Genomic DNA, 72,089 nt, shown 5'->3' with positions numbered 1-72,089 from the left:
GTTTTTGAAAATGACAAATTGTGACGATTTGTGATGATTATCTCTTTAACGGAAAACCTCAGAGGAGGCAATGAAGACCTCAAAGAGGGGAAAAAGAAAGCCTCAGATAGGAGGCAATAAAAGACCCCATAAAATGTGTCAAAGAAAACTCCAGAAGGAGGACAATGAGAAACCCCAGAAGGAGAACAATAAAAAATCCCTGCATGAGGACTCTGGAAGACCCCACAAGGGCATTGGAAGATGCCAGAAGAGCAAGGAAAGATCCCAGGAGACAGGCAATGAAAGACCCCATAAGGAAGGCAATGAGAGTTTTGCAGAATGCAAACAAATAAACACTTGTCAGAGACAAACCTGACCAACAGTGAAGCCAAAAGGGTTTGGCTGAAGTTAAGACAAGTAGAGATGAAGACTTCAAAAGAAGTAAGAAACTCTAAAGAGGAATCAGCAAAAATAATTTAAGCTGCAGAAAAGACATTAAATCAAAAAGATGAAATGACTGACAGCAAACTTTTTTTTAAAAACGGCAAAAATTTACAAAATGAAGTTTAGAAGAGGAATTTACTGAAACAATGTGGGATAAGCTAAACTCCATGAAAAAGCAACTGGAAAATAACAACAAGTCCAGTGAAGAATTGAATCAGGAGAATAAGAGCTTGAAGAAGGGAAGCATGGCAATGAGAAATTAACTGAAGAGGTAAAAAAACATTGAAATTGACAGCAGAATCAGCAATTCGGAGAGAGAACGAAACTGAGATTATGTGCTAGAACAAGGGGCGGAATTCTCCGACCCCCCGCAGGGTCCGAGAATCGCCGGGGGCTGGCGTAAATCCCGCCCCCACCGTGGGCCGGAATTCTCCGCCACCCGGGAATCGGCGGGAGCGGGAATCACGCCGTGCCGATCGGCGTGGTCCCGCCGCTGACAGGCCTCTCCCGCCGACGTGGTTTCAACCACCTCTGGTGGTGGCGGGATTGGCGGCACGAGCGGGCCACCGAGGTCCTGGGGGGGGGGGGGGGGGGCACGGGGCGATCAGACCCCAGGGGGTGCCCCACGGTGGCCTGGCCCGCGATCGGGGCCCACCGATCGGCGGGCAGGTCAGTGCCGTGGGGGCACTCTTTTTCTTCCGCCGACGCCACGGCCTCCACCATGGCGGAGGCGGAAGAGGACCCCCCCTACCGCGCATGCGCCGGTGGTGATGTCAGCGGCTGCTGACGCACCGGCGCATGCGCGAACCGCCGAAGGCCTTTCGGGTGGCCGGCTGGCGTCAAAGGCCGTTGGCGCCAGTCGGCATGGCTCCATCCACTCCGCCGCAGTCCTAGCCCCTAAAGGTGCGGAGAATTCCGCACCTTTGGGGAGGCCCGGCGCCGGAGTGGTTAGCGCCACTCCGCTACGCCGGGTCGGGGAGAATCCCAACCAAGATTACTGAAATGGTCACACGAATAGAAAAGCACAAGAACCAATATGATAAAATAGTCAATGAAAAAAAGATGCTGAATTAAAATGCTGGGAAAAGAAGAAACTTTATCACACGATCTAAGTATCAGAAATAGAGTACCATGACCGTTCCTTCACAGACCAAGATTGTGAAAAAACAGTCAAGACATAAGGCTTTGTTGCAGTTTGAAGATATGTGCCTGAAAGTATTACACATAACCCATGTTAAGTGCGTAGGGTGCAAGCCAATGGCCATGCTGTACCTGAAAAGCAGCTTGCCGCGCGCAGCCAATAAAACTCGGAAGACTCTGCTCCCGGGATCTACCCGGCTCACGACGGCTCGCTAGATCCAACGCGATCTTGTGAGATGTTGCAATATAAATCTCTCCCATTGTGGGCAGGATCACCTTTTGGCAAATTTGCATATTAAAGCGAGACAACTAGGGCGGGATTCTCCGCGAACCATCCGCACCTTCAGGGGCTAGGCCGGCGCAGGAGTGTTTGGCGCCGCGCCAGCCGGTGCGGAAGGGCTTGGTGCCACGCCAACCAGCGCCGAAGGGCCTCCACCGGCCGGCAGGAGTTGGCGCATGTGTGGGAGCGCCAGCGGCGTCATCCCAGCGCATGCGCAAGGGGGTCCTTCTCCGCACCGGCCATGGCGGAGGTTGACAGTGGCCGGTGTGGAGGGAAAGAGTGCCCCCATGGCACAGGCCCGCCCGTGGACCGGTGGGCCCCGATCGCAGGCCAGGCCACCGTGGGGTCACCCCCCGGGGCCAGATCCCCCCTCCCCGAGGACTCTGCAGGCCGTTCGTGGAGCCAGGTCCCGCCGGTAAGGACTTGTTGCGATTTACGCTGGCGGGACCCGCCGAAAACTGGCAGCCACTCGGCCCATTGCGGGCCGGAGAATCGCTGGGGGGCCCGCTGCCAGCGACCGCCGACCAGCGCGATTCCTGCCCCCGCCAAAACCCCGGCTTTGGAGAAATCGGCAGCCGGTGGGGGCGGGATTCACGCCGGTCCCCCGGCGATTCTCTGACCCAGCGGGGATCGGAGAATCCTGCCCCTACTCTCACTCTAATGTGCAGAGTCCCACGGTACCTGAGGCTTTGAGATTGATCCCCATCGCCTCCGAGACCTCGGGCGAACGCTGTTCAGCACTGGTCCCCAAAAACAGGAACCAGACTCAACGACACTCGTGGGGGTCTCCCAGGGGATTGGAGGCTCCCAGCTGCATGGGGAGGTGCCACCCTACAGGAAACAGAAAAAGCCCTCAAAGATCCGACTTATATTTGTTGAATGCATGTACATAGGGCAACATTTAACGGGAAATATCAGAGTCCGCTTTTGAGCCGGCACATTTAGACGGGTGTTTCTCTGTGGCAGATGCGCTGAGAATTAACCGCTGTTCACCGGCACTTTGCTGTTTTTTTGGTCTCAGCTCGCCAGTGCATGAAGAGTACTTGTGAATTGGGGCACCATTTTTAAAGGCAGCCCAGATTTTCGACCCCCTTTAGCATCCCCACCACAGCCTGTGGACCCCCCACTGCACCCAACTTACCTCTTCTGGGGTCCTTGCAGTCCCCCTCACCGCACCTCCTAAGGGCAAGGAACGCCGGGCTTGACTCCTGGCATGGGCAACCTGACACCCAGGCACCTTGGCACTGCTAGCCTAGCACCCTGGCAGTGCCTCTGCCAGCTTGGCAGTGCCAGGGTTCCCAGGTGCCAGTGGGAGTACCAGGGTACCACCCTGCCCAGAGCCCGGACATCTAGGGGTCTGGGAGACATCCAGGTGCCGTTACATTTGAGTGGACCAGTGCTAAACAGCGCTCGGTCGAGACCTTGTTAGAGTGGCCGTTAGTTCCCGGGTCCTGGGAAAATACATGCAGACAGATTTAAATATTTAAATAATGGCTGATTTAAATATGCTGATCTGGATCACGTCTAGTGAGAGCTGATTCAAATCTTAATGTCTCGCAAGGTTTGGTTGAATCTCGTGAGACGTCTCAAGCGTCGCGAACCTCGCGTGAGATTCAATGGCCTCGTTGTGAGACCAAGTTGGGTGCAATGAGGCTCGTCAATCCCACCCATAATCTTTAGTTAGAATTTAAGACTGAGTAATTTCGTTCTTGAAGAATGTATAAAGGAGTTAAAGGGGACGGGTGTGGTGATTTGTGGTGATTGCGCTTTTAGGGCAACACAGCAGAGTCAGGGTCACCTGTCTTGAGGGACCAATCGGGACTGATTAGTGATTAATCACCCCACGAGATGGAGTCCCCTCTTAGGCAAGAGATTTGTAGGGAGCTAGCAGCTGCCATGTGGCTGCTAGCTGCTGTATAATTCTTCTTATTAGTAAATCCGTTTGTATTTCTAATGAAGTGTGTGAAAGTGCATCATTACACGAATAGAGACTAAAATTTGGCAATAATCTCTTCATTGTGAATGAAAAGAATTGCAATGGCAATGTTTATTGTAACACTGAATAATGAAAGATGGCCAAAATACAGAGGCGTGGAGAAATTCCTAAACTTACCTGGAGAAACCAAATATTATGCTAGTCTTGTCGGGACCCTACTTCAACTATTTATGCAGTTTTATCTGTTCTTCTCCCAACCTGAGTGAAGAAACAATACATCTTCAATTAGACATGTATTCCACTGCACTTTGATTCACTTTACTTCCTTTCACTTCAAGTTGGGTTATATTCAAATCTATTTGTCAATTATCAGGTTTGTTTTGTGGAGTGGGAGTTTGAACAGCTTTATTGAAATTCTAGGCCAGCTTTTGTTAATTTTCCCAAATCCCACGTCTAACCAACAACACAATGAAGCTTTGAGAATATTTTTATGAATCAGTCTTTATTTAATTTCTGCTTGGATAGTTGCATTTGTAAAAAGTTCCCTTTACGTTTTAGTTGGAGTAATTCATTCCCTTCCATCTCCCTGTTAAGAGGAATGGAAGGAATGGAATGTCCCTCAGGCTGACTGTAATCTATGTGCGGGTAAGCAATGAACCCTTATCTCAAAAGCTGGGTCCTGAATCCTGATGTTAGAAAAGCACACATTTCTCTCTGCCTCAAGCTTTGTATTCTAACATGACCAGTGCCTGTTGCTGCTTGGGAGTGCCTTCAAAGTATATTTTATTTTCACTACCCACCACAGGCTTTTTGTATCTATTTTTAAAAACATTCAGCGGGAATTTTCTGGCTGTGGGTTTCCCAGCGACGAGTATGGATTCAATGGGATATCCCATTAACAGCGCCGGAACCAGAAGATCCCGCCACCGGCCAATGGCAGGCCGTCTCCTGGCGCCAAGAAACACACCGCGGTGGAGCGTGGGAAATTCCCCTCCACACAATGAGTCTTCAATCGATTTTCCTTGATGGTTAAGAGAGGATGGGTCGGGGAAACAGTGCAAATCTCTGGTGAAGATCAATTTACTGTTTGCTCCTTTGTCACACTGTGGTTCTTGCAAAGCAAAGCTACTTCTTTTCCACTCTCACCAAGAGCTGCCAATCACATCATAAGGAATTCAACATTTAACCCGTTCCTTTGTTATCCTGATCAAAATGTTATTTGTCGGGTAGGGGAGAATCCCGCCCCAGGTATGTGTTTGATTGACACTTAATAATAATTATAATATAATAATCTTTATTAGTGTCACAAGGAGGCTTATATTGGCGACTAGGAGCTTTTCACAGTAACATCATTGAAGTCTACTTGTGACAATAAGCGATTATTATTATTATTATTAACACTGTAATTAAGTTACTGTGAAAATGCCCCAGTCACCTCACTACGGCGCCTGTTCGGGTACTGTGAGGAAGAATTTACAATATCAATTCACCTAACAACCACGTCTTTCAGGACTTGTGGAAGGAAACCGGAGCACCTGGAGGAAACCCACACAGACACGGGGAGAACGTGCAGGCTCTGCACAGACAGTGACCCAAGCCGAGAATCGAACCCGGGTCCCTGGAGCTGCAAAGCAACAGTGCTACCCACTGTGCTACCGTACTGCCCCTCTGGTAGCCCTTTGTTAATGGAGCAATGCAGCACTCCCATGGTACTTCAGCCAGCAGGCAAGATGCCTGTTGCCAACATTAAATTCCACCCACAGAATAATAGAACAGTTACAGCACAGAAGTGAGGCCATTTGGTCCTACAGGTCCATGGGCGGGATTCTCCGACCCCCGCCGGGTCGGAAAATCGCCGGGGGCCGGCGTCAATCCTGCCCCCGCCGTCTCCCGAATTCTCCGCCATTTGGCATGGGCGGGATTCGCGCCGCGCCAGTCGGCGCCCCCCCCCCCCCCCCCCCCCCGCCGAATCTCCGGCCCGTGATGGCCCGAAGTCCCACCGCTGTCAAACCTCTCCCGGGGCGATTTGGCCCCGGGGGTGCCCCCACGGTGGCCTGGCCCACGATCAGGGCCCACCGATCGGCGGGTGGGCCTGTGCCGTGGGGGCACTCTTTTCCTTCCACCTTCGCCATGGTCTTCACCATGCCGGACGCGAAAGTGACCCCCTCCCCTGCGCATACGCGGGGATGATGTCAGCAGGCACTGACGCTCCAGCGCATGCGTGGACTTACGCTGGCCGGCGAAGTCCTTTCGGCCCCCGCTGGCATCGCGCCAAAGGCCGTCCACACCAGCCAGCGGAACGCCAACCACTTCGGCGTGGGCCTAGCCCCTCAATGTGAGGGCTTGGCCCCTAGAGGTGCGGGGACATCCGCACCTTTGGGGCAGCAGGGTAGCACGGTGGTTAGCATAAATGCTTCACAGCTCCAGGGTCCCAGGTTCGGTTCCCGGCTGGGTCACTGTCTGTGCGGAGTCTGCACGTCCTCCCCGTGTGTGCGTGGGTTTCCTCCGGCTGCTCCGGTTTCCTCCCACAGTCCAAAGATGTGCAGGTTAGGTGGATTGGCCATGCTAAATTGTGCCTCAAAACCAATTTCTCAACCAGCCGTATCTCTTCAATGACTTGTGCACATATACTGCTAATTCGCTCTGTTCTTGCATTCCCTTTAAAATTGTACTCTTTCATTGAAACTGCCTCTTCCTATTCTTGTATCACGTCAGATTACTCTGCATTAAATTTCATAGGCTCATTCCACCAACCTATCCATATATTCTTGAAGTCTATCAGTATCCTTGTGGCATTTGCCAATATTGGCGTTGTGCCCCAGCCTAAGTCATTAATAAATATGAAGAAAAGCAGTGGTCCGCGTATTGGCTTCCTGAAGAATTTAACTTTAAACCTTCCTTCATCTCAAGAAACAACTCTTTACCACCACTCTGTTTCCTGTCATTCAGCCAGCGTCAAATTCATGACACCACAGTACCATTCAAACCATGAGCCTTAACTTTATCAAGTGCTTTTTACAAGTCCAGGTACAGCACATCAACCACATTATCCTCATCAAAACTCTGTTACCTCATCAGAAAGCTCAGTCAAGTTAGCTAAGCACAATTTTGCTTTAATAAATCCCGAATGGCTTTCCTTAATTTATTTGCACTGCACAATAAATTGTAATTTTTGTCCTGGATCATTATTTCCAAAGGGTTTCCCACCACCAAGTTTAAATGTTAATAGCTGCTAGCTTACCCGGAGATCCTTTTTTGAATATAGCTGTGTAAGGACTCTTCCTGTTGATGCCCTTATTTCCCATTTCTTTTATTTTTCCATTATCTTTTTTGATCATGGATGTTTAATAGACGTATACCTTCCTTTTTCCAAGGAATAGATACAATAATTTTGGCATCTGTATGCGTGTGCGTGGGCGGGGGGAAGAACCCAAGAGTCCCCAAAATTACACTGCAGAGGAGAAGAAACATGGCCAGCCTGACCCTTCCGAACCTGCAATACTACCACTGGGCAGCCACAACCGAGAGAGTGAGGGGATGGGTAAGGGAGCCGAACAAGGAATTGGTGAAAATAGAGGAGTCTCCTATACAGGAATGAGCCCCCCTCCCCCCCCCCCCCCCCCCCCCAGAGCCCATGACAGCGCTTCCATCCCCCTCCCAGCAAAGTACATGTCCAGCCCAGTGGCGGTGGCTTGGAACCACATGAGACAGCACTTCGGCTTAACCATGGAGTCCACCATGGCACCCATCTGCGGTAACTGCAAATTAGAACCAGCCATGCTAGATGCCACTTTTAAGAAGTGGAGGCAGAATGGGCGGGGATGCTAGCGATTAGGGACTTCAACATGGGGGACAGACCTGTAACCCTGGCCGAGCTGACAGAGAGACTGGAGCATCCGAACGGACAGGGGCGCCAACATTTACAAATCAAAAACTTTCTCCGCAAGGCGACAACAAAGTACCTTCGGACCCCGAGAGACACAATGCCGGAGGAACTGCTGGAGGTGGAGGGTATGGAGAAGGGGAACTGTGGGAACATTTGCACACAACTGTTAGAAAAGGCGAGGACACCACTAGACGGAGCAAGACAGAAATAGGAAGATGAACTAGGGACGGAAGTGGGGTGGGGACACTGGAGTGAAGCACTGAGCAAGGCCAATTCCACCTTCTCCTGTGCAAGGCTAAGCCTCATGCAGTTCAGAGCTCACCTAACCAGAACATGAATGAACAGGTGCTTCCCGGAAGCGGAGGGAAAGTGTGAACGGTGCCATGGAGGCCCGGCCAAACATGCCCACATGTTCTGGGCCTGCCCCTTGTCGGCTTCTGGACAGCCTTCTGCGAGGCAATGTCCAAGGTTGTTGGGGTAAGAGTGGAGCCGTGCCTGATAGTGACAGTTTTCGGGGTTTTGGACCAGCCAGAGCTACATGTGGGGGAGAGGGCCGATGCCCTTGCTTTTGCTTCCTTAATCACACGTCAGAGATTTCTGCTCGGCTGGCGATCAGCTGCGGACTGGCTGGCAGATCTGTTGGAATTTCTCCATCTGGAGAAGATCAAATATACCATCTGAGGGCCAGGCGAGGGCTTCCAAAAAGCATGGGGGCTATTCATCAGTCTGTTACAAGACCTGTTCGCGGCCAATGGCGGATAGGAAGTAAGGGGGGGCAGGAGGGGGGGCAATGAAGGCAGACAGGACTACACAGAGCAGATAGAAACAAAGGCGGGGGGGGGGGGGCGCAGCAAGGAAGGAACCCAGGGAAACATCAGGAGGGGACACGAGGAAAAGGCTGAGGAGGCCAGAGCCCCCCCCCCTCCCCAACAAAGACATAGGTGCAATAGTAACAAATACAAAACTAAAACGAGAAGACAACATCTACGATGGAAGAAAGGACCAAGATGGAGCCCGAACAACAAAAGGGCGGGTGGTGGGGGGGAGGGGGGGGGGGTAGAGGGAGGGGCAAGGGGGGGGGGAGGCCGATGAAAGGGGAACATGTAAAATGTACATATGAACTGTCTTGCCCATTTATTGTATAGTGTACAGGTGTAAAGATTCAATTAAAATATTTTAACATAAAATAAAAAAAGGAAAGGGAGGTCAGATGGCGAGGGTCTTGGGGGTTATTTCCAATGATTGGATTTTGTAAATTGTATCTGGTCTCCACAGACGTGATTATTTTGTATTGTGTAAAATTAAAACTTGAATAAAAACATTTTCAAAAAATAAATAAATAAAACAGAGGCAGTGAGGAACTCAGACTTTTTGACATAGATAGAATCATAGAATTTTACACTGCAGAAGGAGGCCATTCAGCCCATCGGGTCTGCACCGGCCCTTGGAAAGAGCACCCTACTTAAACCCAGACCTCCACTCTATCCCCTTAACCCCACCTAACCTTTCTTTGGGGGCAATATAAGGGCAATTTAGCAAGGTCAATCCAACCAAACTGCACATCTTTAGACTGTGGGAGGAAACCGAAGCACCTGGAGGAAACTCACGCAGACACAGGGAGGACATGCAAACTTCGCACAGACAGTGACCCAAGCCGGGAATCGAACCTGGGACCCTGGAGCTGTGAAGCAACACTTCTAACCATTGTGATCGGAGACACTCGGTTCATTGGTTTGCCAATGAATTGATTAAAAGACCGTATTCTGCCTGGTAACAGGTGGTGATCGGGTCCTACCCAAGTGAAATGGTTTTTAGACAACCAAGGAAAGGACTGTTGGATCCTGGACACTCAAAAAAGAAGCTGTGAGTCTCTTTCTCCAGAAAAGCTGCAGAGCTGCTGTATTTCTGAACCTACAGAGAACCTGGATGAATCTACAGCAAAAACCATTACACTGAAAGCAGAAACCTCAAACTGAAAGCACGGACAGAAGGAAGGTGTTCGGGAAGACAACCATCTGAAACAAAGACTCTTATCCTTTTACTATCATTGTTGTTTTTACACCCCTCTTTTCCTCTCCGTGTTTGTTTATCTGTCTTGTGTGTGTGTGTGTAGAGAATGGGCGGAAAGTTAGAGGGGGGTTAGAAATTAAATTAGAACATGGTTAACCAGTTGTATTCGCTGCATATTTAACTATAGTTATTGTTATTAATAAAAAATAATTGTGTTTACATTTACAAACCTGGTAACTGTAGTTATTGGGCAGCCAAGGGCCAAAGGCTTTGGGTGTTTTTTCAAAGAGTTATTTGTTAATTTCAATTGTGTTGCGATTCCGGGAGGTCAGGTGAGACTGGAATTGACTGCTCACTAGCCCAGTGGGTCATAACAGCTGTAACATTTAGAAATTTCCCCATCTCTGCCACCACCCCTGTATCTAAGGAAGTTACATCCTTCAACATTCTCAGACGCATCCCATCTAGTCCTGGTGACTGATCAACTTGAAGTATTGTACAGTCAGCCTTTCTAGTACCTCCTCATCTCAATTACCTCCTCTTTCATTATGACTTGGGCAAATATTCTTCCTTGGTAAAGGCAGATGCAAATTACCCTCAGCAATGTCCTCTGCCTCCATGCATAGATCCCCTTTTATGGATCCTAATTGACCCCTCCCCACCCCATTTTGTTATTTATATGCCTGGAGAAGATTTTTGAATTCCCTTTTTCATTAGTTTCCAATCTATTCTCATGCATTCCTATTTGTCTCTCTTATTTCACACAGAATCACAGAAGATTCAGTGCAGAAGAAGCCCATCGGCCTATTGAGTCGGTGTTGACACTTGAAAAATACGTCATCTACCTACTTAATCCCATTTGCCAGCATTTGGCCCATAGCCTTGAATGTTCCATTTTTTAATTTCAGGATATAGATCGGTTGGAGACTTAGACGGAGTGATGGCAGATGGAGTTTAATTCGGACAAATGTGAGGTAATATATTTTGGAAGGTGTAATACAGATGGGAAATATACAGTAAATGGCAGAACCCTTCAGAGTATTGATACGCAGAGGGATCTGGGTGTACAGGTCCACAGGTCACTGAAAGTGGCAAGGCAGGTGGAGAAGGTAGTCAAGAAGGCATATGGCATGCTTGCCTTCATCGTCCGGGGCATTGAGTTTAAAAATTGGCAAATCATGTTGCAGCTTTATGGAACCTTAATTAGATCGTACTTGGAATATAGTGTTCTGATGCATGATCAATAACTCTCGAAGCGAGATTGGAGTACAATTGAAGGTTTTATTGGACTAGTTGTTTCCCCCCAGCAGCACAGGTACAGAATGCAGTAGCTAGGAGACACAGACTCTTATACTTCGCCTTACTGGGTGGAACCAGCAGGCAGGCTTCACCAATGATCTTACTGTCTCAGGTACCTCCCACACCAATGATCTTACAGCATCAACCTAGGTACAGTAATACTTCGAATACCGACTACCCCACATGTTCAGTTCTGGTCACCACACTATCAAAAGTATGTGGAGGCTTTTGAGAGGATACAGAAAAGATTTACCAGGATGTTGCCTGATATGGAGGGCATTAGCTATGAGGAGAGGTTGGGGAAACTTGGGGCTGGATTCTCCGCAGTCCCGCCACAAAATCGCATTTGGCACAGGGGCGGAGTACCCGATTTCATGCCGAAATCGGGCCTGGAGCCCGTCCGGTGATTCTCCGGGCCATTGCCATTGCCAGCATCCTGCTCAGCGATCCTCCGCTCCCGACCAGCAGAGTTCCCGACGGCGTGGAACTAACCTGCTATGGACGGTCGGGATGCTTGCTTGGCGGCTGCGGCCTGAGTCCGCGGCGGCCCTGGTGGGGTTGGGGAGATCGGGGGACAGATCAGGCCGGTCGGATCTTCATGTACATCCAGTTACTTTTTAAAGGATGTAAGGCAACCCCCCTCTACCACCCTCCCAGGCAGTGTATTCCAGACCGTCACCACTCTCTGGGTAAAAAAGCTTTTCCTCACATCCCCCCTAAACCTCCTACCCCTGACAAAGAACAAAGAAAATTACAGCACAGGAACAGGCCCTTCAGCCTTCCAAGCCTGCACCAACCATGCTGCCTGTCTGAACTAAAACCCCCTACGCTTTCGCTGACCATAGCCCTCTATTCCCATCCTATTCATGTATTTGTCAAGATGCCCCTTAAAGGACACTATTGTATCTGCTTCCACCACCTCCCCCGGCAGCAAGTTCCAGGCTCCCACCACCCTCTGTACTTGCCTCGTACATCTCCTTTAAATGTTGCCCCTCGCACCTTAAACCTATGCCCCCAAGTAATTAGGTTTAACACAGTGGACTAAAAAGCTGGCTTGTAATACAGAACAATGCCAGCAGCACGGGTTCAATTCCCGTACCAGCCTCCCCGAACAGGTGCTGGAATGTGGCGACTAGGGATGTTTCACAGTAACTTCATTGAAGCCTACTTGTCACAATCAGTGATTATTATTATTAATTAACTCTTCAAACCCTGGGAAAACGCTTCTGACTATCCACTCCGCCCATGCCCCTCATAATCTTGTAGACTTCTATCAGATCACCCCTCAAACTCTGTCGTTCCACTGAGAACAAACCAAGGGCTGGATTCCCACAGAATGTGACTATGTCCCCACGCCAGTGTAAAAACGCTGGTGTTTCACTCCAGAGTTTCCTAAAAAAAAGATAAGCCAATTCACTCACTTGCAGGGGACTAGCAGGGACCCAGAGTGATTCACGCAGCTTTAGCTGCGGATATGGCCGTGCAGCCTTCTCTCATAAGAGCACACGCCCATTCCAGGTATTAGTCGAGTAAAGCTTCTCAGAACTGCTTTAAATGAATTTACATCCCTCCTTACATAAGGAAAGCAACACAGTACCCAGATGTAGTCTCAACAATGCCCTCTGTATCTGAAACATAATGGGCTGGATTCTCCATCCCGAGACGCCTGGAATGCATTCCCTGATGGGATGGAGAATCGGACATCAGGGAAAAATCTGGATCAACGGGTTGGATTTGCTGTTTTTGGGACTTTGTACCCACGCTTTTGTAAAAACTGTGGACTTTCATGCCAGAAAAACTGGTGTGAAAGGGCCACATATTCGTTGCCCTGCAGGGGGCTAGAAGTGAACGATCGTAAAACTAGCAGCTTTGGCTGCAGATACAGGCCTCCGCACTTCTGGGTCAGATGATGCACGTGCGCACGGCGGCAGCCTCCAGCGGCCGTGCCATGCTCCATGGTGGACTCAGACCACGGAGCTGGATCTTAAACATCGTGCCCCCGAATGGCCGCGCCCCGACCCTGACCCGTCGCCCAAAAATTGCTCGATCCCGTAAAGGGCACCTTTGCCCTCCGATCAACCCCCCCCCCCCCCCCCCCCCCCCCCCCCCCCCCCCCGGGCCAGGGAGGCCGCGGACTGAGTTTGCAGCCACCATGCTAGCATCCCGACTGGCAGGACCATGTTAGATCCATGCCATCGGGACTTCGGCCGGTCGGGGGCAGAGAATGGCGGGGAGGACCTCCGGCAATGGCCACAGGTAGAGGATATGCCGCGCGGCGTAATCTCTGAGTGCACGTTTTTCGGGGCCCAGAGAATCGGGGACCGTCGTCAGTCCCGATTCCATGCGGGGAAAGGGATTCTCCGCCCTGGCCGTAATTTCGCCGTCGAATGAGTTCCACGCTGCACAACAGCAGGAGCATGTAAATAAATGCAAATAGGTCGTAATGACTCACTTTCATCTATTTAGCGGGCCTGGCACCCTATGCTCCACCCTCCCATGTTTCCCCAATCCCTGCAGCCAGGAATCACGTGAGCGCAGTTCACTAATGGAATGGTTGCTACAATCGTGACCCTGGTGTGGTGGGCCATGGGGCAACAGTTGCCCTCTGCTCCCAACCGACCTATCAGCTGTATGGGCATGCTCCAGCACAACTAGTGCCATCTTTTTGGCTGGGATAAGTGTGTGTAGGGAGTGTAATGTGTATGTACGCCTGCAGCTTGTCAGCTTCCCGAGTATCGATCATACGCACCATTTTTCAATGGCATCGATTGTGTTCCACGCGGCACCGTTGCTAGTCCCTCAATGGTACCGGATTCGGTCCAGCTGTGGCGCCAGTTTTTCTGTTGTAAAAGTCCATGAATTCTCCGTTGGCATCAACACTTAGGGTGGGTTTCTCCATTGCCTGACGCCAATATCCTAATCGGCGATTGGGCGGAGAATCCCTGTTTATGACCGAATCGGGTGCGGCACCAGTTTTTGGAAGCTCCGAAACGGCATCATCGAGGAGTACACCGCACGCCATTGGGACCGCTTCAGGACATCACCTGAAGTCCCTCCCCCAATGCTCATCTCCCGATGGGCCGAATTCCCGACGGTGTGGGACACGTGTGATCTCAGTTTTCGTGAACCCGGCGTGGCGGCTGTGGACTGCGCCACAGTTGGGGGGCAGCTGTGCGGCTGGCGAGGGGGGGGGGGCTTCAGCAAGGGCTGGGGGGACTGGTGGGGTTGGCCCCGGGTGGCGAGGGGGCATCCAGGGGATCACTATCTGGCAGGTCAGGTCCACGCGCAGCCGTGCAACATTGTACGCCGCGACCGCTGCAGGGTGTCACAATGCGCATGCGCATGCATGGACCCGGCAATTCTCCAGGTGTTTATATCGGGAAGGCCGTGCGTTTTACGTGGCATGGCTGCTAGCCCCTCACCGGTGGATTGGTATGGGGGCCTCGCCGATTTTTTTGTCGTAAAACTAGACACTTTCTCCGGACATAGCCTCAGAATCGGAGAATCCAGCCCTATATTTATTTCTTGAAATCATGGGCTGGATTCTCCAATCGCCGACGCCGAAAACGCGTCCGGCGATCGTCCGCCGAATCCACGTCTATGCCGGAATTGGGGGGGCGGCGCCGCTTTTGCAATGGTCCGCCCTGTCAAAAACGGCGTACTGCATGCCGTCGGAACAGCCTCAGGACGTCACCTGAGGCCCTCCCACGATGCTCCGCCCCTGATGCGCCGAGCCCCGACGGCGTCGCTCGCGTGTGCTCACACCGTTTGGGGACCTCACGTGGCAGCTGCAGATTTTGTCCAGCGCCGCCACAATCAGGGGTGGCGGGGGGAGCTGTTCCACTGGCACGGGGGCTTCGGCGGGGACTGGGAGGACTGGTGGGGGGTGGTCTGGGGGTGGTGAGACTTGATACAAGGGGGCAGGTTTTGGCAGGCCGGGTCCACGTACAGCCGCCGTGCACATGCGGGGTCACGGACCCGGCCATTCTGCAGCATATCCGCAGAGAAAGTTACGCTGCGCAGCTGGCAGCCCCCCCCCCCCCCTTCCCCCCCCCCCCCCCCCCCACCGCGCGGAGATTCGGTGCAGGGGCAGCGCCAACGTTCTGGTCATAAGACCAGATGGATCCTGCGAACATAGCCGCAGGATCGGAGAATCCAAGCTGTATTTAAGTGAGAGTCAGGAAAACGGAACTGAAAAAACATTACAATGTTAAGCAAGTTTACGAGGCAAATTTATTGGCAATTCTCTGTGCCAATATACTCAATATCACATGGAAAATTCCAGCGATTCATCATCACTCCCTCACAGATTAACTACAAGTGAACTCAACAAAAGTGCACAGATGATTACACAGCAGTTTTGATTTCTTCCACAGTTTCCTTAATCTTCCAATGCGCAACGTCGTACCATCTGGAACACAAAATAGACTAGTAGATCAAAGTTGAACATGGGGATGAATTTTCAACAATAAATTTGCAAGGTTGAAAATATTTTTCTGAATGCGCGATAAAAATTAAAATGTCAGTGAACGCAGACCATCTTAAAAATGATTAATAGCCTACAGAGGAATGTTTTAACACACTGACTTCATGATGGTGGGAAATTAGTAGCTGTTCTGGTGAGTTAAATAGCAGCGCCTCAGAGATAGTTGGAATGGCATGAAGAAGGCTTCTGGGTGAGTGTGGTGATGTCTTCGGGAGGGTAATGAAGGTAGATTGCTAAAAGTAAAGTAGGCTGAATGGGGAACCTGCCTCCCCGGGGAAAACAGCAAAGACGTTCGTGAAAGAAACAGCCACAGTCTCACAAAGGTTTGTGACGATGTGCTTACTCTGGAAATTCCTGTAAGATGATACACCATGGAAATGGTGATAAGACTTCCAATCCTATTTTGCAGGGGGAATTTTCCAGTTAGGAGACTAAATGCGGTGGCAGGTGGTTTCGGCTGCTCCCAACCTGCTGGCCAGAATGGCCAGAACTCGCACCCAATTCCGCACTTACAAGCTCATTATTTATGCACAGGCCAGTAATGGGCTGAGCCACCTGGCAGGTCGGGAATTGAGTTGTCTGCCCGCCATCAGACGGTGGGGTCGGAGGCTGGGGCACCATATTTGAATGCCAGACCAGCACATACATTTCACTCTCTCTAGCCCACCTGTCTACAGGAGACTGTCACCCTGCTTCACCCACCAGGGCCTTGAGGGCCTTGATCAAAGGAGTGCAGGTGCACAGACATGTCCTGTATCCCTCAGATGGCTCCAGAACGTTAACTAAGCTCGGTGAAGCAGGGTGCTGCCTTCTTCTTAAGGCAGTAAACCTTGTTCTTCTGGTTGCCAGATATCTGTGACAGTCTGTGAATGATCTCATCCGCTCTGCCAGGGTAAGTCATCCATCAACTCCCTCCAATATCAAACTCTCATCATGGCATTGTGCACTTCAGTAGCTACTCTCTTCAGGCATCTCATACATCCATTAGCGGGGGACACATGTCAACAATCATTCTCTCACAGAAGGGTTCACATCACCACTATCCCATCTGTCATGCATGTTGCTCACACTCTATCCTTTGGCCCTTCTGACCAGAGACATTCATCTCACCCCACCTCTGCTTTGATCACATGTCTTTCTTACATCTTCATACAGGGCAAGCAGGCGCACAGCAGGTACAGAATGTTGCAGATCAGGGAAGAGACGGCCACCGCCATTGCCCGCACTGAGTTTGAAGAGGCTGCAGTTGAGCTGGCTGGGGAGGACAGGGACTGCTTCTGTGGGGAAGGGGGAATCGGTCGTTCCCAGCAACCTCCATCGCTATAGCTCATGCTCATCAGCAGAAACTCTATTCTCGATTTTCTAGGCATCAGCAGGTCGAAGCCCACAAGGCAGCTGGGCATCAGTTTGAGCTGCCAGACCACATCCAAAGACAAATCTCTGAAAGAAAAGTCATTGTACTCACACACCTTCCACCAGTTACAGAAACAAACATCTCATTGGGGTACAGCTCAAGATTAGGCCTGGGGTCACATTCTGGAGAACACCTCACCCACAGCAGTCGAAGGCAATGCAGCTCAGGTCTCCAGCACTCGGAGGGCTGCTGGAGATCAGCCAGCCTCTCAGTTAGAGTCAGATGATGAGCCTCTGCAGGCAGCTGCCAACTCAATGCTGGAGATGCAACACCAGGTGTTGGAACATCAGGCAGAGATTTGGCTGACTAGAGCAATGCTGGAGGAGTCCCGCCACATTTTATCTGATGTCATGGCTGCAACATGCAAGTGCTACAAAGTCACCTTGGGAAGGTTGGGAACCCCATGGAGACCTTGGTCCAGCGGGCCTTGCTGGATTTGTGCTCAGTCCTGCGCCCCATGGCCACAAACCATGGTGTGCACCATCAGGACGTAGGCAACATGGGGATGAGGCACCTTGACCTCCCTCCAAGTGCACCATCTCCTATAGGAGTCAAGTCGGGGTCTTCAGGTGCCCACAGGGAGGATGAGTGTCAACCAGAGGCCTGCTTTAAGAGCATTCAAAGAGTGTGCACAATCCTCTCTGCCTGTCCCAAAATCCATTCCAGCTGCTCATGCTGCTGAGGGGCTTCTGTCCCTAAGCAGGAGACCCTTATCAGGTCGACACCACGTCTACCAAGACCATCACTGACATCAGGGTCTAACAGTCAGCAGGCTGCCTCCACTTGTGCTATTGGAGCTAAGAAAATATAGAAGCATTGATGTCACTTGTGGATAATATGGGTGTGCTATCACTTTGTTGATTTTTGTAAAAACCCAATTGGTTCACTAATGTCCTTTAGGAAGGAAATCTGCCATCCTTACCTGGTCTGGCCTACATGTGACTCCAGATCCAGAACAATGTGGTTGACTCTTAAATGCCCTCAGGGATGGGCAATAAATGCAGGTCCAGCCAACACGCCCACATCTCATGGACAAATAAAAACATTTTTGCTGGTTTTGTGACTGAACTGAAGGCATTGTGAATACACGCATTGGAATCCTCTTATGTCAACGTTTAATCAACTTCCCACTCAGTGATAGCCTCCCTCTGTGAGATTAACATTCATGTGATATCAGCTTCAGTTGAACTAGTCTTCATACCTTAATGTAATGTCAGGAAGATGTGCTTCAATATTTATCTGAAATGTGTGACATAAGAACATAAGAACATAAGCATTTGTAATCTCTCAAGGAACACCATTGAGTGAGTGCAGTTCATCAGCAGTGACATTCTTGCGGCATTTGTGTCTGCTCAGTGGTAGTAGCAGAAGCCAAGACATGCACAGGAGGAGATCCCTACGTATCTCAGTCACAGCAGTTTTTACATCATTAGTTGGTGGTGAAAGGTACAAGTCTTCGCTTGCATCACTCTTGTTCCTCAGTGGACTCTCAGTTTCTAGAGTGAGCTCATTTACAGGGCACTGTGGACCAAAGCAGAGATCGTGGCCTGGCGATTCATGAGGCCAGAATGGGCAGGTGTGGATGTAGTGCTCATTCTCGTTGTGAGTGCCTGGACATCACCTGAGATGAAAGGAAATGGCATTGAGGGTTAAGGGGAGGAGTGGCTATACACCCTCACTTAACTTTACTCTTCCTGGAACCCTTCAGCAATTGAAATATCACGGGCGCTCCCCAACCCCATCCATTGTACAGGTCAATGTCTGAAAGTGGGGGCCTGCATGAATATCACAGCACAATGATGTCCAATAATGGAAAAGAGCGGGAAGAAAGCAAACCTACTGCTCAGGCAGTGTAATGTGCATTGCAACAGAAACAGTGCAACGCTACAGCAGGTAGGCTATGCATGATGCACTCACCTTGAAGTTCCGAATGCAATGAGGTCCGACTTGTGCATGCCACTGTTTTCTGAATGGGTTTTTCAGCTGGCATAATTTCCCACTGGCATGGAAGGTGTGAGGAGTTTCCAGCGAGTAATTGTTTCAATGAGCATTCGGGAGATGTTTGTGAATGCAAAGTCTGTTCATGTCACTAGGCAGTGGGATAACTGACTTGTCATCAGGAGAATTGGAAACTGTTTTTACGGCAGTGGGTTTACGACTTTTTGCCTGCCGTTAGATTCTCCACTCCCGGGTGGGGTGGGAAAATTCTGCTCGATGTCTTTATTAAAACTCATCTGATGCATCATCAAATAATGAGCCATAGACCATGAATTTAACACCAACCTTTTATTTACTATATAAACACTGGGACAGCTCTCCCATCAAAGAGAATCACCTTTATTAATCCACTGAAGAGAATGTAAAGGGAAGGAAAAAGCATTGTTAATATTCCACAGCTGTTCCAGTGAATGGGAGCCCAAAGCAGCAAATCTGCTGACAGTCACCGATGATAAGCAGCCTTCGGACCATGTGATGCGTACTACTCTACTACAGACTGCTTACATCAGCACCACTTGTTTTTCTAACTTAAGGCAATTTGGGGTTTTGTTTTCACAGATAAACAAAAAGGCGGAATTACTTCCAAGTTTCTTTCTTGAAGAAATAACTGGCCCATCACTGCAATGGGTCAAGGGAATTGAGCTGCACCAAGTACCAGTGTTTACTTTGAGTTTGTAGTCTGCAATCCACACCATCACTTTCAACACACCCAATTATCTATATTTGAGCTAAATACAATTTCTGAACTGTATTATGCAACTCTCCTTCTCTTGGGTTGTAATAATTATAGAAACTCAAGGTGGAATTCCCCCATCCTGGGATTAAGTCCCATGGCAGAGGTGGGAATGTGGAGTGTTTCCTGCTAAGGAGGCCGACAGAAAACCATGGCACATCTTCCGGCCCTGACCTCATCAATTATGCAACCGGGCATTAAGCATCATATTCTGTGGTGGATCAGGCCTGATGGTGCGTAGTCCGCTGTCGTATCTGGGTGCCATATTTAAAAGATGTTCAACATCACTGACCCACTAATGAAGAAAGAAGATGGACCGCCTGAGAACGAAGGTGGATCTCCAGGAGCATTCTAAGGCTGCAAGGTGGACCACCCCCCAGGATACTGAATCTGAAAGGTCCACCTGTTGATGTTCCCAGCACCCATTGCTGTGGTGTTCCAGGGTCCAGGGTTGGTTGCGGCTGCCATTCCATACTCTGGAGGCAGTCCCAGACATTGTTCAGGAGAGTCTTGTCATCTGCACGCTATGTTGCTCCTCCGTACATGTTTTGCACCAGCTTGTGTTCCCACTGGCACCATGTAGAATCGGGTGTGGGTGGACGATTCTGGTCAGGCCTTCATTCGCATCCCATTAACGGCATGCAAACCAGTTTCACACCGCCTTCCAGCGGATTGCCCATCTTTCATAGCGGGCACCAATGGAAAATACCGTGGGAAATTTAGGGCCTCCCACTAAATTCCCCTAACACATGCCCCCCTGCCCCCCCCCCCCCCCCCCCCCTCCACCACCTGACATTGAACCTGCCAGCAGGGACATGGGAGAATTCTGTCCTTGGTCTTATGTTGAGCGACAATGAATTTAAGGAACTCAATTCAAATAAATTGCAGATTACTGGAATTACATCAGGAGCATTTGGTTTTGTCCTGATCTTTAAACAATGAAAAATGTCAATTTCTAACCCTCCCAGCCTGAGGCTTCCCATGCTGACTGCAAATTGCAAACTCCGGTGAGTGTCTGATTTGTGCCTCTATCCATTGCCTTTAATGGTGATTTGACATTTAATTACCCTCAAGCCAGGAATCCAGTACAGATAACCTAGTACTTGGCTGTGTCTGAACAGATCTTGGCAATGCTTTACAGAGGTAGAAGTCACCAAGAAACACCCTTCCTCAAGCTCCTCAAACGTACCTGTGGTGTGTCCTTTAAATTCTTATGCTACTGAAACCTTTGAGACTACTACTAACAACATTTAAATCCATCAGTCTTCCATGACAGGATCATTGTTTGCATGAAAACACAGTAATCACTTTCCCTCTGAAAAGGAGGCATCAGCATCAGCTCATATAACCTGTATCAAATGGTAGGATTTCCAGTAATGCAGGGAATTGTAAATGGTTCCATCATGTTTCTTGCATCAACCCTATGATTTACATAAACCAAATAAAATTCCACTCTACTAAAATCTAGCTGGAGCCAGTATGTAAAAGCCTCATCTTACAAAAGAATGCTTAATCGCTTGGAAGCACCCAGGATACAGTTGGCATCTCTCCTGGCCCTTTGTTTCTGTCAGAATATTTATAGGGTTCTAAACCAGGTTCATTCTTGAAAAATAAATGGCCCAGCTCCTTTAAATCCAATAGCAGATATGATCCCCCTCAAAGAAATTCTCCGCAAATCTTTGATGTAAATGACAATGTGCGTGGCCATCAGGGTCACCACAGCTTCCCCTTGATATGATCATAGTTTGTTTGTCATCTCAAACTTTATGTACTGTTATTGGTATGTGTAGATCTGAGGATTGGAGGGTGGCATGTGGTGCAGTGGATAGCACTGGGACTGTGGCGCTGAGGACCCAGGTTCGAATCCCAGCCCTGGGTCACTGTCCGTGTTGAGTTTGCCCATTCTTCCCATGTCTGCCAATGTCCCACACAACCCAAAGATGTGCAGGTTAGGTGGATTGGCCACCCTAAATTGCCCCTTAATTGGGAAATAAAAAATTGGGTACTATAAATTTATTTTAAAAAAAGATATGAGGATTGGTGGTAGATTGTGGGTCTACTTAAATGTGACTTTATAAGTGATTTTGACAGGTCATCAAATGCCCTATAATATCCGGGATTCTCCGTTGTGAACCTGCCCTGCTACCACTGCATGCAAGGAAAGAGAGTTTGGAGTGTCGTTCGCTGGTGGCGGGATTCTCTACTCCCGATACTTGTCAATGGGATTACCTGTTGATGCCACCCTATGCCGCTTGGAAACCCAAGGTCGGTGGGACCAGGGAATCATGCCGCCATTGGAGAATTCCGCCCAATGTGTTGTTCTCATACTTTATTATCTGCCTGCTCCACACTCTAACGAGCACTTTGTAAGTCCTTTGAAGGATACGGCTATGGTGACCAGATGTGGTATCACCTTGAGATAAATCAGCTGCTTGATTTTAAAATTCTTACCCTTGTTTTCAAATCCATCCATCCATGCCCTCACCTCTCCCTATCTCTTCTTCCAATTCCGTAACCCTGTGATATATCTGTGTTAATTTAATTCTGACATTTTTTATTGCTCCATCATTGGTAACCTGGTAGTCTTCAGCTGCCAATTGGCCTAAGTTCGGGAATTCCTCTCTACCTCTCTTGATTCTTTAAGGTGCTCCTTAAAACCTGGACCAAACTTTGGGCCATCTGCCCTAATGTCGCTTTCTTTGGTTCTTCTAATTTTGTTTGATAACAGTCCTGTGAAGTACTTTGGGATGTCTGGTCACATTAAAAGGTGCTATGTATGTACAAGCTGCTGCTAATTGTTGGTTAGATGCAGAAGGCCACCTGCCCAGCATACCACACTGCTATCCTGAGGGGAGGATGCCCTAGCATGCCATATAGGGTAACCCATTTCACTTTCACCTTGTGCATTAACTTGTCCACTTTGTCAAAAGCAGACAATAATAATAATTATCTTTATTAGTGTCACAAACAGGCTTACGTTAAAATTGCAATGAAGTTACTGTGAAAATCCACTAGTCGCCACATTCCGGCGCCTGTTTGGGTACACTGAGGGACTATTCAGAACGTTTAATTCATCTAACAAGCACATCTTTCGGGACTTGTGGGAGGAAACTGGAGCACCTGGAGGAAATCCACGCAAACACAGGAGAACGTGCCGATTCCACACAGACAGTGACCCAGGCTGGGAATCAAATCCAGGTCCTAGCACTGTGAAACAACAGTGCTAACCACTGTGCTACCATGCCGGCCAGCCCAAAAGACCTTGTTTTGCTTCTTCATAATAGGATCCCCATCCTTTGTCTTCACCCTTCACGGTAGCATGGTGGTTAGCATAAATGCTTCACAGCTCCAGGGTCCCAGGTTCAGTTCCCGGCTGGGTCACTGTCTGTGCGGAGTCTGCACGTCCTCCCCGTGTGTGCGCGGGTTTCCTCCGGGTGCTCCGGTTTCCTCCCACGGTCCAAAGATGTGCGGGTTAGGTGGATTGGCCATGCTAAAATTGTCCTAAAAAGTAAGGTTAAGGGGGGGTTGTTGGGTTACGGGTATAGGGTGGATACGTGGGTTTGAGTAGGGTGATCATTGCTCGGCACAACATCGAGGGCCGAAGGGCCTGTTCTGTGCTGTACTGTTCTATGTACTGTTCTATGTACTGTTCTATGTTCTCCTCTCAGAAAGGCTGACAGATATTTATGATCAAATTGGAGCTTTTACAAAGATTCAAAAAGCCCCTGTCCCCATACCTGTCCTCCTGTTTTTCAGCTCTTAAAAGGCTGCATGCTAGCCAGGTTCAGCAGTTCCACAGCTTCCTGTATAAACTTCAAGTAGTGCAAAGAGCTTTTGCTGAACACATTATCCATTCAACATGGCGAATGCACAAAGCATAAGCAACGGGTCCAGTGACACTTTGCCGGGATTACTGAATCGATCTGGGATTTTTGAGAAGCCTCCCACAATAGTGCTATAAGCCCAATTGTTTTGTTGCTAATTTCCCATAGGGAAATGGAGGAATGACCCCCCCCCAAGTATGGCTTCCCTCATCCATTTGGTGTATCAATAGATTGTGGATTGACTAATCTGGTATTACCAGTTATCTTTAAAGGACCAGATCACAAAATTTCAATGGTATGATAACCTTTGTCAACAAACATACTATTTCTGCAGCTTGCCTGATAGTAGATGTTACAAATGGCCTCCATGAAGTGTAGATGATGACATGGACTGGAGGATAGATTTGGATCTAAATACTTGGTTCTTGACCACTTTGAGGTCAATGTTAGATGAGGCAAGCAGACCTGCCTTTCTTCACATTCTGCTCCAAATCTGTAACAATTGATCAGCCCAATGAGTCACTCACGATTAAGGTGGAGAACCTGGATTGATGGTATATCCTCGCTTTTACAAGGATGCTAATCCTTGATTTCTCCCATTATATCCTGAACGAAAATAAATGGGTCTGTACAGATCACAAAGAGCAGATTTTAAAATTGTATTTTCAATTTAATCTATTATGCCATTGGTACCAAATCAATAAAAACTACAATGTTGCCATATAAAGTCTCGAAAGATGTGCTGTTAGGTAATTTTGACATTCTGAATTCTCCCTCTGTGTACCCGAACAGGTGCCAGAATGTGGTGACTAGGGGCTTTTCACAGTAGCTTCATTGCAGTGTTAATGTAAGCCTACTTGTGACAATAAAGATTACTAAATTTAAAAGTGGTGAGAATGCGGAGTTCACTAACCCATGAGATTGTTGAACCAAATAGCATATTTGGGAGCGGCATAGTGGCACACCGGTTAGCACTTCTGCCTCTCAGCGCCAGGGACCAGATTCAATTCCAACTTTGGGTGACTGTCTATGTTGAGTTTACATATTTCCCTGTGTTTGCGTGGGTTTCCTCGGGTGCTGTGGTTTCCTCCCACAGTCTAAAAGATGTGCAGGTTAGGTGTATTGCCAATTCTAAATTGTTCTTTAGTGCCTAAAGGTTAGGTGGAGTTATGGGGTTACAGGGATAGGGCAGTGGAATGTGGAATAGGCGGGGTGCTTTTTCAGAGCTTTGGTGTAGACTTGATGGGCTGAATGGCCTCCTTCTGCACGGTAGGGATTCTATGATTCTATGATTTAAGGGACAACATAAGCAGATGAGATAGAAAGGAATAGAAGGATGTGAGTTGGAGTGAGATGAAGTGAGGTGGGAAGAGGCTAATGTGGAGCATAATAAACAACAAAATCGATTGGGCTAAATGGTCTGTTTCTGTGCTGTAAAATTTAATGTAATTCTGTGCAATAACCAACATAATTTTCAACCCTCCACTGAGGCTTTATTGGACCAGCAGCAAAATCTCTGCAAAAGCCCCCTGTGTCTTTGCCATAAAATATAAAATGCTTTGGGCCGACGTACCTAGCTTCAGAATGAATTCTGGTACAACTAATGAGCTAGTCCCGGTGTTAAGTGTAGTAAGATTTATCCTGCAACCCAGACTGATGCTCCAGGAGTGCTCATGGAGTACTGTATTGCTTGAGATGTATTTTATCAAATAAGACGTTAAACTGAGATCCCGACTGGCTGTTCCATTGGTTCAACTGAATGCTAATACTCCATTAACATTCCTGAAAGAGGAGGGATTTTTTTCAGCTTGATGCACCATCAATTGGACTCGAGTCGTGAAGAAGTTCCAAATAACAGGCTTTAATGAACTAGTTGTGTGCCCAGCAGTCGACTTACAGAGAACGGCCGACTGTCGGCTGCTATGGGTTCTTATACCCCGCCTCATAGGAGGGGCTACCGGCCTCTCGGCCAATCGGCGAGCAGTCACATGACGAGCCTCAGCAAATTGGCAGAGAGACACATGACCTGCCTGAGCCAATGGGCAGCGAGTCCTCTGCACCAATGGCAGCACTACTCTGAGGTACCGTAAACCTCCTAGTCATACCACCACATTCACCCCTTGTGGAGAAAGAAGCCGGGGGGGGGGGGGAGGGGAGAGAAGAAAGGAGGAAAAAACGGGGGTAGGGGGCCGTCGAGCTGGTAGTATGACAAGAGAGAACGAGGTGTACAGAGTTATCTGGTGGCTGCCCACTGGCCCGCGACGAATGTGCAAAAGAACAACAATACCGCACACAATGCACTTATGAACAACGAGGAACAAAGCAAAACCAAAAAAAAACGAAAAGGAACAAGCAACATTGTACAAGGGAACACTGAACAACACGAAAAGTCCGATAAGGTCCAGTGGAACATCAAATCCACTCGATCAGTCTGACGGGCGCCTTCGATGTCCTGCTGGACTGTCGCAGCGGTGCCGGTGACGTCGGATCGGTGGTCGTCCGTGACTCTGGGAGCGGCGGTCGTGGTCCTGTGTCCGTACCCCTGGTCGGTGCTAACAAAGCTCTGGCCGGGCGAGGGGGGTCCTGTGCGCCGGGTTGCAGGGGCGCTGGGGGCGGTTGGGACTGGAGGGGGGGTGTTGGTGCTGGGGGTTGTGGCCGCACGCTGGCAGGTGCCAGGTCCCGAAGGGAGACCGTCTCTTGTCGTCCGTCGGGATACTCCACGTAGGCGTACTGCAAGTTCGCGTGGAGTAACTGGACTCGTTCAACCAATGGGTCGGACTTGTGCACCCGCACATGCCTCCGGAGCACGATGGGCCCGGGGGTGGCCAGCCAGGTCGGGAGCGGGGATCCTGAGGATGGCTTCCTGGGGAAAACAAGAAGAGACGTTCATGGGGTGTTTGGTTCGTGGCAGTACAGAGAAGAGACCGAATCGAGTGGAGGGCATCTGGGAGAACCTCTTGCCAGTGGGAGACAGGGAGATTTCTGGACCGTAGGGCCAGTAGGACGGTCTTCCAGACCGTACCGGTCTCCCGCTCGGCCTGCCCATTACCCCGGGGGTTATAACCGGTCGTCCTGCAGAGGCGATGCCCCTGCTAAGCAGGAATTGACACAGCTCGTCACTCATGAAGGAGGACCCCCGGTCACTGTGGATGTATGCGGGGTAACCAAACAGGGAGAAAATGGAGAGGAGGGCCTTGATGGTGGTTGGCGTGGTCATGTCGGGGCAGGGGATGGCAAAAGGGAAGCGGCAGTACTCGTCAACCACATTTAGAAGGTATATGTTGCGGTTGTTTGAGGGGAGAGGACCCTTGAAGTCCATGCTGAGACGTTCAAAGCGGCGGGAAGCCTTTACCAGATGCGCTTGCTCGGGGCGGTAGAAGTGCGGCTTGCACTGCGCGCAAATGTGGCAATCCCTGGTCACGGTCCTGACCTCCTCGATGGAGTAGGGCAGGTTGTGGGTCTTAATGAAATGGTAGAAGCGGGTTACCCCTGGATGGCAGAGGTCCGCGTGGAGGGTGCGGAGGTGGTCTATCTGCGCGCTGGAGCAGGTACCGCGAGACAGGGCATCGGGAGGCTCATTGAGCTTCCCAGGACGATACAAGATATCGTAGTTGGAAGTGGACAACTCGATCCGCCACCGCAAGATCTTGTCGTTCTTGATCTTGCCCCTCTGTGCATTATCAAACATAAAGGCCACTGACCGTTGGTCTGTGAGGAGGGTGAACCTCCTGCCGGCCAGATAGTGCCTCCAGTATCGCACATAGCTTCGACTATGGCCTGGGCATCCTTTTCCACCGAGGAATGGCGGAGTTCGGAAGCGTGGGGTGTCCGGGAGAAGAAGGCCACGGGTCTGTCGCTTGGTTCAGGGTGGCCGCCAGAGCTACATCGGATGCGTCGCTCTCGACCTGGAATGGGAGGGACTCGTCGATAGCGCGCATCGTGGTCTTTGCGATATCCACTTTGATGCGGCTAAAGGCCCAGCGGGCCTCCGTCAATAGGGGGAACGTGGTGGATTGGATGAGGGGGCGGGCTTTGCCGGCGTCGTTCGGGACCCATTGGGCGTGATAAGAAAAGCTCAGACAGCGTTTGAGGGAGTTGGGGAGAGGGAGTTCCATTCCATTCCATGCGTTCGGGATCGGGGCCTAACACTCCGTTACGCACTACGTAGCCGAGGATGGCTAGACGGTCGGTGCTGAACATGCACTTATCCTTATTGTATGTGAGGTTAAGGAGTTTTGCGGTACGGAGGAATTTTTGGAGGTTGGTGTCATGGTCCTACTGGCCACAGATGGTGACATTGTCGAGAAACGGGAAGGTTGCCCGTAAACCGTATTGATCAACCATTCGGTCCATCTCCCGTTGGAGTGACACTGAATGGAACCCTTAGAAAATGGTAGAGGCGCCCATCCGCCTCGAATACAGTGTACTTTCGGTCACTCGTGCGGATGGGCAGCTGGTGATAGGCGGACTTAAGGTCCACCGTGGAGAAGACTTTGTACTTCGCGATCTTGTTAACCAGGTCGGAGTTACGGGGGAGAGGATACGCATCCAGCTGTGTAAACCTGTTGATGGTCTGACTGTAGTCAATGACCATCCGGTTTTTCTCCCCAGTCCTAACCACCAGCACTTGGGCTCGCCAGGGACTGTTGCTGGCCTCAATGACTCCTTCCTTCAGCAGCCTTTGGACCTCGGACCTGATGAAGGTCCGGTCCTGGGCACTGTATCGTCTGCTCCTAGTGGCGACGGGTTTGCAATCCGGGATGAGGTTCGTAAACAAGGAAGGGGGGTCCACTTTGAGGGACGCAAGGCTGCAGACAGTAAGGGGGGGAATAGGGCTACCGAATTTGAAGCTCTGTAGGTTGCACTGGAAGTCCAGTCCTAAAAGTGCCGGTGCGCAGAGACGGGAGAGGACGAGGAGTTTGTAATTTACAAAAACCCTCCCCTGGGCCGTGAGGTCCGCTACACAGCACCCGGTGATTTGGACGGAGTGCGAACCAGAAGCCAGAGCAGATTTGTGCTTAACCGGGTGAACAGGGAGCGCGCAGCGTCTTACCGTGTCAGGGTGGACAAAACTCTCTGTGCTCCAGGAGTCTAGTAGGCAGCTCGTCTCGTGTCCATTGAGGAGGATTTGCGTAGTTGCCGTGGAGAGCGTGCGGGGCCGCGATTGGTCCAGTGTCACTGCAGCGAGTCGTGGCAGGAGCTCCGAGTCATCTTCTCCTGTGGAGCATTCACTGGTGGGGTCCTCCGAGCCGACCCAAGATGGCGGCGCCCGTCGTCCGCACGTGGAGTCGGGGGTCCCAAAATGGCAGCGCCCGGGGCTCGTACGTGGAGTCGGGGCCCCAAAATGGTGGCGCCCGCGGGTCACTCGTGGTGGCTGGGAGCGGGGGCAGGGAGGTCAGCGGGCCGCACAGGGCCCTGGGGGAGGGATCTGCGGTCGCTGTTCGGAATAGCAGCCACCGACTTTGACTGACAGACCACGGAGTAGTGGCCCTTTTTGCCGCAGCCCTTGCAGACTGCAGAGCGGGCCGTACAGTGCGGACGGAGGTGCTTGGCCTGGCCACAGAAATAACAGCGGGGCCCCGTTGGCTTATCGGGGCGTCCCACAGCGCAGGTCTGGGGGGGTCGGAATCGGCGGGGGTGAGGAGGGTTGCGTGCCACGTTGCCCAAGGGGTCGCCGCGCGGCCAGGGGCATATGCGCGAGCGTTTCGGTCGGCAAACTCCAGGGAGGATGCGAGGGTCCGTGCCTCAGCGAGGCTCAAAGTGTTCTTTTCTAGGAGCCGCTGGCGTATCTGAGAGGATTGCATGCCCGCGACAAAGGCATCCCTGATTAGCAGTTCAGTGTGCTCCGCCACGGTAACTTGCGGGTAGGCGCAATTTCTCCCCAGGACAATGAGGGCCCGATGGAATTCGTCAAGGGACTCACCGGGGAACTGTTGCCTTGTTACCAGGAGGTGCCACGCGTAGACTTGGTTTACTGGCCTGAGAAAATGTCCTTTCAGGAGATCCATGGCTGCGTCATAGTCCTGTTCGTCCTCAATCATCGAATAAACGGCGGTGCCCACGCATGAGTGGAAGATGTAAAGTTTCTGCTCCTTTGTGGGTTGATTGTCTGTAGTGGTGAGGTAGCTGTTGAAGCACGCCAGCCAATGTTTAAAAGTTGCTGACGCGTTCGTAGCATGCGGGCTGACGCAGAAGCAGTCTGGCTTGATCCGTAGCTCCATTTCAAAATTCTAGTTCATTAAATTGATGCACCATCAATTGGACTCGAGTCGTGAAGAAGTTCCAAATAACAGGCTTTATTGAACTAGTCGTGTGCTCGGCAGTCGACCTACAGAGAAAGGCCGACTGCCGGCTGCTACGGGTTCTTATACCCCGCCTCGTAGGAGGGGCTACCGGCCAATCGGCGAGCAGTCACATGACTAGCCTCAGCCAATTGGTAGAGAGACACATGACCTGCCTGAGCCAATGGTCCTCTGCACCAATGGCAGCACTACTCTGAGGTACCGTAAACCTCCTAGTCATGCCACCACACAGCTATCCTGGCCAACATATCTCCCTCCAGAAGCACGACCAAAACTTGTTATTCATTTCATTGGTGTTCGCGAAATGGCTTTTGAGGTTCCTACAAATCAATAGTCATTGGGGCATTTTTAAAAATAAGACACAAAGATTCGAAGCATAAATTCCACAGGTTTGTAGCTAAAACAATAAATATGTGGAATAGGTAAAGTGACTCAGATCACAAATATTTCACTATACAAATGAGGACAAGACACCATGCAACATATATGTCCTATCATTTTCATCCTTGTGATTCTGAACACATGACCTCTCCATCTCCAGCATACAGCATTGGGGAGGGACTGATGTAAAGTTGAAAGAACAGGAGTGGAATTTTCCACTGCCTCTCACCGGCAGGATTTTCCAGTCCTGCTGAAGTCAGTGAAGCTTTGAACAGTTCGCCACATTTTACAGCTCCCCCCCCCCCCACCCCGCAGCGACAGGACCTCAGGTTCTCAAAGTAATCAATCGCTCAAACTCAATTCCATAATGTCCGGCTTCCAATAAATTTTCAAATGTATGAATTCAGCTCCTTCTGTGCTTGGGGCCTGCTCACACTGCAGCAAGGTGCTACAGTGAATATCCCACTCTCTTCACCTGATGTAGGCGATCATTGTCACAGATGGCATAGGTGTGTTCTAGCCGTATTCAAAACGCCTCAGGATCAGGGTTTTGCAATAGGGTAAGGTCACATCAATTGTACACTCCAAGCCAACTTCAGATCTGCACTCCTAAAACTCCCCCCTCAGAATATCTGGGCCCATTGGAGACAAATTCCTCCCAAATGCATTCGGCGGAATTCTCCCATCGGGAGACAAACGTGAACCTCGGGCGCCGGGCCTTGACGTCAAAGCGCCGCGCCAGGAATGACGTGGCCGGCGGCGCCTAAGTGATGTCAGCCGCGCACGCGCAGGTTGGCCCCCGCAAGACATGGCGGCTTGATCTTGCGGGTGGCGGAGGGAAAAGAGTGCGTCTTTTAGAGACGCCGGCCCGACGATTGGTGGGCACCAGACATCTCCTGAGCACGCCCGTGGTGCTCGATCCTCCCTCCGCCCCCCCACAGGCCCCACAAACACCGGTCGCGCGCTGTTCACACCGGCAGCGACCAGGTGTGGTTGGCGCCGGCGTGAACCGGTCGGGTTCGGCAGGCAGCTCGGCCCATCTGGGCCGGAGAATCGGCGGTCGTCGTGAGAAACGGCGAGCGGCGATTCTCCAAGCGGCCTGTCGAAAAACGCGACACGCCATTTTGGGGGGGGGGGGGGGTGGGAGAATCGCGAGGGGTACCAGGGCAGCGTGTCGTAATTCGCCCAGCCCTCCCACGATTCTCCCCCCCCCCCCCGGCGTGGGGTGCGGAGAATCGCGCCCATTGTTCTGTAACCGGTCTGCCATATTGCAAATTCCAAACTATGTACTGTCTGAACATTTTGTGATCAAAACTTTCAGAACTTTTAGTGATTCAGAATTTCACATTGACAAAATGCCTTTCAGTCGCTTTCCTGAAAAGAACCATCTGTAACACTCAATGAATAAAAGGTAAATATTACTGTAAAAAGTCCTCTCATTTCATAAAGCGGAAATCAACTCAGGTCACTATAGCATTGGTGCATTAACAGAATTCAACACACGATGTTGACTTTTTCTTTGTGATTCTGGTTGATGAGCAGCAGGAAGGAAGTACTAAAATCTAAAACCCAACCCTGTCTGCTGTGTGCAAAACGCCAAATTGGACTTTTCAGGGGATTTCCCCTCATCTGAGGCGGTCTATTCATGTTTGTATAAGATCAGAGCATGACCGGAGTCTTAAATACATTTACTGTCAATGCTGTCAGTGAGTGCTAAATTTCATCATCTTCGCCCAGGAGCTGAATAGTTTGTCAGCGAGCTGTCAAAATGAATATATTGTACAGAGTTGCCTAACACGCAAGACTTTATCATAGATATTTTCCCAACACTGTTTTCACTGTTTCAGGACAAATAGCTTGGAATTTCCTTGGAGCTGCTGTGACTGCACCACTGTAACCTGTTGAGAGCTGTATACAGAATTGCATTGGACTTTAATATCCTCTGGTAGTCCGCTGCTGAATGTGCTCATGTAAAAGCCCCCTTGTGTGCTACCACACTCATTATCACGTTTAAAAGAAATAGACAATCAGCAACAGTAGAATAACACACAAAAGGGTTTATGAAAAAACATTGGGCGCGATTCTCTGGTCGGCGCTCGGCCCATCGAGGCCGGCAAGGCTATTCAACATTAATTGGTCCACTTAATCAGGCCTCACGGGCTTCTCACCGCAAATGAAGACTTGCCAGCCAATTCCCCGCACCGCCCTTGCCAGCCTCCCGCTAACAAGGTCGAGCAGCACTTAAACAGCTCCTGCCCAGCCAGCTCGCAACAATGGAGTCCAGGAGACCAGGCGATTTGGGGATGCAGGTCTGGCCAGGCTCCTAGATGCAGGAGGATTGTCCTGTTCCCCCGAGGTTCCCGGAGGGTCAGTCACAGGGCAGCCAGTGCTGCCTGGGACAAGATGACGGAGGCTGTGAGCGCTGGGAGTGTGACCAGGAGGACTGGCCTCCAGTGCCCGAAAAAGGTCAACCATCTATACCGTGCAGCATAAGTGAGTAGATGCCAAGTCTACCACCTCTACCCCTGAGACTTCCTCCCCCCCCCACAGGAGCATCCGCCCCATGCGATCCTAACCCTCCCTCCATCCCCCTCGCCTTTCAACCCCTCCCCAACCCTTCCTTCACACTCACCCTCCCACCACTGTGAACCATGCATGTGGTTAATTATGCCCTTTCTGTGTCTCCTCAGAAAAGCCTTTCCCACAATCACCGAGAGAGGGCCCAGACTGGCGGTGGGGTGCCAGACATAAGAATCCTCACCTTCAAGAATCAGGCCCTGGAGGTGACTGGGGTGGCCAAGGACAGGGCGGTTGCCAACGCAAAGGCTGGTGAACGCCGCAGAGGTGAGGAATCGCCGGCCCCAGCCAAAGGACTTCCAAACGTGAGTTGTTATTGCCTTACTGACTGACCCGTCCCTCCCACTGACCACATGTCCATTCTCCCACACGTACTCCAGCCAATGACACAGGCCCATCCTGGGTGGCCCACTCTCCAGCCTCCCAAGAGAACACCCCAGAGGAGAGCTTCAAGGAAGACACAATCGAGGTATCACAACTGTCATCCCCACCTTCCACCAGCACAGATACACGCACCGCGGTGGGAAATATTAGTGGTCAGGCTTCTGGGGCACGAACTGGTGAGCACCACACAACTCCTGATTCACATCAGGTGGAGGCAGGAAGCCCCAGGCGAGACAGCAGCCGGAGGGTCCAAGCCTGATGCTGAGCCTGCGGAAGAGGCTTTCCGAGAGCTAATGGAGATGTTAGGGTGCAGTCAGGTCATTCAGAGGGAGATCTCAGCGTCACTCCAACAAGTCCATAGCCGATTGGAGGAGCCCCAGAGCTACGGGCACAGGAGATTGGGCCAGCAATGTGTGACACGGAAACCAACACTGCTAGGGTGGCGACTGCAGTGAGAGCCTGGTGCACAACGTTGGCACTATGAGTGAAGGTGTCTAAGGCGTTGCGCAGTAGGTGATGGCCATGGCTGAGGGTCTCAGCAGAATGTCCGACTCGCTGGGGGATGTGACCCAGTACCAAGGCTGACCTTGATGAGTTGTTGTGGGACATGTCCTGCTCTCAGATGGGAATGGCCAAGGTACTGCTGAGCTTGTCCCAGTTGCAGTGGGCGTTGCCAACGTGCTGCAGAGCATGTCCCAGCCACTGAGGAGCCTCGTCAAGAGTGTTGACACGATTGTGCAGATCATCGGGAACCACGGGGGCTGGCTAAGCCAGATGATACAGAGGTAGCCGGGACTCGAACCAGCTGCCCCTCTATTCCAAGGTGAACCCCAGGGCCCCATGTGCATCGACTGGGTGGAGGGGGCGCTGGATACCAACCTGGACCTGTCCCATGGAGTGGCGATGGTGGCCACCAGCTCCCCTCAGTTCCACCCCTCTGGTAAGGCCGTTTCTCACAGTCAGCACACAACTGTGCATGTGCCACCATCAAGTGTGCCAGAGCAGTCCGGCCCCAGAGCCCCCAGAAAATGCCCGCCAATGCCATCAAAAGCAACAGGATAGCCTCAGAAAAGCTGGCTGCTTCCACCTCAAATGTACATCCTGGGGACACACCTAGATGTAACGGTAGAGCTAGGAAGATAAAGCACATCAAGGATCATTGAGGGCACCGGGGAAGGGGGAGTGGTTGGGGGGGACAGTAAGGGGTGAGACAGGGTGGGAGAGAGGGGGCGCCACCATCAAAGAGTGATGAACTGTCACACACAATAAACACCCTTGTGTACAACCAGTATGATGCCTCTGTCACTTTCTTGTGTAATGCGGGCCGACTTCCGAACCCTTGGCCCATCTCTCAGGGTATCTCCCCTTCCCTGTGGCACCCACCCATCTTCCGATGTGGGCATTTTCCCAGGGCTGTGTCCCATCCGGGTGTTCAGATGTTGGCTGCTGCCTCTGTGGTGTTGTCTCCTGCAGTGTTCAGGCACAGTGTCCATGCATCATTGTGATTGGGATGCTAGGCAATGACTCCCACATGCTACATGGCCCATCTACCCACGGAAATCCACTTGGGTTGTGTGAAGTGCTCACTTAACCATGATAGCCGATTCTCTATTAGCAATAGCCTTCAGCCACAAGGCCAGAGGCCTCGGCAGTCGGAGGGAGTTATGGATGGTTGGTGGGGCAGACGGGCAGGGGTTGCTCCAGAATTGGTGCCTACGAAACAGGGGTCGGCATGGTGGTGCCGCATGCGGTTGCCCATCTCGAGTGCCTCCCCCCCACTTTCCCATGGCTGCCCACCACCGCAGAGAGTCCCCCCACCCTCCGCCGAGCATTAGGGTGGCAAGCCCAGCGCCTCCGGGATTTTTGCCTATGGGCAAAGATGGCTACTCATCTCCTTAGCTCCCCACAGAAGCCCTTCCGCCAGGTTCACATTTTTCAAAAGGAAGACTAATCGGCACCAGCGTGACCACGTGCTGGAGAGGCTGCTGAATAACGGGAGGCCGCTGGATATGTAGTGGCTCCGGTTAATTGTACGGAAATAGGGCTTAAGTGGTGATAATTGGTTTCTCGCCATCCTACGGTAAGATTCTGAATTCCCCTACGGGAGTGGGCTGATTGCACTGCAAAATGTTAGGCGCCAGATGCGGTTCTCGTTTTTGGCCTCTCCCGCTATTATCGGCCTTGTTTCACTCGAGCGAGAACGCAATGAAGCCGATGAATCGCACCGATTAAGTGGCAGACTCCCAGGGAAAAAAACAACCCGACATGATTTTTTACAGCAGTTTCAGTGAGGAGATTTCTACAATAGGTCTGCCAGGTTATTTTCTTACATTATTGGCAGTCTGGCCTTAAAATGAGGGCTGGCCAACACTAGTAGTATATTGTTGAGTTCAATTTCGTGCCTCCCTATGGCCTTGATTATCAAAGCACAATTACACTCCATAAGTTTAAAAATAACACAGTGAAGGAACTGATGAATAACAAGCTTCTCAGCTGATTATTCTGTGTCATTTCCACCCAAACAGAGACACACTCATGCCACTAATGAAGTGAAATTGAGTTGGAGTCTCAGAAGTAAATGAACAGATCCTTTGCCCTGTCTCCCAATGGACTTGTCAGCATCAAGCCTGTAAACCTTTGCACTTGGGATTATTCTCATATAATAGTTCCAGTCATAAACTTTGAAAACATTTTGCTTATCTTTTTGTCATTCGTTTTCTCTCTTTCCCTCCTAAATGCATTATCCCCTTACTGATATTTCTAATGCGTATCGATAGTCTATTTCATTATTGAAGGGATCGCAACAAAGTTTGTCTGAGACCAAAGTCCAATGCATGCAATCTCCAATCAGAAACCACTAAACAGAAACTTGCTGATAATTCTTTTCCTTGATGTTTAAGCCTGTGATAGCATCCTGCTATTGCCTCAGTTGAGGTTGGCTAATGATGAGCCATCAATTGCACGAGAGACGAGTTGCTGTACAAAAGTTAGGCTTTAATAAGCTAGAACTTAGCCCTGCGGTTGTCTACAATAAAATGGACGACCGCCTGGCGTTCCGACTATTTATACCTCGTTATGGAGGCGTGGTTAATTCAGCCTCTCGACCAATCGGAGAGCTGTCACATGACTGGTCTCAACCAATCGGTCGAGCGGCACATGACCGACCAGGGGCAATGGTAAGCCGGTGTTCTGCACCAATGGCAGACAGCTATGCAAATCATATCACCACAGCTAATTCAACAGAGACCGAGGGAGGGGGTAGGTTGTTCCCTTGGGGGTAGGAATCTTGAGGTGGATTCTATTCTCGGTCTCGATTCCCCTTTCGTTGCCAGTATTTTGGGAAGAGGAATTTTCCAGTGGTCGAAGCCTTAATGACCCTAGAGATGGGTCTACCACCCAATCAGTAGCCAGAGCACAGGGCGGGAATGGAGGCAGGACAACCAATGAAGCAGGCCTTGGTCTGGCGTAAATCGGCAGCCATTGCTGTGGCTGCGAAGTGCAAACAATGGTTGAGAAGAAAGGTTGCCAAATGTCAAGTGCCCTACTTTTCAGAAGGCACGGGGAGGCTTGGAACCCATGACAGGGTAGGCTGGTGTAGATTCCCTCAGCCATGCTCCCAGCCTCTTCAGTGCCACTTCAAACTGTATCGTCTCACATAAGCTTACAGCTGACCTTGTCCCTTCCTCCACTGAGCTGGTCTGATGCCCGACAACTGCTGAGCTCGTGCCCCCTTACTGGAAATTGGAAACATTACTGGGGAGAGGCTCTTGAGGAAACCACAAAAATCTAAATTGCTTTATTAATGGGCCTACTCCCTCCCTGCCCACTGGAAAATGATGAAGGGTGGAAATGGAGACAAGGTTAATGGCTGTGCCAGTGGGTGGTTATTCTGTTTGCTGTTCTGCCTCCAACCTGCCAGGGGACAGGAAAGTTCTTGCCTGAGAGTCGAACCTGGGCTGTTCCTGGTCTACATAGTTCTGTAGCATATTGAATAAAATCACTGTGTCAAATAGAATCTGTGAAGCTTTGAATAATGAGGAAAAACGTACTGATCCTTTCTTTCACCTGTTGTTATTCTTGCAGAGGCTAAGAGACAAAAGCAATATTACAAAGACAATTCCTTCCCTCCCTCACTACCCCCACATTTTGTGAGTTCCTCCACTTTTAAGCGCCACATGGAATGAACTTCAACCTATTATTTGATTAATATTGAAGATCAGTCTAACTCAATACATAAGGAAACAATTTATTGACATTCCATTCCACCTGCGGGCACCCTATCAGATTTGACAAAGATACTGGGAAATCCAAGAAGGGACATAGGACACCAACCACAGTGACATCATGAAAGCTTTCAATGTTTGAAAGTCTGAATACAGGCAGTAAATTTGTATATTGAGTGTTGATTGAGAGGGTGTTCTCTGCAGAACTCAAGATAGCCTTTAGCTGTGAATTGTTCAGGCACTTAAAGAACGGCGGCGTGGATTCCTGCAATGGGAAATCCCATTGGCCAATGCCGGGATTGGAGAATCCCACTGCCAGCGATGGTGTGCTGCTGAGAAGCACGTAGCTGGGGAGGCGGAGAATTCACCCCACTGCGGTTGCAAGAGTACGTCCCTCTGCGATTGCCTCACTTCCTGACTCCCCAATGGGCTTTTTATCATCTACAAGGCACAAATCATGAGTGTGATGGAATACTTTCCATTTGCCTGCACCAGTGCAACTTCACAACTCCTCGCGAATTTTAACACCATCCAGGAAAAGCAGTTTACTTGATTCGAACCCCAAGTCACCATTTAAAATATTCACTTCTGTCAAGGGGACTTAATAGGCAAAAGGGCGGTTTTCCCATGAAAGCCCGACTTGTCCAACTGTGAAATTGTGACTGGGTCAGGCGGGATCCTGGGGAAAATCCCGTCCATACAATTTTAATGCAGTAACCTTTGTTATGTTATTATTAAAGTTTACACTTTATGGATCAACATATCATGCATCATGGGTGGGGATTCTCCGGTTCGCCAGCTGGGTTTTCCTGCGCAGCGTGCCCCCGCCAGCAGTGGGATTCTTTGTTCCCACAGCTGGCCAATAGGTTTCCCATTGTGGCCACCCCATGCTTTCGGGAAACCCACTGGCATGGGCGTGTTGCCAGTGAACCTGAGGATCCCACACACGATGAATTCCACTGCATAAACATGAAAACCTGTATTTTTTAAAGTACTTTCAAAAAATGTATTTTATGTACTCAGTAGGATTCAGCCAAACTTGCCATATTCCACGGTGATAGAAGACTCAGTCTGTCGCTCTACCTCCGACTCTCACATGTAATCAGCTCCTCTTCTCCCCACCAAACATATCCCTTTTCTTAACCCACCTCCCCATGACCCACTCACTTATGCCCTCCCTCTCACTCAGCCCCAACTCGCCAAACCCCACTTTCTGAGGAAGTACAAGGGCAGCAAGTACATGGGAACGCCAACAGCTAGAGGAAGTCGCACATCACCCGGACTATGAATGTATCAGCACTGCTTCACTGAAACTTCATCAAAATCCTAGAACTTCCTAGCTAGCAGCACTCTGAGTGTACCTACACCACAATGGGCTCCAGCGATTTAGAAAGAAGCTCATCACCACCTTCTCAAGGGCAATTAGGACGGCAAATATATGTAGGCCTTGTCAGCAACACCCACATCCATGAATTAATAATTTTAAGAAACTATGAGCATGGGTGGGGCACATGCCAGACAGAATATTGCTCAGTAATATTATTAGTTATTAGTACAGCGGAGGGAAACCAAAGGTATTAAAATCACAAGTAATGGACTTCCGGTGAACAGCATGTAGGTGGATGGTCACATATTAGATGACTCCCTGCTCGAGGCTCTGATATTTGGACTTTAATGCCCGGTTTCCAGGATAGTTTTTGATTGAGCTGGTGCAGAAGTTATAAGGAAGGTGGGAGAGTCGAAGACCCAGAAGAAGGGCAATGGGAAGAAGGGGATGAGTGAAGTTCTGTCGTCGGGTGGATCGCTCCCCTCATAGGGCTGATTTAGCACAGGGCTAAATTGCTGGCTTTTTTAAAGCAGACCAAGGCACGCCAGCAGCACGGTACAAATCCCGTATCACGCATCCCCGGACAGGCGCCGGAATGTGGCGACTAGGGGCTTTTCACAGTAACTTAATTTGAGCTACTTGTGACACTAAGCGATTTTCATAGTTGGAAATTCTGACTGAGATGATGGCTGGAGAATTCGAGAGACCAGTTCACTAAACACTGTTGCGGAGGGAGATGATGGCTGTGATGAAGGAGTGGGCAGAGGAGGCGATTGCCATGGTGAAGGCGGCAGTGTCGAAACATCGGCCGAGGTAGGGGAGCAAGGAGAGAAAGTAGAAGGGGGGGGGGAGGAGGCTCTGTCGCACCACAGTGACCAGTTCACTTTGAGATGGTGGAGGCAGTGGAGGCGTTCATGAAGGCTGAAGGATTTGGACTCCAATGGGAGATCGGACTAGGATTGGGACTTGGACTGAGGGAGGATAGGGACTGAGCTTTGTCTTTATCTCTCGTTTTGTTGTTTCTTGTGGTGTATTTGATGGTGGAAGGTTGTGGTTTTGGGTTGGTTTGAACGAGGGAGGGTAGTTTCACCTTTGTTTATAGTTGGCTACAAGTATATTGGGCTTTGGGGTTATGGCGGTTTTCTGGTTGTGCGGGTATTGCACTGGTTTTTGGTTATTATTCTGGGACTGGGTTATGAGAAGGGGATTCGGGGGAGGGGGGGCCTGGGCAGGGGCCTCCAAACTAGCAAGCAAAGGTGGCTCGTGAACGGATGTGTGATGGGGGAGGGGCTGCGGTCATTGGAACTTGGTCGAGCAGGTTTCGATGGGCCTGGGCGGTCTGAAAGGTGGGGATGGGATCGATATTGGGAGGGATGTTTGTAAGAGGAAGTGGATGGGGGAATTCTGGGAGGGGGAGGGGTTGACCCGAATCTCGGTCTCCTGGCCAAGAGGAGGGTTATAGGTGAGGTTCGACCAATTGATCATGGGAAAGCGGTGCGTCTGTTGAGAAGGGTGATTGGAGGCCATCTACGGCTATGGGGAGGAAGCAGCGCATATGCTGGCCAGCCACTCCGGAGAGAGCCAGCGACGAGGGAGATAGTTCAGTACAGGATAGGGGAAGTTGTGGTTGCTCCGGAGCAGAATTGATAAAGTATTGAGGAATTTTACAGGGACCTGTATAGGTCTGAGCCACTAGAGGAGGAGCGGGGGATGAGGGAATTTCTCGACAGCTGGGGTATCTGAGGTCAGGAGAGGAGGATAGGGCAGGTAGGAGGAGCCGGTGGGAGAAGCAGGAGGTGAAGGAGGAGATTGGGATGGGATGCAGGCAGGGAAGGCAGCAGGGCCTGATGGGTTCCTGGTCGCATTTTATAAGAAATTTAAGGACAAGCTGGCACGATTGATGGTGGGAATGTTTGGGATACGATGGGTCGGGGTGTCTTGCCGTAAACGATGGGACAGGCGCTTCATCTGATGTCATGAAAATCGCTTATTGTCACAGTAGGCTTCAAATGAAGTCACTGTGGAAAGCCCCTAGTCGCCACATTCCGGCGCCTGTTCGGGTATTGGAATTGAACCCACGATGCTGGCCTTGTTCGGCTTTACAAGCCAGTGTTTAGCCCACTTGCTGAACCAGACCCTTCTCGTTGCAATAAAGAAGGGCAAGGACCGGTGGAGTGTAGGTTGTTTCGGCCCCATATCTCTGCTGAAGTAGATGCCAAGATATTGGCAAAGGTGTTGGCATCAAGGTTGGAAAGATGTCTCCCTAGGTTGATTGGGAGGACCGGACGGGTTTGTGAAGGGAAAGCAGTTGTTCTCGAACATGAGGAGGTTTCTGAATGTTGTCCTTTCTCCGGCGGAGGGAAGGAGACAGAAGTGGTGGTGGCATTGGATGCAAAGAAAGCATTTGATTGGGTAGGATGGGATTATTTGATGGTGGTACTAGTGCAAATTGGAATTGAGACAATATTTGTGGTGTGGGTGCAGCTGCTGTATAAGGAACCGATGCCGATTGCTCGCATTAACAGAATTTGCACTGCACTGGGGTACGAGGCAGGAGTGCCCTATGTCCCCCCTATTGTTTACATTGGCTATAGAGCCCTTAGCCATTGCAATAAGGAGTTTGGGGTTGTGGAAGGGGATAGTGAGGTGGGGTGCAGCAGAGGGTGTCCCGATACGCCGATGAACTGCTGTTGTATATTTCAGAACCGAGCATCTCAGTGGGAAGTATGATGGAGCTGCTTCAGAGATTTGGGACATTCTCGGGGTATAAATTGAATCTAGGGAAAAGCGAGGAGGATGGATGCAAGGTTTCCGTGATAGGACGAGAGGGGATTAAGGAAATTAAGGATTTGCTCCATGGGGCGGGGGGCGGAGTCACAAGGTTAGAGGAACTGGGAAGGTATGGGTTGGCTCAGGGGAAAAGGTTTAGGGACATGCAGGTGCGGGACTTTGCAAGGAAGGGCTTCCCAACCTTACCGATAGCGCCGGTGGCCTCCTCATTGCTGGAGGTGGTGCTGTCAGCGGGGGTGTTGGAGAGGGGGGGTCATTTTGCCGATCTATGGGAGGGACCTGGAGAAGGATAGGATGTCCATGAAGGGGATTAAGGCAAAGTGGGAAGAGGAGCTGTGGGGAGGGGCATTGGAAGAGGGGCTGTGGTGTGAAGTGCTGCGGAGGGTGAATGCCTCGACTTCATGTGCAAGATTGGGCCTGATACAGCTGAAGGTAGTGTATAGAGCGCTCCTCACAAAATCAAGGATGAGCCGGCTGTTCGAAGGAGTGGAGGATGTTTGTGAGCAATGTGTGAGGTGCCCGCGAATCATGTTCATATGTTTCACATATTTTGGTCCTGCCGGAAGCTGGAAATGTTTTGGAGGACCGTGTTCAGTACAATCTCAGTGGTCTTGCATGTGGATGTGGAGCCCGGTCCCCAAGAAGCCATATTCGGGGTGTTGGACCAGTCCGAGCTGCAGATGCCTTAGCCTTTGCTTCCCTCATCGCTCATAGGTGGGTCTTTTTGGGGTGGAGGTCAGCTTCTCCACCATGTGCCTCTGTGTGGCGGTGGAACCGCTGAGGTTTTTAATCCTGGAGAAAATAAAGTTCAATCTGAGAGGGGGGGGGGGGGGGGGGGGGGGGGGGGGGGGGGGGGGGGGGATTCTATAATTTTGGGGTTTGTTCATCATGCAGTCGGGATTTGGTTACCGTTGACTGTTCAGGGAGTGGGTTGGGGAGGTCCCGGTTATTCTTTTGTTTGGTTGGACGGGCTCCATCCAGACGCCGAGTGAGGACCTGTCTGGAGTCTCACAGACCTGGATACACAGGTGCCTTATATGCCCAGGCAGCTCAATACATCCAAATCAATGTGGACCGAGCACACCAGGATGCCCAGGCAGCGCGCTTCTCCGCCATTGAGAGGATACATGTCCCCCTACAAGCTCCTACTGATGACAGGTCACTCTACACAAACCGAAAGGGGTTCCACTCAATGAACGTGCAGCTGTTATGTGAACATCAGCTGCGCATCATACACAACTCTGCCCGATACCCGGGCAGTGTGCACAACACCTTCATCCTGGCACACCCGATGATTCTGACATGTTTGAGAGGCCCCGGCTGGGGGGGTTGACTCCTGGGTGACAGGGTTCACCCACTGTGGTTGTGGCTGATGCCACCTATCCGGAGGCCACAGACTGATGTGGAGTTGCTACAACAAGCCCATACAGCCCAGGAGCATGATTGAGCGGTGCTTCGGCCTCCTGAAGATGTGGTTTAGGTGCCTGGACTGCTCTGGAGGGGACCTCTAGTATGATGGTTGTCCACATCATGGTGGCCTGCTGCGTCTTCCAAACATCGCACAGCAGAGGGGCAATGTGCTGGAAGAGGATGAGGAACACCAGGCCTCATCCGCCGAGGAGGATCCGGAGGAGGATGATGGACAGGACACTGAGCCCAGGCAGACAAGGGAGGGCACACGGCGTGTGCGCCAGGACCAACGCGCACGAGGTGCTTTGATTGTCTCCAAGTTCATCAACTGGGGGGGTTAGCCAGGGGCACGGTACATCGCACCCCACCCACCTACCTCCTCCCCCTCGACCCCACCCCCATCCAACCCCTCGCCTGCAAACACCTCTGTGATACATACCTGCCACACTACAGGGTACGAGTCCTGGGTTGGCAGCAACACCACGGGTCTGGTTCACGGGATGGAGGAGGATGACAACCCGCTCTGCAGTGAGCTCTGGTGCTCCACGTCGTTTGACAATGTCTGACTCTTGCCCACGATAGCACCTTTCACCGTACACCTGCATGATCCCTGAATGCAAGCTGGCCATTCTATTACCCAGTGCCCTCGAATCCCTGGGATGACGGTGGTTTGAACCATTAAGGGGGGAGGGGAGAGCCCAGGCCACCCACAACATCCGCCCATTCCTCCCCCCTCACTCTCTGACCAGCCCAGCCCACCCCTCACACTCATCTAACAGAGCACCGAGGCACGTTATAAGAGTGTGATCAAGTGTTTGATGTCACAACGTATATACAGATTTGTGCCCTAGCCCCTATAACTAAACTGTGCCCTGCACCCGTGCCAACTTAACTAGTGTCTAACCTTCTGGCCTTTCGGGCCCTAACGCTACATCTTGGTAGATCTCCAGATGGTACAATAGGAATCGAGGCGGCCTGCTGCGATTCCTGCCCTGCGACCTGGGCCCCTGTTGGCTGCCGTCTTCTGGGGAGCCCGGGCCTGGATAGGCCCGGCTGCTGCTCGACTGTCCCAGGTGGCGTGGTGTCATCCTGTGCTGCCCCTGCCCATCAGATGCACCAGGAACATGGGGTCAGGGGTCGAGTTGAATCCGAGGTGCTGTGATGTTCCGGCACCTCCCCTGCAGGAGTCACCGGCAGGGGCCCCATCACCTCCACCTCCCTCAGGTTGCCAGGAGGCCCCTGGGCTACTCCATGGGATGGGGGTGCGAGTGAAGCAATCCCCTGAGGCTCCCCCGCCATCTGGCACTGCCAGTCCTCGAGGCCCGCTGTGGTCTCGATCAGGGTCTGCATGCTCACAGCCATGGAGCACAGGGAGTGGACCATCTCCGTCTGGGACTGCATCAAATTCCGTCTGGGTCCCATCTTCGTCTGGGACTGCAGGGCAGCACGGTAGCATGGTGGTTAGCATAAATGCTTCACAGCTGCAGGGTCCCAGGTTCGGTTCCCGGCTGGGTCACTGTCTGTGCGGAGTCTGCACGTCCTCTACGTGTGTGCGTGGGTTTCCTCCGGGTGCTCCGGTTTCCTCCCACAGTCCAAAGATGTGGGGTTAGGTGGATTGGCCATGCTAAATTGCCCGTAGTGTCCTAAAAAAGTAAGGGGGGGGGGGGGGTTGTTGGGTTACGGGTATAGGGTGGACACGTGGGTTTGAGTAGGGTGATCATTGCTCGGCACAACATCGAGGGCTGAAGGGCCTGTTCTGTGCTGTACTGTTCTATGTTCTATGTTCTAAATTACCCACTGACTGTGCCACCACATTCTAGGTTTGTGTCACATCATCCAGTGACTGCACCATCTCCCTCTGGGACTGGGCCACCTCCCTCTGTGTCTGTGCTATGTCAGCCTGTGCCTGAGCAATGCCACAGATGTTCCCAGCCATGCCTGCTGTGACTGGGCCACACTCAGAAGCACCGCTGCAATTTCCAGATGGCTCTGACATATGGCTGCCTGTGAGATGGCAACCAGAGGTCTCAGCCTGTGCCTGCACAGATTGCCCCAGGCCTTGAATATGCTGATTCACAGCCAAAGCTGTCGCCCCCAGAGCCTCCACCGCGGACGCCACCTGTGCGGCGTTGGCCTGGGTGGCATGCATGGTCAGCACCACCTCCTGCTCCTGCACATGGTTGGACTCCTCCGCCTGTGCCTGCAGGTGCTGGATGCTTGCCGACAACCCCTCATATAGTCCCTGGCTATGCGACTGCATCTCCCAATTGATGGGACTGCCTGTTCCAAAAGCCTGAAACCCGTCTGGATGGGAACTAGTCCTGGGGTCTGCCTGCCTCCGACCATCTGCCCCCTCAGGTGTTCCTACCTTCACCTGCTGTACCCGATCAGCTGTGTGGTGCGCACCAGATAGTGTCCCAGGAGGCCTCTCACTAAAGTGCCCCAACTGAGGTGAGTGTCTCTCGGATCAGTAAGAAGTCTCACAACAACAGGTTAAGTCCAACAGGTTTCTTTGGAATCACTAGCTTTCGGAGCACTGCTCCTTCATCAGGACTCACTAAACATTCCCATCAGGTGGGGCCAACGCCATCGCAAACTGCTTGTAAACTTTGTTGGAAAGCTGTCCGGCACCGGGGCCTTCTCTGACTGTATCCTACTAATACACTCCATCGCCTCCCTTAACCCCAATGGCTCCCATCCAATGCCTGCCTCTATTCTGCTCCAACTCTGGGAACTCCAACATATCCAGAAGCCGCTCCATATCCTCCGCCTCCCTCACTGACTCAGCCCTCTACAATACCTCATAGAAAGCTTAAACATTTCATTATCTCTCCTGCTCCGAACCACCCCCCCTTTCTGTGCCCTCACCAGCAACATTTCCCTGGATGCTGCCTGACGCCACACTGGTGGGTCAACATACAACTCATCTTCTCCCCCATACTCACAGCAGACTCCTGTGAAATAGTTCAGTAACTTTCCTCCACAGTTCTAAAAAAGGTTTAGTAGGATGCAGCCAGGAAGCAGACATCGCTAGAAGGAAGAGTGCGTTCATGCAATCCAGTTTTAGTTTCATTTTTGCTTTTAAGCAGAGCTCTGCTGTTTTGAGCCTTCAAGCTTTATACCTTTGTATAGCTGTTCTCATGTGCCTAGTCTTAATAAATTAACCCACAATGTATTTATCCAACCCATTATGAATATTGGTGCCTTTATATCTTTATAAAAACACAACAGGTAAAATGTAATTTATGAAATGAAGGACAGGGATCCGAGATACTAAAGATGCTATCTGAGCATTTCGGCCTCAATCGTGATTGGGAACAAGTAGAAGATACCAAACCTTAAACACACAGGTTACAGCAACTTCACCAAAATTCACCCAAAACGAAGGCCAGAGTGAGAATTTCAGCAAAAAGCTCGGCACAACATCGAGGGCCGAAGGGCCTGTTCTGTGCTGTACTGTTCTATGTTCTAAGAGAACAAAAGAGAATTCCAAAACAGTGTGCTATCCGATTTGAAAATCTGAGAGTTACAGGCAAGAAAGATAATTAACAAGCTCAGCTGTGTCATCGAAGGCAGCTTCCGACTATAACCCAAATTGCTTTTCTGTAAAGAGGCAAGGAAATCATTGGGAGAATGGCTCCGCTCTGTTCTGCTCATGGCAGCTCTGAAGTTACAATCAGAAGCCTGTTGAGGGGTTAACTGGTCATTCAGCCAGCTTGGGACAGTATATCTTCTGCATAATTACAAAGAGAGGCAACAAGAGCAAAAAAACAAATGCCTCATTTGACTTAACTGGAAAAGGTTTTGTAATCAATTCTCATTCAATAACTGAAGTATAAAATAAATTCACGCAGGTTATTTACTACACAGTTTTTTAAAGAGCAATATTTGAACTTGCTCCAAATTCTTTTTTTTTAAATAATTTTTATTGAAAAATTTTGAATTGTACAACATCGAACCATAATAAAATATCAACAATAACTAATACTGATAGCAATCATGAAACATTCGCCCCCTCTCAATGAACAACCCAACAATATTAACAACAACTTAAATTAACACAATGTTAAGTTACATAAACCGTAGAACAAAAAATAGAACTATAATAAGGAACAACCCCCCCCTCCCCCCCCCCCCCCCCCCCCCCCCCCCCCCCCCCCCCCCCCCCCCCCCCCCCCCCCCCCCCCCCCCCCCCCCCCCCTCCCGAGTTGCTGCTGCTATTGACCAAGTTACCTATCTTTGAGCCAGGAAGTCCAGAAAAGGCTGCCACCGTTTATAGAACCCTTGTGTTGATCCTCTCAGGGCAAATTTGACCCTTTCCAATTTTATAAATCCCGCCATGTCACTGATCCAGGTCTCCACACTTGGGGGCCTCGCATCCTTCCACTGCAGCAAGATCCTCCGCCGGGCTACTAGGGACGCAAAGGCCAGGACACCGGCCTCTTTCGCCTCCTGCACTCCCGGCTCCACCGCAACTCCGAAAATCGCGAGTCCCCACCCTGGTTTGACCCTGGATCCAACCACCCTCAACACCGTCCCCGCGACCCCCTTCCAGAATTCTTCCAGTGCCAGGAATGCCCAGAACATATGGGCATGATTCACTGGACTCCCTGAACATCTGGGGCACCTGTCCTCACCCCCAAAGAACCTACTCATCCTAGTCCCGGACATGTGGGCCCGGTGCAGCACCTTAAACTTTGCTCCAAATTCAGGACACATCTCTTTTGACCATCGATTTAAATGCTGCAATGTGCAAATTCATGCTCTGAGGTGGCATTTAGTGAGATTTCTCAAGGGGGTAGAGGGGTGGTGTTGGGGGTGGGGGAGAGGAAGGGAGGCATTATGGTAAAGTTAAAAAATGATTCCTCCAGTCTGATTTCAATAGTCAAAATTTGTTTAATTAATCTTTTGAATCAGCTTGTGTGTGACTTGGTACTTAAAAAAAAATCATGCACAAACCTTTCTAAAAGGAAGGGGTTGCATATGTGTCAAAACTGTATCACTCCACTCCAACTATCTGAACTGTTGACCAGTGCAGAACAGTCACACTGAAACAGGGATTACGTGGCAGCAAGAAATAGTGATGCAGCCAGGAAGAGGAGAGCAAGCAGCAGAAAATACAAGTTCAAAAGTCTCCAGTAATAGAAGTGCAAAAAGGGCTTCACAATTTTTATTTTCTAATTAAGCAATTGAATTCCTTTATACCAGGCAGGAAAACTTCAGAGAGTCTTTCAGATGTCATAGAGTTCAAGGGTGCTTAAAGTGGCCAAAAGGAACCTACTTCAAATCATTAATATGGGATTCATAAAATCACTAGTGCTAGGTTCAATTGTAAAATGTGCCACAATGCAGCTCATCCTCCACATGCACTCCACAATAACCCTGTGATTGGACTGGTTGGACACCTGGATCTGCACCAGGAAAATAGCTGCACAAGGATAACTACATGATGCAGCGAAGGTGACCTTCCTGGTGTAGCTGGTCAAATTTCATTGCTAAGTCTATCAGGCATACTTGCAACTGATAAAACCCTAATGTTCAAACATTGGCAAATAGAGAAAGTTCTTATCCTGAATCTCAGGCTGGGAATGGAGTGGGCATCTCCATAGAAAGGCCCCTTAGTGCCATCTCCTCATGGACCCAGGGCCTCCAGAACTCTCCCACCCACCCTTTGCAGGCTTATCCCCTGACACTGAGATCCCCCAGGGCATCATGCTCCTCCCTTCCCCGCTTCCCCGGCACCCTGCCATTCATCTTGACACCAGCTCCCCGCACTTAGTCTCAGGCACAGTGCTGCAGTACCTCTTCCGGCCACTGTAGCACTGTGCCTGGATGGACTGGAGAGCTGTTGGCCAATCTTATAGGCTGCATGCATAGGAAAAAGCGTGTCCTCTCAGTAGAGGGGTCAATAACTAGGAGGCATAGAGATAAGTGGCAGGAGATTTAGAGGGAATGTGAGGAAAAACATTTTCACCCAGAGGATGGTGGGAATCTGGGACTCACTGCCTGAAAGGGTGGTGGAGACAGGAACCCTCACAACATTTAAGAAGCATCTAGATGAACATTTGAAATGCCATGACATTCAAAGCTATGGACCGAGTGCTGGAAAATGGGATTACAATGGATAAGTGCTTGATGGCCGGCACAGACACGAAGGGCTGAAGGTTGTCTTAGTCCAACTGACCATCTTAAATTAGTTGTCAGTGTAATGTTTAGCACACTGAGGATTAAAAAATAATTTAGCAGATGTTGTGCAATCACAGAATCACACCTAATATTGGACACTGTGGGCGGGATTCTCCAGTCCTCCAGCAGCTTGTTTCCTGGCGACGCACCATTCACTGGCAGCGGGATTCTTTCTTCACAACGTTTGACAATGGGATTTTTCCATTGACTCCACCCCAGGCCGCTGGGAAACTTGTGGGCTGGGGTGTGCTGTCAGCGGTGAAAGAGATTCGACGACCAGAGAATTCCGGCCTGTGTTTTGATTTTTTGCGTTTTACAAGCACAGGCTGGTCTTGTATGGTCTGTACCTTGCCTGTTGCAAACAGCCAGAGGGGATATACTGTTTGATACTACCCGCCAATACTTGAAACATACAGCCTACATCCCGATCATCACACTGGCAGTGAAATTCATATGCCACATTACTCATTTGTGTGATAGGCAGAACATCTTGGTGGCTTGATGGCAGCATCCTGTTAATGGTGGATACCACTAATGTTGCTACTGTATAGTAGCAGTGTGAAACATGTAGCTTCAGCAGTTGCTCAAATTTTTAAGCTATCTTGGGGTGGATTCTCCACACCCCAACGCCAAAATCGCGGCCGACGCCAAGGCAGAGAATCCAGTTTGACGCCGTAATCGGGATCGGCGCCGGTTCAGCGATTCGCCAGGCACCGAAAATCGGCATCACCGGGGGCCATTGCCAGAGGCCCGCTCAGCAATCCTCCGCCCCCAACCAGCCGAGTTCCCAACGGTGTGGAACTAACCTGCTATTGCCAGTCGGGATGCTCGCGTGGCAGCTGCGGAATCAGTCCGTAGCCGCCCTGGTCGGGTTGGGCGAATCGGAGGCCGGTGGAGGGGGGGGTGCCTTGTAGCCGGCCCGGGGAAATAATGTGCGGGGTTTGAGAGTCAGGCGCATGGCCGATCGGGGGATCTTTGTTGTGGGTCTACCTCATGGTCCTAGTCCACCATGGTGCACGCTGTGGCCGCTGGAGGCGAACCTGGGATCTCAGCACCGTGAGGCAACCGTGCTAACCACATGTGCCACTGTGCTGCCCTCACGTGGCAGATTTCTGAACTAGAACGTCAAGGAGAGAGACCGCTGCATTTCAAAGGTGAATTTGAGTGCAGGATGGAACTCATTAAGGTATGAAATGAAATTATTATGTGCCTTTGACTCATTTCATTTCATTGACACCTATCCACCTACCCCTGACATATATCCAATATGTGGATGATACATTTGTTCTTGGTTTTCATGATTTCAAGGGGTCTGTGCAATGAGCTAGGAGATTCTAGCAGCTGCAAAAATAGTTATTTTGTACTTATAACTCCTGGTGGTTGCTCGCAGAACAAAGGGACAACCATGTCATCATGTGACTTGTAGTAGCCATCCTTTTGGTTAACAGAAATTTTTCTTTAAATGGCAAAAGAAAAATAAAGTTCTGGATTTCTTTCCACATCATATGGAACCCAATAACATGATCTTATGATGAGTGTCACCAGAGCAAAAGTGGTGCAAAATATTTTTGAACTCCAGCGAATTAATCCCCAAAATATAAATGTTTGTGTTTTCTGTGAACCTTGACCTGGATCAGGCCCCACCCATGGAATTTATCACGGCCCCAAATTAAGATGCTGCCGATTGCATTGGTTAGGGAAGGGACCTCAGTTTCTTGACACACAGCCACGGCAGGCAAGGTTTTTATATCAAAGCATATTTAATTTTAAAAACTGACTACTGTACACCAACGGGACCAGTAAATGATTCTGTATAATTGTTTTTTTTTAAGCTGTCTTCAAGTGATTTAAAATCAAATTACTCACAGTTGCACTGGACACTCGTATTAAAAATGCTTTTTCTGGTGATGAAGCCATTTTCAGCTGTATTAATAAAACTGTGTCAGGTATTAAATTTAAGAACATCAAGGAATACTTTACAACCAAACAAGAAGAAAGAATTATTTCTATTACGGTACCTGATGGGATAGAGCTTACGTTTGTGATTATGCAAATAAATGCTATTGATACTTCAACTCTACCCTAACTAACACAATTTCAAGCCATTTTTCGATATAATTTCCTACTTGCACCCAAAGCAGAAGCTCTACCTATTGAGGTTTAACCTCAAAATAATAGAAAAAATTCAGAGGTTTTCTGAGCATGACTATGGAACAATAGACTGCAAACCATTGCATTCTATTGTGCTTTTTGAGCTGTGAAGTTATTTGGGATGTCCCAAGGTACTGAACAGCACAATATAAATGCAAGTTCTTCCTTTTCTATTAGCTCCCTTCCAGTGCAGTAGCAACAGGCCACAGATGTCCCACAGTATGTTATTGGTGAGATTAAGTGATCTACAACACAAAAGTGGTTTCCTTATAACTGTATTTTTAAAAATGTTTCCTGTCATGCAACTGCCCAAGCACGGACTGAATTTATAAAGCATTGTGTAACAGAGAAGCACAGTAACGCATTGTTTATGAGGTGAAATTTGACGTCAGTTAAGCATTGCCTTATACTCATATCAACTGTCAATTGCCCTGTAGCGCCAAAGTTGCACTTAACTTTTTACAAAAGGTAAGTGCAACTTGAAAGTCAATGTTAGGTACATTTAATCAAATCAAAATAATCTCATGACAAGAGAGCTGAAGGGAACGAGGAAGCACTTTGAGTTGCAGACAAACTAATTGCAGGGTGTAATGCTGATGACTGATCACAGTTTTAAGAAGTCCACCCACTGTTTTCCATATGACACTAGTTTAGTCCAGAGCTGAGAAGTCAGTTCTTTGTAGCTGCCCAGTTTAATTCAACCACGAAAGAAACAAAGGATAAGTGGGTGACTCATAATGGAAAATTACAGGTTGGCATTAAGGAAGGCAAAATTCAGAGGAACACCGGTGCACAAGGAAGAAAGGTTCATACTTTGTCCTTAACCAAAATGAAATTGGTTTGTGATGAATGCCGCTCTCTAACTTGTGAAATTTTGGTCTTTTACTCCTCCACTAAAATACTTTTCACGTTATGCCAGGTGTGAAATACAATGTCAGGCCCCCTTTATTCAATGTGAGACAATAAACTGATAGTCGCGCTGTGCAACACCAAACTTCTAGGATATGCATTGTATTCATTTCTATCTCGCAGCGGACTCTGGGTTCTGGCACTACAGGAACTTTGTGGTTTCATCTGCTCCAAATGGTTTAGGGGAAATTAAGTCTTTCTACACAGGATATTATTACAGAAGAATTCATGATGTAAATTCAATTGTGTTCTTTTGGACTTGAGTTCCAATTGGCTCGCAGGAACATGCATTGCTGATCCATATGGGCATATGAATGCTGAAAGCCTTTATTTGGGTACATTGGCATCAAAGGTCAAACCATATCTGAGCATCTCATTATATGTGTAGAGGAAGCAAAGTGCGTAAAAGTATTCATCCAAGATTTGCTAATCATGGAATACTGGATATTAAAGTCATACCATTTTGCCGACTATTGAGGTTCCAATTATTTTGAGTAAATTAACTAGTGCAGTTAGTGGGTTTATCCATATGTACAGGCTTATCCATATGTATGTATTTCTGAATGTGCTAGCTGTGCAGGATGAAGAAGCTTTCTACCGAGCTACTGAGGGAACATAAAACAATGGAATTGAGAGAAAAAAAAATCAGGAGTTTGCTAATGAAAAATGTCAAAAATTGATGTACTCAAAATCAGCAACATCAAGAACGTTGCTGGAACATAAATCCACTACACACCCGCCTACCCCAAAAGTGTATTAAGTTGAAGTGAAACTTATTTTCAGTTACAGCTGATACAGATACTTGTTCTTGCACTGGAAGCAGGTTTAATTACATTCCCTGAAAGTGTTTGAGACAAGTGAGATATCAGTGTGGTGTAAAGCCTCGTGAGTTGACTTAAAATGCAGCAATACACCACAGCAATAATGCATGATGCTGTATCACTGTCCCAATACAATGTATGTTGAACTGGCAGTGTTAATAAAGCCACAACAATTAACATTTATATAGCACTTTAATGTAACAAAATGTCCCAACATATTTGACATGGGCATTGTCAACCAAAATTTGATACCAAACTACATAAGGAGATATTATGTTTGGGAAGATTTCGTACCTACTCAAACTCTCTCCCCAGCTATTGGTTCCATCCTTCTCCTTGGCAATAGTTTGAGAATAAGTTAGCCTGTTTGTAAATTTGTTGTCACATTTGATTCTGGGATGATGATCTGATGACCTCATATTCACACCACCATTAAGACTTGCTGCATCCACCTCCGCAACATCGCTTGACATTTCTCCTGCCTCAACACATCTGCTGCTGAAACCCTCATCCATGTCTTTGTTATCTCTCGACTCGATTATTCCAATGCACTCCTGGCTGGTTTCTTGCATTCTACCCTCGGTAAACTAGAGGTCATACAGAGTGTAGGCATGAATGGCTGCGTGTGCATGCTTGTTAGAGTGTGCGTGCGTGAGAGCGAGCAGCACAGACCACTGGAAAAGGTCACGCTAACAAGAGACACAATGGAGGAAGGAGAGAGACCATCCCACCCCTTCTCCAGTGATGGTAATTTGCTGGGACCCAGGCCGTAGAAGCGAGAGAGGTCGCAGCAGACAAGCGCACAGCCGCCAGGCAAAGAAGCAATACAATGCCAACGGTGCAAAAATGATTTAACCCCAAGGGGCTTCCCCAAGGTTGGGGAAGGTAAGGGGGAGTCAATAAAGTGGGGGGTGAAGATCGGGGCTGCTGGATAAATGGCACCTAATTTGCAAGCAGTCTTTCCTGCTGATGAGTTTCAGTGCTGTTAATTAGTGGTGCTTTTCGGCTGCTGCAGAGCCCCACTAAATATGCCTGACAGCGGACTTAGTTTGAAGTCTGCTGAATCGCTCCCTCGATGTCCATGGAGGATATGCAAGATGTACCATCCGTTCTGTACCTTGAGAGAACTATTTGTTTTTTTAAAATAAGTTTAGAGTACCCAATTCTTTTATTTCCAATTAAGGGGCAATTTAGCGTGGCCAATTCACCTACTCTACGCATCTTTGGGTTGTAGGGGTGAGACCCACGCAGACATGGGGAGAATGTGCAAACTCCACATGGACAGTGACCCGGAGCCAGGATTCAACCCGGGTCCTCAGTGCCATGAGGCAACAGTGCTAACCACTACACCACCGTGCCCCCCCCTTGAGAAAACTATTTGGACCACCCATTCATTGTCCTTGACATGATAGAAACAAACCATTTTACAGTCATGGAAGATCCTTCTTACCTCATTTGAAAATGGTAGAAAGTCTACACAAAGTAATGGGCTACGAGCAGCTCTACCTCTATTTACAGTTCAGAGAATATATATCAGAAAGACACAGACTTCTGTGTTTATGTATTTATGTGCAACATGCCTGTAAGTGCAGTTATATTCTCTGGTTTCACTTTGGGTTCGGTATGTGAACCCACTCATTACTAGATCCTACTAGTCGCCTCTAATATTTTCTCGCGTGCAAGCTAGAGCCAGAGAATCATTTGTGTAAATATCTATAACCTTTGACCAAAGCAACATAATCATTGAACATCAAAATCAAGCATATAAATATACCATGACATAACTGTAATGTGAGCTCAGTGGTCAGATGGTTTGGGTGTCCAGGAACAACAAGTAGTCTCATGACTTGCATTAGGTGCACTGTAGAAGACACAAATAGAACATAGAACATAGAACAGTACAGCACAGAACAGGCCCTTCGGCCCTCGATGTTGTGCCGAGCAATGATCACCCTACTCAACCCCACGTATCCACCCTATACCCGTGACCCAACAACCTTACTTTTAAGGACACTACGGGCAATTTAGCCTGGCCAATCCACCTAACCCGCACATCTTTGGACTGTGGGAGGAAACCGGAGCACCCGGAGGAAACCCACGCACACACGAGGAGGACGTGCAGACTCCGCACAGACAGTGACCCAGCCGGGAACCGAACCTGGGACCCTGGAGCTGTGAAGCATTTATGCTAACCACCATGCTACCGTGCTGCCCCTATGTTTGGAAATGTTTGGATGGGGAACGGATGGGGAACTATCCAAATGTTTGGATGGGGAACGGTGCTCCTGCTGGGTTGACACAGAGGTATAAAAGAATGAAATTCAATATCCCAGGCTAAAAATAGTCACCAATAGCTTGCTTGGATTAATTTTTTTATAATTTAAAAGAATGCCTCAAAATTTAAAATTATTTTAAAATTAAACACAAACGGCACCATGTTATATATTAATTAGTTATGTTTGAAATAGAAGCGATTATTGCAGTTTGCTGAGGGATAAAAGCTAACAGGTCTAAGTATCACGTGTTATTACACAATATTGCTAGGCATTCCTATGACACCATGCCACTTGTATAGTGTAAGTGGTATCATTGCATTCTGGTTTTTGGTAAATTAAAAGAGAAAACATTTCCAACAATTTTACGCAAGTGAGTAGACACATTTAAGACGGTCAGGTCTATGACCTGACGTAGTCAATTAGGCTGCAAGTGATCTTAGACAGATACAACGGTGAACATTTTAATTAGGTCAGAAGTATACATTTTCTTCTAAATCTTTTCTTAATGCTCTCTGCTTGAATTCAGACATATTATGTTCCAGGAAGTATGCAGCGAAATAAAATCAAAAGTTTGAAGCTAAAAAAGTCTCTACCAAAAATAAAATAGCTGCTGCAGCATATTTTGTTAATGTAAACTTGCACTATGACAAAGAGTTTTAAAATTGTGCATCTCACTCACGACTTTTGTCAGCCAAATATCAGTGGTTTGAATAACTCATATTCACTGTCACATGTCAGGACAGAAAGCAGGCACTTCCTGTTCCATTTTACCTTCAACAGTAGCTGCTGCCCACTACACCATTATTTTTGTTCCCTTCATTACACGTTTATTCATGGTTTAATTATGTTGTTCCTCAAAGTTAATTTCACAACTTTTTTTTATTTGTCACCAAACTACATGTAAAAGTTTAGGGAATCACTGGAATCCAGGAATTAGGGTTATGTAGCTTGTGTTATGGCATTCTGCAACTGAAAATAGAAACATAATGAAACAACTTAACAACTCATTATACCATGAGCACTGCATTTGATAGCCATCAAAAGTAGGCACAGGAATTGCAATGTTTCATTAAAACATTAAGAAGTCTTACAACACCAGGTTAAAGTCCAACAGGTTTGTTTCAAACACGAGCTTTCGGAGCACGGCTCCTTCTTCAGATTCACCTGAAGAAGGAGCCGTGCTCCGAAAGCTCGTGTTTGAAACAAACCTGTTGGACTTTAACCTGGTGTTGTAAGACTTCTTACTGTGCTCACCCCAGTCCAACGCCGGCATCTCCACATCATCATTAAAACATGTCCATTGACTGCAACACAGGCAGCAAACTAGCTTGGTGTTGTTAATGTTTAACTTGACCCCATTATCCAGCCACTGCTAACCCGCAATGATGATTGGCTGGATACCTGTAGCGTTTGTCCCCTTTAAGGGGCTATGGGTCGAGAGGGTCACGTGGCCTGGGTAACCAATGAGAGACCAGGCTGGGGAACGTCATCCGAGCAAATGAGGGCTTCTGCATCAGTTCGGTCCTGGAAGCTGATTTGTAGTCACGAGGCTGTAAGCCTCTGAATTGTAGTTATATGTAAATAAACGTTGCAGTTGTTACTTACCTAACTGGTGAACGGGAAATATTACTCCCAAGCAAAAAGCCAATCTCGTAAGTGACTAACACCAGTTAAAGCAAGCCTGCACAGCTTAAAGCTGGGCAACATGAATAAAGTTAGCCTGCATAGTTTAAAGTGAAGCTATTTTTGCAGCCTGAGCCTCTGTCACATCGTGAAAGAGAATGGGCTCCAAGGTTGCAGATGCTGCACTGAAAGCTTTGGTGGAAGATCTGCAGAGGAGAGATGATCTCCTACAGACATTTGATTGGAAAGCATTGGGAGCAGGTAGTAGTAGAAGTCACTGCTAGAAGGCAGTAGCAGCTAACCAAAGGCGAACCGGAACACTTGCATATTCTGATACCCTGTAAATGCTCAATAATAGGATGCTCAATAATGTGAAAATACCAGTAAGAGAAAAAGAAGAGACTGGCAGCTAACATACATCTAATAAATAGTGGGGGGAAAAAGGTGGGGAGGGGGTAAAAAGCGGATTGAGGCCAATTAGGGACCTAAAAGGGACTTTACTCATGAAGGCCATGAGCATGATAAGATATTAAATGAACACTTTGCATCTGTCTTTACCAAGGAAACATTGCTACACAGGCCATGGTGAAAGAGGAAGTAATTCATATAGTAGGAGGGTTCAAAATTAATCAGGAGGAGGATTTAGATAGGCTGTACTTATTGCAGACAAGACACAAGGACATGATGAGATGCATTGAAGGATACTGAGGAAAGTAAGTGGAAATTGCAGAGGCACTGGCCATAATTTTTCAGTCTTCCTTCGATTCGGGGTTGGTGCCAGAGGACTGGGGAATTGCACACAATATACCCTGGTTCAAAACAAAAGGTGTAAAGATAAGGCCAGCAACTAGAGGTCAGTCAGTTCAACTTTGGTGGTGGGTAAACGTCTCAAAACTATAATTTGGGACAGAATTAAGAGTCACATGTACAAATGTGGGTTAACTAAGCAGAGTCATCATAGATTTCTTAAGGAAAAATCGTGTTTAACCAACTTTTGGAGTTTTTCAAAGAGATAACAGAGAGGGTTGGTGAGGACCAAACTGTTTTGTGTACATGGACTTCCAAAAGGCAGTGGCACAAACTTGTGAGAAAAGTTGTAGCTCCTGGATAAAAACAAAGTGGATACAAAATTAGCTGAGTTAAAGGAAACATAAATTAATGGCTAAGAGATGCATTTTTGGGCTGGAGAAAGGTTCGTAGTGGAGTTTTCCAGAGGTTGGTCTGAGGACACTTGCTTTTCCTGTTCTGTATTAATGATCAAGATCTTCATGTACAGGGAACAATCTCAACATTTGCAAATGATACAAAACTTGGAAACATTGTAAACTGTAAGAAGGACAGTGTAGAACGTCAAAATGGCATTGACAAGTTGGTGGAATGGGCGGATAGATGGCAGCTGAAATTCAATATGGTGAAATGTGAGGAGATACATTTTAGGAGGTACATGGAGAAACAATATAAAATAAAGGTTATAGTTCTAAAGGCAGAGCAAAGGGATCTACGTATGTGCATAAATCATTAAAGGTGGTACGACAGGCTGAGACAGCAGTTAATAAAGCATATAGTATCCTAGGCTTTATTAGTAAACATGCCATGCAAGAGCAAGGAGGTTATATTGAAGCTGCTTGTTGAAGGGGTATGTTGTATATGACACTAGATAGACTGCAGTTGGGATGCTGCGTCCAGTTCAGGAGGTTGCCATTTAGGAAGGATGTGAATGCTTTGGAGAGAGTGCAGAAGAGGTTTACCAGAATGATTCTATCCATAAAAAGGATGGAATGAGAATCGGAGACATGACTGTCTGGTTCTGGGCCCAGTGCCAATGAGAGTGCCATACCCTCAACACAGAACTACCTCCAAAGAGGGAACAATCTGGTGATGGCCAAGACTTAGTGCCAGGGGAGACAGTGATTCTCCTGGCAGATAGTCAGTGATCCCTGGCCTCTTTGTCAAAGGCCTCACACTGTTGCACTGTCCTGGCAGCAGCCGTCAAAGTCTCTGTGACCTTTCACTTCTTCACTTGGGTCGTTTCAAAGATCAGCTACAGATCTTAGTGAACATCAAACTGCAGCACATCACGGGCGGGATTCTCCCGCATTCGACGGGATGGCCCGACGCCGGCACCAAGAACGGCGCGAACCACTCCGGTGTCGGGCCACCTGGAAGTTGCGGAATCCTCCGCACTTCTGGGGGCTAGGCCGACGGCGGAGAGGGCGCTACGCCAAATGGCTCCACACATGCGTACAACCGGCAGCGTGTTCTGGCGCATGCCCCCAGAGGGCCCTGATCACGAAGTCACTGTGGCTGCCAGCCCCTGGGGCCAGATCGTCCTGTGCCGCCCCCCCCGGTGTAACCCTGCTAGACGGCCGACAAGCCAGGTTCCGCCGTGATGGACCATGTGCATTTCACGCCAGCGGGACTGGCCAAAAACAGGTGGCCGCTCGGCCCTTTGGGGCCAGGAGAATTGCCGGGGGGGGGGGGGGGGGGGGGGCTCTGCCAACGGCCCCCGACCGGCACGGCGTGTTCCCCGCCCCCGCCTGAAAACTAGCGCCGGAGAATATGGCAGCCGGCGAGGGTCGGAGAATCCTGCCCCATTTATCTTGCAGTCACTCCACTAAGGGGAAAGGTTCCTTCCCATGCACCCTATTTATGCCCTTCATAATTTCATACACCTCTATCAGGTCCCTCCTCATCCCTTTCTCCTCTAAGGAAAACAACAGTCTCACCAGACTCTCTTCATAGCTGAAACGTGCAGCCCAGGCAACATCCTGGTAAATCTCTTCGGCACCCTCTCTACTGCAATCACTTCCTTCCTGTTGTACGGCCAGCAGAACTGCACAAAGTACTCGAGCTGTTTCATAAAGCTCCATCATAACCTCCCTCCTCTTACATTCTATGCCTTGGCAAATAAAGGTAAGTATCCCATATGCCTTTTAACCAGCTTATCTACCTGCCTTCAGGGTTCTTAGGACATGCACAGCAAGATCTCTCTGTACTTCCTAGCGTCCTGCCATTTATTGTGTATTCCCTTGCCTTGTTAAATTCCATTTAGCACTGTTCTGCCATCTGCCCAACCCATCTACAATGCCCTGTAATCCAAGGCCTTTTTCCTTGCTATTTACCGCACCACCAAGTTTTGTGACATCTGCGAATTTACTGATCATACCGCCCACATTCACGTCCAGATCAATAATGTACATACAAATAGCAACATCTTTTTTTTTCTTTTTTAGCTCAGACTTCCAGCACCTCTAACCCAGCCGTTTCCGCAAGCCCCCTTCCGACCTCTGCTTTTTGTATTTTTTTACCAAGTGTCTAAAAGGGCACCTTAGCATTTGAAGCATATGCTCAGTGACATACCATTCATTGAAGCCAGCTACTCCACTGAAGCTGAAAGGCTTCCGATTGTCCCTTCAGCTTCAAGAGCCTGCCACCCATCTTCAATTAGGCACCCATCTCCATGCCAAAGTTCCAATCAGTGACTATTCCCTCCCGGGTCAGGTTTGAGGCTCAAAAACAGTCCAGGCTCCTGTTTTCCACCCCCCAAACTGAAAATTCAGCCCTATATCAGACATCAAATGGCACCCATAGCAGCCAAACAACGGGCACTGCCGTTCCGAATCAAATACTCACCATCTTCCGAAAATAAGGTCCAAATGAAATAAATTCAGCTCCATCAAATTTGAAGTTTGTAACGCTGAAAATAACTATTTTTCTGTCTGTATAATAGTGTCCTCAACATAGGTGTTCAAACCCGACCTTACTTTAAAATCTCAGTAACTAAAGAAGGGGACAAGTAGTAAAATAATCTGTCAGCTTTAGACGACCAGTCTTGTACAATCCTTGACACATAAAGGATTGCATTGATAGATTGTGAATGCAGCTGCCTGTTATGTTGAAACAACCTGCTACGTAACAGTGCACTTGTTTTTAATTTGCTTTCTTCTCTTAATCTTCTGCCATCAAGTAGAAATATTAGTCTTGTGAGTTTCAGCATGCTAAGAAATAGTGGGAGGACATTGTTGTACTAGGACAGACAGCATGTTTGCTTTCTATAGTTTCACTATGGACGAACTATCATTCCACATTGTGTATCATCCATTTGAGGGAGATCGGTTTGGGAGTTTCAGACTATCCATCCACTGGACAGTTAAAATGCTGTGGGTTACTTATATATCCATCAATGCTCATTGGCATATGATGATTCGACCAGAACAGAAAATACAGGTCAAGGCCAGCAGAGGATTGGAATGCTGAAGAATCAATCCAAGGACAGTATAACTGGTCCTCTGGTACACTCACGGAAAGGTTAAGCTTCCCCGACTCTAGACAATCCCAACCTCCACTTTGCTAAAGCAAGATCCCTGGACTCCACTTATTGGACTGCCCGGGGGTGTTCAGGGTCCATCTGGCCTTCTGAAGATCAGCAGCCACTTCCCATCTATGAGAAGACCAGAAGAGTATCAATGGCATGTCGTGATAGCTTTAAAATCACCATGGTCGCACACTGCTGTGGGTGAGCACAAAACTAATGGAAACCAACAATTTACTCACAGGAATCCCGCTGACAGTTACAATTCCCCATTGGAGAAAAGGTTAACTGGCTATCATGAATGTCAACTGGCTAATTATGTTCTCTTTCTCCCTGATCCAGAAGTTCTGAGGCCTGTTGTAATCCCATTGAAAGAGCAATCATCTCAACGCACAGCAGGAACCGAAAGTATGATTTTCCTGTATTCCATGACTCACCACCACACTATGGGGTGCCTTTACCCACTGGGCTGTCAGGGGACTGTTTTGAAACTGTTTTAAATTGCTCATCAGTGTATTAACTATGTGCATTTAATCAGCTTCAGTCTGGCATCAATACGTGCCTGATGTCTGCTGTTCTACAAGAGAAGATATCCCTTAGTCATCTTTGAACTTTGCAATGACCCAAATGCAAGAGATTCTAAAGCTAAAGTAAAAACTCATAACCTGAGTCTTCACTTCTACTTTTAGTATCTTCATAATAACCTCAGATATTCAACAATCAATATAATTTGAACTGATTACAGCCTGTATCATGACACAAGTGAATCTGTAAATCTCAGGCAGGTTTTTGAATTGGATTTATAGTTAAGTCCAATTTCATGTTATTTTGATAGTAAGCCTCAGCCATCAGAATGCAGATCTGAAACACTATTTCCTATCTTTAAAAAGCTGATTTTTGAAAATGTACAGGCAGTTGATATTCCTGCAGAAGGTAACAAGGTCTCTATTAGTGATTGTTAATAACAGAACAAAGTTTAATATTATTCACTTCTATCATCTGGCATTTATGAAGTTATAATGGTCTCTGTTGTATTCCGAGGCAAGCGACAAGGCAGTGTTAAATTACAACGGTGGTTTATTTAATTTTGAAGTCTAAATCCCTCGACTCCCAAGCTACCTCTGACCAAACTCCAACAGCCAGGTCCGTGGCCAAACACCTGATAGGCTGATTCACGCGTGCTCCGTCTCCATAGGCTCCCTGTATGTCGCTTGGCCCACGAAGGATAGCTCCTTAAAGGGGCTATGCTACCACATTCCTTGCCCTGCCCACGCTTAAGTTCCCTTACAGATCCCTGAAATACAAATACAGAAAAACTCTCTATAGACAAAGAGAATTACAGTAAGAGATTGCAAAGCAAAGTTCATAAGGTGATTTCCCAACTCTTGCTGAAGGTCTCAACTTGGCAACTGGCTTTTCCAGATTGGAGGCATCCGAGTCTTCATCAAGGGCAGACAAATTGGGAGATTCCGAAGTAGGGGCAGTACTGACTACCTCTTCAACTCCTTCTGGGGCCGCTAATGATGCCCCTTGAGAAAACCTCTGTTCGAACACAGACTCGGCAAGTGGTATACTAGTAGCTGGGATTGGGTCCACCCTCCCATTTGCGGGGATGACAGTTTCTCTCCAGGCGTGATTCTCCTCCAAAATTTCTGAGTTAATTTGTGGCGGGTTTTTCAGGGAGATTCCCGCCAGTTTTGCCAGCGAGCTCCCCACTGCTATTCAATGACACTTAGTCACTTTTTTGGCCCCTGGGGAGTTTCTCATCAGTTTAGCCCACACTTGAAATATTTTTAGCACTGGGGAGCTCAACACAGAAATCGGCCGCCATTTTGAAAGGGTGCCCCAATCTCTACGTGTGTTTGTGGATCCCCTATACCCCTCACCCATGGGCAATGTCACCCTCCACGCATATGGACACTACCCCACACTCCCCAAGTGAGGACACCCGCTATGGGGTCCCTGGGGCGCCCCTCTCTTCAGGCCCTTTCCAAGCCCCCTTAAAGCACCTTCCAGGACTGCCATCCATCACCCCTCCAACCTCTCAGAGGCCCCTACGTACCTGCCCCACACACCCCCACTATTCAAACCCCCCTCCACCCTCCTTTCATGGGCATGGCCCCCCTCACCCTCTGGCCCTTGGTAGGGCAACCCTCACACTTGAGCACCCTTGCACTGCCACCCTGGCCCCTGGGCAGTGCTCCTGCCAACTTGGCAGTGCCACATGAGCACCTTGGCAGTGCCAGGGTGGCAAGTGGTGATATTTGGTGTGTCGGACGATCCGGGAATCCAGGTGCGGAGACGGATCTTGCGCTGGCGGGTCTCGGAGATGCCGAAGGTGGGGTTATGGGTGAGCGGCCTGGCAGAATTCCTGCGTTTGGGGAAGGTCAAGTTTGTTTTGTGGGGGTCAGAGGAGGGATTCACCCGAAGGTAGAAACCATTCATTGATTTTGTCAAGGTGAATTGAGGGGCCAGCGGGGGGTGAGGGAGGGGGGTTGGTGGGTGGAGACAAGGGATAAAAGAGGAAGGAGGTATGTCAGGGGGTCGGTATCGGGGGCAGTTGGGACTTGTAGTTTCTGTTCATGTTGCTGTTTTAGTCTCCTGATATTTTTATGTATATATGTAAAAAGCCATGAATACAAATATTTTTTTTAAAAGGTGAATGTTCGCGATTCCCCATAGACTCCGGGCCTGTCACGTGGCCTTCAAAGGATTGCCCTTTGGGGCAGCAAGGTAGCACAGTGGTTATCACTGTTGCTTCACAGCGCCAGGGTCCCGGGTTCAATTCCTGGCTTGGGTCACTGTCTGTGCGGAGTCTACACGTTCTCCCTGTGTCTGCGTGGGTTTCCTCTGGGTGCTCCGTTTCCTCCCACAAGTCCCGAAAGACGTGCTGTTAGGTGAATTGGACATTCTCAATTCTCTGTCTGTGTACCCGAACAGACGCCGGAATGTGGCGACGAGGGGCTTTTCACAGTAACTTCATTGCAGTGTTAATGTAAGCCTACTTGTGACAATAAAGATTATTGAAAAAATAAAGGGGCCACGCCACCACAGTCTCAAAATAAGGGACAGTAATCTGGTGAAGAGGAAGGTACCAAGGGGCCTACCCTGCGTGACCAAAGCGCCCACGTGCCATTGGACGGGTTTCCTCTTTGCAAATACGAATCATAGAATCCCTCTCTGAAACTTTTGGTCAAAACCAGTAAAAATATCCCACGTGCAGGCTTCATGGGAGATGAAGCCTGAGAGATCCAGCAATAGTAAATTTAGAGTAACTTTTGTGACAAAAATAATCAATGTCTCCTTCACCCATGATCACGTTGTGCTGTCTTCCCGCACTCGCCTCGCAGGCTGGCGGGTAGCCCGACTTCAGGATTTCTCAATTCAGCGGGTTGCATTGGGTCACCTCTTTTGGCATCTGGAAGCTTACCGGTCAGAAGTTAACTCGACGAGTGCCTTAAAATCATGGGTGCTTCTTTATCACGGAATAGTCACCTAAAAGTCATAATCAAATCGAAAATTGAATGTAGCACATGTAAAATGATAGCCGATGTGAGGCCAAGCCAAAAATAAACATTAGGATCTTAGAACCATCATTCCTTTTATGAACAGTGAAAACGTTTGTTAAGTATTCCTTTGAAAGTTAAGTATTTTCCCCTCCCCCAGCTTCAAATTGAATGCAATGAGATTTCTTGCTTACACAGCAACGCTCTGAGTCAAAAGAACTGTCAATGATTCTCTTTTTGTTTGCAATGAAGTCTCAGGTGCTGTTCTGCAATGGCTGTACTGTTTGCTGAACTTTAATGACCTTTCCTGGAATAAGTGCCGCTTCCCAGAAGTTCCAGTAATTTGACCCAAATTGTACACAGCTTGGCGTGATGCAGCACTCCCTGCGACACTGTCTACTCTTCCTCTAACGCAGGGCCCCAGAGCTGCCCAACCAGAAAGCAGGCTAGAAGTGATGTAGCAACTGTCCTAATGTGGAAGAACAGGAAGTTAACATTTGAGTGCAATATGTTGCAACCAGCAGAAGCAAAACTGGTCTAATGTGAGCGGAAGGATTAAATAGAAAGTGCCATTAGTTTTATCATTTTGCAAATGTCTCTACGAGAGCAAAAAAAAATGCTAAAGTTAGTATGGTTATATAAAGACAGGCTGTAAGTAATGCCAACATGCACTCGGCTAGTTCCATAACATTATGAAAATATCCTGTAGTTTATCACTGAAAGGCCAGGATCTTACATGTGGAAATCGCGACTGCTGCTGTCCCACATATGCATAAAATCCGGCGTGACAATGTTGGCTCACAATCCTGACGTCAACATGCCAGTTTCCAATAATGCAGTAGCTGGGCAGGTGCTACATTTGGCAGCCGGCCACCATTTAATCAAAACCTCCATAACAGTCAATCAAGCATCTTTACAAGCCAATTGACCCAAATATTACACTGCCCAAGACATAATGCAGTTGGCGGGGAAAGGCAGGCAAGAGTGGGCAGGAAGAAAGGGGGTAACTTCCTTTGGGGGTTCCATTTGTGCATCAGGGGCATCCTTTTGTGTATCTTACCTTGCCCCCCCCCCCCCCGCATTCATAATATAGAATCATAGAATTTGCAGTGCAGAAGGAGGCCATTCAACCCATCGAGTCTGCACCGGCCCTTGGAAAGAGCACCCTATTTAAGCCCCACACCTCCACCCTATCCCCCTTTATCCCCGTAACCCAATATCCCCACCGAACATTTTTGGACACTAAGGGCAATTTAGAATGGCCAATCCACCTAACCTGCACATTTTTGGACTATGGGAGGAAACCGGAGCACCCGGGAATAACGTGCAGACTCCACACAGACAGTGACCCAAGCCGGGAAAAGAACCTAGGACCCTGGAGCTTTGAAGCAACTGTGCTAGCCACTATGCTGCCATGCTGCCCCTCCTCTCCCTCCAAATGGTGCCTGTTCTCACCCATTCAAAGATCCTGGACATGCTGGAGTCTGGAATCCATTGCTCCCTTTCGCAAGGAACGTCTTGCAATCTCAGCAGTGCCCAATATCGAGTCCTAATGCTGCTCGAACTATAAGAGCTATTGGCCAATCAGTTTGGCCGACACATCCCAAGGGCAGGGGTTCCTTCCATTAAAAGGCAGAAGTCTCACCCTGAGCTTGTTAAAGTAGCCCACTGAGTAATATTGCTATTGTCATTAACGGAGGTGGATATATTTACATATACACAACTACATGCTTAGCACAGCACCTCACTCCCATTGCAGGCCTCATTGGGAGGATAGATCTGATCAGGCCCCGAGTTGGGCTTGGTTTTATCCTCGGCCTTAACAAGCTCCAGGTGGCTATCCTCCACCTCCTGCTGATGGGACTTGTGTGCAATGAGTCTCACAGGGAGATCAATGCTTGTCTTTCCATGGTCCTCATGGGGTTATGACATGGACCCCCGATCTCCCCCATTAAATATTTTTTGAGAGGATCAAAATTTCTTTGGTTGATATTGCATGGTATTATGACAACAATCACTTACACTTATTTATAGATAACACCTTTAACATATTGAAATTTCTTCAAGACACTTCACAGGAACATTATAAATCAAAGTATGACACCAAGGCATATAAGGAGAATTAGGTCAGATGACTCAAAGTGTGGTCAAAGAGATCATAAGACACAACAGCAGAAGTAGGCCATTTAGCACATCGAATCTGCTCTGCCATTTAGAGAGAAGAACTTCCTCCTCATTTCTGTCTTAAATGGATGACCCCTTACTCTGAGATTATGCCCTCTGATCCTCGACTCTCTCACAAGAGGAAACATCCCCTCAGCATCTATCCAGTCAAGCTCCCCGAGAATCCTATATGTCTCAATACAGTCAGCGCTCATTCATCAGGATTACTACCAGTGCCATAAGCTAGTCCAGGGGTGGGCAAACTTTTCCGTGCAAGGGCCACATTCAGAAATTCACAATTTTAAAGGGCCGCATAGTATATTAAATAAAATAATTAATATTTAAAATAGCCAAAATAAAAGGTTTTTAAAGAAAAAAAAGCAATTAATTTTTATTAATTAATATTTTAAAGTAGAAACTTCACATGAAACACATGTTGTGCCGAGCAATGATCACCCTACTCAAGTCAACGTATCCACCCTATACCAGTAACCCAACAGCCCCCCCATTAACCTTAAAATTAAAAAAAAAAAATTTTTTTTATGTCTTGATCTTGGTGGGCCGCATAAAGACCTTTGGCGGGCCGCATGCGGCCCGCGGGCCGTAGTTTGCCCACCCCTGAGCTAGTCAGAGTACAAATAGCAGGATGTATCGAATGAATACATGACTGAAGAGGTGGTGTGAGGGGGAGGGTTTCATATTCCTGGGGCATTGGGACAGGCTCTGGGGGAGGTGGGATCTGTATAAACTGGAAGGGTTACACAAGAGTTGGACCGGGACTGATATCCTTGCAGGGGGGGGGGGGGGGGGGGGGGGGTACTTGCTAGAGCTGTTGGGGAAGGTTTAACCTAATATGGCATGGGAATGGGAACCTATGTAAGAATTCAGAACAGGGGGAATCAAGAACAAGAGTAAATGACAGCAAGGAAAATAAGAAAAGTGATAGGCAGACAAAACAAGGGCACGTATCAGATAATGACACAGTAAAAAAATAATAGGGTTGGGACAAGGACTGTTCAAAGGACTAGCCTTAAGGTTTTGTCCCTGAACATGCGGAGCAGTCAAAATAAAATAGATGAATTAGTTGCGCAGATAGATGTAAAGGGATATGATATAGTTGAGATTACGGAGACATGGCTCCAAGGTGACCAAGGCTGGGAACTAAACATTCAGGGCTATCAGTTTTTAGGAAGGACAGACAGAAAGGAAAAGATGGTGGAGCTGCATTGTTGATTAAAGAAGATATTGATACAATTTTTTAAAAACTGTTTTTATTAGAGTTTATCTTTTTATACACAACACAACAAAATTAAAAATAAACATAAGCAACTATACACATCGATTACCATTTACAAGTGCCCAGCATTTGAATTAGCGTCCTAACCCCAACTCCCCTTATTTCCTAGAGACCCCCTCTCCTCCTTGCTATCTGCATGTTTTCTTTGTTCGCTGGTTCCTCAGTCCTGTACATACACGGGTAGTGTAGTAATACATATGCTACATTGCGATAGGTTGTTCTTATTTAGTTGCTTGAATTTACAAACCTTCGGTTGGGCGGTGGGGGGTTGGGTTCTGTGCCTCCCTATTTACTCGCCCCCCTCCCTTCCCCCCCTCTCTTTTCATTGGTACAATATTGAGGAAAGATATTAATACAGATGACGTTGAATCTGTCTGGGTCGGGTTAAGAAACATCAAGGGACAAAAACCATTCGCAGGGGTGGTATATGGGCCACGAAACTGCAGTGGGAATGTTAGGAATGACATTAGACAGGAAATCAGAGATGCATGTGATAAAGGGATATCTGCGATTATGGGTGACATTAATCTACATATAGATTGAGTGACTCAAATTAGTCACAGTACAATAGAGGAGGAATTTCTGGAGCGTATACAGGATGATTTTCTAGACCAATATGTTGAGGAACCAACAAGGGAACAAGCCATTGTGGACTGGATGTTGTGCAATGAGAAAGGAATAGTTGGCAATCTAGTCAAGAGAACCCTTGGGGAAGAGTGACCATAATATGGTTGAATTCTTTATCAAGGTGGATAGTGAGTTAGTTCATTCTGAGACCAGAATCCTGAACCTCAATAAACGTAACTATGATAGTATGAGGCATGAGGTGGCTATGACGGACTGGAAACATTACTGAAAGGAAGAACATTGGACAGGCAATGGCAGGCATTCAAGGAGCGAATGGGTGAACTCCAAAGGATGTTTATTCCTATTTTGCACAAGAGTGGCCAAACCATGGGTTACAAGGGTAATTACATATAGCATGATTCAAAAAAGAGAGTCAAAAGAAGAGGCATACAAGTGAGCAAGTCAGCATGAAAAAGCAATAGACCTGAGCACTGCAAACAGTTTAAAATTCAGCAAAGGCGAACCAAGGGATTGATTAAGAATGGGAAAATCTAATTGAAAATAAGCTTGTGTGGAACGTAAAAACTGACTGCGAAAGTTTTTATGGGTATGTAAAGAGAAAAATATTGATAAAAACCAATGTAGACCCCTTACAGTCGGGAATTCATAACAGGGAGCAAAGAAATGGCTGAGGAACTAAATTTGTACTTTGCTTCTATCTTCACAAAGGAAGACATGAATAATGTACTGGAAGTTCTGAAAAACACAAGCTTTAGTGAGAAAAATTAGTATTATTAAAGGAATGGTTTAGGGGAAATTAAGGGGATTGAAGGCAGACGAATCTCCGGGGCCTAATAATCCCAGAGTACTTAAGAAAGTGGCCCTAGAAATAGTAGATCCATTGGTGGTCATTTACCAAAATTCTTTATACTCTGAAATAGTTCCTACAGATTGGAGGGTAGCTAATATAACCCCGCTATTCAAAAAGGGTGGTAGAGAAAAAACAGGAAACTATAGAACAGTAAGCCTAACATCGGAAGTAGGGAAGTTGCTAGAATCAATTGTCAACATAGAACAGTACAGCACAGAACAGGCCCTTCGGCCCTCGATGTTGTGCCGAGCAATGATCACCCTACTCAAACCCACGTATCCACCCTATACCCGTAACCCAACAACACCCCCCTTAACCTTACTTTTTAGTACACTACGGGCAATTTAGCATGGCCAATCCACCTAACCCGCACATCTTTGGACTGTGGGAGGAAACCGGAGCACCCGGAGGAAACCCACGCACACACGGGGAGGACGTGCAGACTCCGCACAGACAGTGACCCAGCCGGGAATCGAACCTGAGACCCTGGAGCTGTGAAGCATTTATGCTAACCACCATGCTACCGTGCTGCCCATTAAGGATTTCATGGCATAGCATGTGGAAACCAGTGGCATAATCGGACAAAGTCAGCATGGATTTCCGAAAGGAAAATCATGCTTGACAAATCTACGAGAATTCTTTGAAGATGTAACTAGTAGAATTGACCAGGCAGATCCAGTGGATGTGGTTTATTTCAACTTCCAGAAGGCTTTCGATAAGGGGCGTGATTCTCCGGAAAGATTTCTAAGTGTGGTAGCGAGTGGGAACTGCCGAGGGTTTCGCAGCGCTCGACCCAGCTCGGCTGGTGACACTATTCAATGTTAATTGGTCCACTTATTATTGTTATTAACGAGGCCCCACAGGCTTCTCGCTGCAAATGAAGGCTCGCCAGCCAATTCGCCAACACCCCCCCCCCCCCCCCCCCCCCCGGTGCTAACAAGGTCGAGCAGCACTGAAGCAGCATTTACGCAGCCAACCCCAGTTACCTCGCAACAATGGCGCCCAGGAGACCAGCCCCAGAATTTGAGGATGCAGACTTGGCCAGGCTCCTAGATGCAGTGGAGGCCAGGAGAGATGTCCTGTTCCTCAAAGGTCCAGGAGGGTCAACCATAGGGTAGCCAGTGCTGCCTGGGACAAAGTAGAGGCAGCTGTGAGTGCCGGGAATGTGACCAGGAGGACTGGCCTCCAGTGCCGAAAAAAAGGTGAACGACCTACACCGGGCATCACGCGTGTATAGACACCAACACCCCTCCCTCCCGAGACCTTTCCACCCCCACGCGAACATCCACACCCCCAACTCTCCGTGCAACCCCAAGCCTTCCTTCACCACCCCTCTCCCTTCAACACCCCCAACCTTTCCTTCACCCCCGCCTCCCATCACTGTGAACCACGCATGTGGCTAATGATGCCCCCTCAGTAAGTCCTCAGGTAAAAAACTCTCCCACAATCGCTGGGAGAGGGCCCAGACTGGTGGTGGAGAGCCGGACTTAAGAATCCTCACCTCCTTCAAGAAGCGGGCCCTGGAGATAACTGGGGTGGCCGAGAACAGGGCCGTCACCAACGCGGAGGTCGGTTGGTGGCTCAGAGGTGAAGAAGCACCAGGCTTCACCCATACAACCTGTCAAAGGTGAGTTGTTATTGCTTTACTGACTGACTCATCCCTCCCACTGACCACATGTCCATTCTCTCACAGGTTCTCCAGCCATCGGTGGCGGCCCATCCCGGGTGGCCCCCTTTCCAGCCTCCCAGGAGAACACCTCGGATGAGAGCACTGAGGAAGACACAATCGAGGTGTCACAGCTGCCATCCCCACCATCCACCAGCACAGTGATGTACCATCAATTCGACGAAGACACAATTAGGATCTGAACTGTGGCTTTCATCAGCTAGTTGTTAGCCCAGTGGTCGACTAAGAGTAAGGCCGACCGCCGGGAACTCTGAGTACTTATACCCCACCTCAGAGGCGGGGCCTACTTACCTCTCGACCAATTGGAGAGCAGTCACATGACTAGTCCCAACCAATCGGACGAGAGGCACATGACCAACCAGAGCCAAAGGGAAGCCAGTGCTCTGCACCAATGGCAGTGCTCATATCCATACCGCCCCCCCCCCCCCCCCTTTACACACGCCTTGGTGGGAAATGTTAGTGGACAGGCTTCTGGGGCACAATCTGGTGAGCACCACATAGCTGGTGATGCACATCAGGTGGAAGCAGGTACCCCCAGGCAAGACAGCAGTCGGAGGGCTGCTGGATGATGCTGAGCCTATGGAAGAGATGTACTCGGAGCTGATCAAGACGTTAGGATGCGGTCAAGTCATTCAGAGGGAGATGTCCGTGTCACTCCAGCAGATGATTAGCCGATTTGAGGAGGCCCAGAGGTTGCGGGAGCAGGAGATGTCACCAGAAATGTGTGGCACCGAGGCCAACACTGCTAGGGTGGTGACTGCAGTGGAGAGTGTGGTGGATGACATTGGCACTGTGCATGAAAGTGTCCAAGGCGTCGTGCAGTCAGTGACAGTTGAAGGCCTCGGCAGAATGTCCGACTCACTGGGGGATGTTACCCAGTACAGGCTGACCTTGATG

The 72,089-nt window shown here is 48.8% G+C and overlaps 1 long non-coding RNA gene across 1 annotated transcript; it reads right to left on the bottom strand.

The window, feature by feature from the left end:
* Positions 1–15,189: 15,189 nt before the first annotated feature.
* Positions 15,190–60,639, bottom strand: LOC119968656. Its single transcript, XR_005461165.1, has 3 exons — positions 60,423–60,639; positions 50,876–50,932; positions 15,190–15,385 (listed from the first exon to the last, which is right to left on the bottom strand). It is a non-coding gene; the product is annotated as an uncharacterized LOC119968656 (long non-coding RNA).
* Positions 60,640–72,089: the final 11,450 nt, after the last annotated feature.

The sequence above is a fragment of the Scyliorhinus canicula genome, chromosome 7 (genome assembly GCF_902713615.1).
Source record: "Scyliorhinus canicula chromosome 7, sScyCan1.1, whole genome shotgun sequence".
Lineage (NCBI taxonomy): Eukaryota > Metazoa > Chordata > Chondrichthyes > Carcharhiniformes > Scyliorhinidae > Scyliorhinus > Scyliorhinus canicula.
This window is presented reverse-complemented; position numbering and strand designations above follow the sequence as displayed.